Source organism: Salvelinus alpinus, chromosome 15 (assembly GCF_045679555.1).
Source record: "Salvelinus alpinus chromosome 15, SLU_Salpinus.1, whole genome shotgun sequence".
NCBI classification, from domain to species: domain Eukaryota; kingdom Metazoa; phylum Chordata; class Actinopteri; order Salmoniformes; family Salmonidae; genus Salvelinus; species Salvelinus alpinus.
The window spans coordinates 18,478,541-18,547,308 of NC_092100.1; the positions used below are offsets into that span (position 1 = coordinate 18,478,541).

General features: G+C 45.0%; 1 protein-coding gene and 1 pseudogene across 5 annotated transcripts; one reads left to right on the plus strand and one right to left on the minus strand.

The window, feature by feature from the left end:
- The first annotated feature begins 18,372 nt into the window (after positions 1–18,372).
- On the plus strand, positions 18,373–59,011 carry LOC139539618 (dipeptidyl peptidase 9). 5 transcript variants are annotated; one of them, XM_071342717.1, is made up of 21 exons: positions 18,373–18,538; positions 29,942–30,032; positions 30,231–30,469; positions 30,844–30,956; positions 31,411–31,584; positions 33,344–33,515; positions 41,409–41,519; positions 42,328–42,456; positions 43,938–43,999; positions 44,179–44,279; positions 45,023–45,200; positions 45,527–45,686; positions 45,998–46,077; positions 46,274–46,426; positions 46,557–46,692; positions 55,975–56,075; positions 56,230–56,376; positions 56,718–56,870; positions 57,212–57,354; positions 57,709–57,820; positions 58,152–59,011. In XM_071342717.1, exons 2-21 carry the CDS (start codon positions 29,977–29,979, stop codon positions 58,242–58,244), a joined length of 2,613 nt encoding a protein of 870 aa, XP_071198818.1. In that variant the 5' UTR covers positions 18,373–18,538; positions 29,942–29,976; the 3' UTR covers positions 58,245–59,011. The 5 variants fall into 5 exon arrangements, with proteins under 5 accessions (XP_071198818.1, XP_071198816.1, XP_071198817.1 ...); XM_071342715.1 differs by having other exon boundaries at positions 18,374–18,538; positions 55,930–56,075; XM_071342716.1 differs by having other exon boundaries at positions 18,374–18,538; positions 33,347–33,515; positions 55,930–56,075.
- Positions 59,012–62,967: 3,956 nt separating this feature from the next.
- LOC139539293 (angiopoietin-related protein 4-like) overlaps positions 62,968–68,768 on the minus strand; it is a 6,654-nt pseudogene continuing 853 nt past the window's right edge.

Consider the following 68,768-nt stretch of genomic DNA (forward strand, 5'->3'; position numbering starts at 1 on the left):
GCAGTTGCCGTACCAGGCGGTGATACAGCCCGACAGGATGCTCTCGATTGTGCATCTGTAGAAGTTTGTGAGTGCTTTTGGTGACAAGCCGAATTTCTTCAGCCTCCTGAGGTTGAAGAGGCGCTGCTGCGCCTTCTTCACAACGCTGTCTGTGTGGGTGGACCAATTCAGTTTGTCCGTGATGTGTACACCGAGGAACTTAAAACTTTCCACCTTCTCCACTACTGTCCCGTCGATGTGGATAGGGGGGTGCTCCCTCTGCTGTTTCCTGAAGTCCACAATCATCTCCTTTGTTTTGTTGACGTTGAGTGTGAGGTTATTTTCCTGACACCACACTCCGAGGGCCCTCACCTCCTCCCTGTAGGCCGTCTCGTCGTTGTTGGTAATCAAGCCTACCACTGTAGTGTCATCCGCAAACTTGATGATTGAGTTGGAGGCGTGCATGGCCACGCAGTCGTGGGTGAACAGGGAGTACAGGAGAGGGCTCAGAACGCACCCTTGTGGGGCACCGGTGTTGAGGATCAGCGGGGTGGAGATGTTGTTACCTACCCTCACCACCTGGGGGCGGCCCGTCAGGAAGTCCAGGACCCAGTTGCACAGGGCGGGGTCGAGACCCAGGGTCTCGAGCTTGATGACGAGTTTGGAGGGTACTATGGTGTTAAATGCTGAGCTGTAGTCGATGAACAGCATTCTCACATAGGTATTCCTCTTGTCCAGATGGGTTAGGGCAGTGTGCAGTGTGGTTGCGATTGCGTCGTCTGTGGACCTATTGGGTCGGTAAGCAAATTGGAGTGGGTCTAGGGTGTCAGGTAGGGTGGAGGTGATATGGTCCTTGACTAGTCTCTCAAAGCACTTCATGATGACGGAAGTGAGTGCTACGGGGCGGTAGTCGTTTAGCTCAGTTACCTTAGCTTTCTTGGGAACAGGAACAATGGTGGCCCTCTTGAAGCATGTGGGAACAGCAGACTGGGATAAGGATTGATTGAATATGTCCTTAAACACACCAGCCAGCTGGTCTGCGCATGCTCTGAGGACGCGGCTGGGAATGCCGTCTGGGCCTGCAGCCTTGCGAGGGTTAACACGTTTAAATGTTTTACTCACCTCGGCTGCAGTGAAGGAGAGCCCGCAGGTTTTGGTAGCGGGCCGTGTCAGTGGCACTGTATTGTCCTCAAAGCGAGCAAAAAAGTTATTTAGCCTGTCTGGGAGCAAGACATCCTGGTCCGCAACGGGGCTGGTTTTCTTTTTGTAATCCGTGATTGACTGTAGACCCTGCCACATACCTCTTGTGTCTGAGCTGTTGAATTGCGACTCTACTTTGTCTCTATACTGGGACTTAGCTAGTTTGATTGCCTTGCGGAGAGAATAGCTACACTGTTTGTATTCGGTCATGTTTCCGGTCACCTTGCCCTGGTTAAAAGCAGTGGTTTGCGCTTTCAGTTTCACGCGAATGCTGCCATCAATCCACGATTTCTGGTTTGGGAATGTTTTAATCGTTGCTGTGGGTACGACATCTTCAATGCACTTTCTAATGAACTCGCTCACCGAATCAGCGTATACATTCCGAAATGTTATTCGTCAAATGCGCCGTGAAATGCTTACTTACAAGCCCTTAACCAACAATGCAGTTTTTAGAAAAATAAGAATTAAGAAAAATATTTACTAAACTAAAGTAAAAAATAAAAGAGCAACAATAAAATAACAATAACAAGGCTATATACAGGGGGTACCGGTACCAAGTCAAGGTGCGAGGGCACAGGTTAGTCGAGGTAATTGAGGTAATATTTACAGTACATATAGGTAGGGGTAAGGTGACTATGCATAGATAATAGATCATAAACAGTGAGTAGCAGCATCGTAAAAAAAAAAAGGGGGGGTGTGTCAATGCAAATAGTCCGCGTAGCCATTTGATTAGCTGTTCAGCAGTCTTATGGCTGGGGGTAGAAGCTGTTAAGAAGCCTTTTGGACCTAGACTTGGCGCTCCGGTACCGCTTGCCGTATGGTAGCAGAGAGAACAGTCTATTACTAGGGTGGCTGAAGTCTTTGGCAATTTTTAGGGCCTTCCTCTGATACCGCCTGGTATAGAGGTCCTGGATGGCAGGAAGCTTGGCCCCAGTTATGTACTGGGCCGTACGGACTACCCTCTGTAGTACCTTGCGGTCGGAGGCCGAGCAGTTGCCATACCATTCAGGATGCTCTCGATGGTGCAGCTGTATAATTTTTTTAGGATCTGAGGACCCATGCAAAATCTTTTCATTCTCCTCAGGGGGTATAGGCATTGTCGTGCCCTCTTCACGACTGTCTTGGTGTGTTTGGACCATGATCGTTTATTGGTGATGTGGACACCAAGGAACTTGAAGCTCTCAACCTGCTCCACTACAGCCCTGTTGATGAGAATGGGGGTGTGCTCGGTCCTCCTTTTCCTGTAGTCCACAATCATCTCCTTTGTCTTGCTCACGTTGCGGGAGAGGTTGTTGTCCTGGCACCACACTTCCAGGTCTCTGACCTCATCCCTATAGGCTGTATCATCGTTGTCGGTACTTCCTGCTTTAGTTTTTGCTTGTAAGCAGGAATCAGGAGGATAGAATTATGGTCAGATTTGCCAAATGGAGGGAAAGGGAGAGCTTTTTATGCATCTCTGTGCATCGAATAAAGGTGGTCTAGAGTGTTTTTCCCCTCTTTTTGCACATGTAACATGCTGGTAGAAATGAGGTCAAACGGATTTAAGTTTCCCTGTATTAAGGTCCCCGGCCACTAGGAGTGCCGCCTGGCTTTATTCAGCTTCTTGGGTGTGGTCTTAGTACCAGCATCGGTTTGTGGTGGTAAATACACAGCTTCGAAAACTCTCTTGGTAAATAGTGTGGTCTACAGCTTATCATGAGATACTCTTCCTCAGGTGAGCAAAACCTCAAGACCGCCACCCATTGTCTTACCGGAGGCAGCTGTTCTGTCTTGCCGATGCACGGAAAAAACAGCCAAATGTATATTATCCATGTTGTCGTTCAGCCACGACTCGGTGAAACATAAGATATTTCCATTTTTAATGTCCCGTTGGTAGGATAGTCTTGAACGGAACTCATCCAGTTTATTCTCCAATGATTGCACGTTGGCCAATAGGACAGATGGTAGAGGCGGGTTACCCACTCGCAAATTAATTCTCACAAGGCACCCGGACCTGTGTGCCCTGTATCGGCGGATTCTCTTCATGCGAATAACGGGGATTTGGGCCTTGTCAGGACCATGGGTCGTCGCCAGAGGCACCGGACCATGGATCGCCGCCGGAGGCTCCGGACCGCGGATCGTCGCAGGAGTCTCTGGACTGAGAACCCCTGCTGAAGGCTCCGGACCGCCGACCGTCGCTGCTTGCTCCGGACCGCCGACCGTCGCTGGATGCTCCTTACCGCCGACCATCACTGGATGCTCCGGACCGCCAAACGTCGCTGGAGGCTCCGGACCGCCGACCGTCGCTGGAGGCTCTGAACCGTGGACCGTCTCAGGAGGTTCCGGACTGTGGACCGTCGTTGGAGGTTCCGGACCGTGGCCAGTTGTTGGAGGTTCCGGACTGTGGCCCGTAGTTGGAGGTTCCGGACTGTGAAACGTCGCCGGAAGCTCTGGACTGGGAACTGTCGCCGGGAGCTCTGGACTGGGAACTGTCGCCGGAAGGTCTGGACTGGGAACTGTCGCCGGAAGCTCTGGACTGGGAACTGTCGCCGGAAGCTCTGGACTGGGAACTGTCGCCGGAAGCTCTGGACTGTGGAGGTGCGCTGGAGGCCTGATGCGTGGGACTGGTACAGGTGGCACAGTGCTGATGACACGCACCTCAGTGCGATTGCGGAGAGGAGGCACAGGACGTACTGGACTGTGGAGGCGCACTGGAGACCTGATGCGTGGGACCGGTATAGGTGGCCCCGGGCTGATGACACGCACCTCAGGGCGAGTGTGGAGAGGAGGCACAGGACGTACTGGACTGTGGAGGCGCACTGGAGACCTGATGCGTGGGACCGGTATAGGTGGCACCGGGCTGATGACACGCACCTCAGGGCGAGTGCGGGGAGGAGGCACAGGACGTACTGGACTGTGGAGGCGCACTGGAGACCTGATGTGTGGGACCGGTATAGGTGGCAACCGGGCTGTTGACACGCACCTCAGGACGAGTGCGGGGAGGAGGCACAGGACCTACTAGACTGTGGAGGCGCACTGGAGACCTGATGCGTGGGACCGGCGACCGGTACGTCGCCGTTCCGCTTTCGCTGCCTCTATCTCTTCCTTAGGACGGCGATACTCCCCGGCCTGCGTCCAGGGTCCTTTTCCATCCTGGATCTCTTCCCAAGTCCACTCCTCCTGTACACGCTGCTTGGTCCTTTTTTGGTGGGATCTTCTGTCACGATCGTCGTATGAGTGAGACCAAGGCGCAGCATGGTATGCGTACATTCTCTTTTAATGAATAAACACTACACAAAAAACAACAAAATTAACGATTGAAACGTGAAGCTATACAAATAGAGCAGACAGGCAACTAGACATAGACAAGATCCCACAAACACAAAAGGGAAATGGCTACCTAAATATGATCCCCAATCAGAGACAACGATAAACAGATGTCTCTGATTGGGAACCATATCAGGCCAACATAGACATACAAAAAACCCTAGATGACCCACCCTAGACACTATCACGCCCCAACCAACACAGAGAAAAACAGCTAACTATGGTCAGGGCGTGACAATTTGAGAGACAACAAGTGCTCCTTGTGCAAATGTATTTGTTTTCAACGAACATTGGAGACAAAATATAATTTATATGTTGTCAGCAATCCTAGCCAACCCTGTCTGTTTTGCCACATAACTGACGTGTGCGCAACTTTCTTTCAAGTATTCGTTTCGGTATTTCACTTATGGGATATGCCCCCAGCGTATTCATTAGAAGCCTATATTACACTTCGCCTGCCTTGATTGGCTGGACGTCGAGACATGTGCGTCGGGGAAGGGTGTCCCTCCTAACCTATAAAGGGTCCAATGCAGCATCTCTTTGTCATTCAAACACCTCTTCTCGCTTTTCATCATAAAACTTACCTCGACACGACTGCATTTTCCAGAACTAGCTAAACTGTCCACAGACGTGAGCTTACAACTCGCTCACCGGGCGCTATTCATCGGGACTGTGTGGTGGTCACAATTTTCCTTTTCCTTCACCATAGTTAGAGGAAATTATTTGAGGAACGGGTACAGCTGTGACACGGCTAACTTGTTCACAACCAAGTTAGCTGTATCCAAACAGCGACTAGTCGTTAGCAAGCAAGCCACCACGCTAGCTTTTGTGGTTTTACTTCGACAAGAAACATTTTTGATAGCTACACCAAGCTATCTTTTCTAACCTGTTGTTTTGAAAACGGTATCCGGCCATCACACCGAGTGCCACCGTCGCACATAACCCACTAATCGCTAGCTATTGGACTAGCCTACAACTCTAGTGTTTTTCTGACAGCTAAAATAAAAACATAGCATCCAAGCTATGACAACAAAAGCATCTCCCACCCCAAACAAGGAGAAGCTCCTGGCACAAATCTGCTCTTGTGGAAACAAGATATCGCCCAAAGACACCCACTCGGTGTGCTCCGCTTGCCTTGTGCTGCAACATGCCCAGGAAGCCTTAGCCTCCCCTGGCTACTGTCCACGCTGTGCCTTCTTCAATGTGAAGAGCCTCCATCGCAGGCTAGCACGCCAAGCTAGCCTGAGTCAACAGGGCCCTAACATGGGGGCCGGCGTCCCCGATGGCTCACCAGAGGCGATGGATATCCCCACGTGGAATCGTGGATCGACGGCTAATGCTAGCTGGGGCGACCAGCTCAACACCATTGCCCCGCTGTTGGAGAACTCCCTGCCAGGCTTCCTGATTGGAGATGATAACGACTCCACAGGGTTTTGCGACAGCCTTCTTTCAGAATCATCAGATGGAGACAAAGACTCATTCATCCCCGTCAGGCCATCAAGCCTCCTGCCGGGGAATCTGAAACCGGTCACGCAGGCGGGGCGCCATCCCTACCAGTTCCTGGTGTGAACCTGCAGGACGTGTGCAAGCGCGCTGCGAATAAACTAGTGATTCCCTGGCAAATGTATTAGCAGAGACCACCACGTCCCGCTACCCAAAAATAAAATGGGAAAACAGGCAATTACTACCAGTCTTCCCAGAATCCCTGGAAGAGGTTACCCGTACCTGGAGTACACCTTTCTCCTCCAAGTACCCTGTCCAAGGTGGGTCGGTGTTGGACTGTGTTGACATGGTGGGGATTGGGCTTGCCTACATGCCCCCCATCGAACCCCTTTGTGGCTTCCCATCTACACCCTAGCCAGAAGTCCTCAATGACCTTGACTGGCCCCACCTTACCAACCAAGTACGAGTGCTTCCAGTCCTTTGCGACAGGGAAGGTCTACAGATCGGTCGCCACAGCGGTGAGGGCTCTCAGCACCGCCTCCATGCTCTTGGCATACCAAGCTGAGCTACAGGAGGAGCTAGCGGTCACACCGGAGCCAGGTCTGTGGGATGCCTCCTTTAACGTAACGTAGTCAACACTGCTACCTAGCCAGCTTCGCTACCTTCCGCTTCGCTCCTCAGGTAGTATCACATTTTCACATTCTCATTTCATTTCATTACAGTACAACGGTTTGATTTGTTTAATCTTAGCTAGCTACTTAGCCGTCTTTGTATCAAAGATAATTGCGTAGCTAGCCAGCTATTCTTCGTTCTTTTAACGTAACTTTTAACGTAACGTAGTCAACACTGCTACCTAGCCAGCTAGCCACCGAACAGCAACACTGTAGTAACTATTACATTCAACGGAACGACTCGATTAGTGTAGTGTTAGCTAGCTACATAGTTGTCTTTGCTGTCTTTGTTTCTAAGATAACTGCGTAGTTTAGACTAATTCGGTTAGCTAGCCAGCTATTTTTCGTCCTTTTAACGTAACGTAACGTAGTCAACACTGCTCGCTAGCCAGCTAGCCACCGAATAGCAACACTGTAGAAACTATTACATTCAACGGATCAACGGAACGATTGACTAGTGTAGTGTTAGCTAGCTACATAGTTGTCTTTGCTGTCCTTGTATCTAAGACAATTGTGTAGTTTATACTAATTAACGAGCCAGTTACCGAGGTTACATAGCTAGCTACCGAGGTTACCTAGCCAGCGACACTCTCAAACAAAGTCAACAACGCAGCCACTGCTAGCTAGCCCACTTCCGCAGTACTGTATCATTTTAATAATTTTGGTCAATAAGATTTCTGCAACGCAAGCTTAACTTTCTGAACATTCGAGACGTGTAGTTCACGTGTCATTCCAATCTCCTTTGCATTAGCGTAGCCTCTTCTGTAGCCTGTCAACTATGTGTCTGTCTATCCCTGTTCTCTCCTCTCTGCACAGACCATACAAACGCTTCACACCGCGTGGCCGCGGCCACCCTAACCTGGTGGTCCCAGCGCGCACCACCCACGTGGAGTCCCAGGTCTCCGGCAGCCTCTGGAACTGCCGATCTGCGGCCAACAAGGCAGAGTTCATCTCAGCCTATGCTTCCCTCCAGTCCCTCGACTTCTTGGCACTGACGGAAACATGGATCACCACAGATAACACTGCTACTCCTACTGCTCTCTCCTCGTCTGCCCACGTGTTCTCGCACACCCCGAGAGCTTCTGGTCAGCGGGGTGGCGGCACCGGGATCCTCATCTCTCCCAAGTGGTCTTTCTCCCTTTCTCCCCTTACCCATCTGTCTATCGCCTCCTTTGAATTCCATGCTGTCACAGTTACCAGCCCTTTCAAGCTTAACATCCTTATCATTTATCGCCCTCCAGGTTCCCTTGGAGAGTTCATCAATGAGCTTGATGCCCTGATAAGCTCCTTTCCTGAGGACGGCTCACCTCTCACAGTTCTGGGTGACTTTAACCTCCCCACGTCTACCTTTGACTCATTCCTCTCTGCCTCCTTCTTTCCACTCCTCTCCTCTTTTGACCTCACCCTCTCACCTTCCCCCCCTACTCACAAGGCAGGCAATACGCTCGACCTCATCTTTACTAGATGCTGTTCTTCCACTAACCTCATTGCAACTCCCCTCCAAGTCTCCGACCACTACCTTGTATCCTTTTCCCTCTCGCTCTCATCCATCACTTCCCACACTGCCCCTACTCGGATGGTATCGCGCCGTCCCAACCTTCGCTCTCTCTCCCCCGCTACTCTCTCCTCTTCCATCCTATCATCTCTTCCCTCTGCTCAAACCTTCTCCAACCTATCTCCTGATTCTGCCTCCTCAACCCTCCTCTCCTCCCTTTCTGCATCCTTTGACTCTCTATGTCCCCTATCCTCCAGGCCGGCTCGGTCCTCCCCTCCTGCTCCGTGGCTCGACGACTCATTGCGAGCTCACAGAACAGGGCTCCGGGCAGCCGAGCGGAAATGGAGGAAAACTCGCCTCCCTGCGGACCTGGCATCCTTTCACTCCCTCCTCTCTACATTTTCCTCTTCTGTCTCTGCTGCTAAAGCCACTTTCTACCACTCTAAATTCCAAGCATCTGCCTCTAACCCTAGGAAGCTCTTTGCCACCTTCTCCTCCCTCCTGAATCCTCCTCCCCCTCCTCCCCCCTCCTCCCTCTCTGCAGATGACTTCGTCAACCATTTTGAAAAGAAGGTCGACGACATCCGATCCTCGTTTGCTAAGTCAAACGACACCGCTGGTTCTGCTCACACTGCCCTACCCTGTGCTCTGACCTCTTTCTCCCCTCTCTCTCCAGATGAAATCTCGCGTCTTGTGACGGCCGGCCGCCCAACAACCTGCCCGCTTGACCCTATCCCCTCCTCTCTTCTCCAGACCATTTCCGGAGACCTTCTCCCTTACCTCACCTCGCTCATCAACTCATCCTTGACCGCTGGCTACGTCCCTTCCGTCTTCAAGAGAGCGAGAGTTGCACCCCTGCTGAAAAAACCTACACTCGATCCCTCCGATGTCAACAACTACAGACCAGTATCCCTTCTCTCTTTTCTCTCCAAAACTCTCGAACGTGCCGTCCTTGGCCAGCTCTCCCGCTATCTCTCTCAGAATGACCTTCTTGATCCAAATCAGTCAGGTTTCAAGACTAGTCATTCAACTGAGACTGCTCTTCTCTGTATCACGGAGGCGCTCCGCACTGCTAAAGCTAACTCTCTCTCCTCTGCTCTCATCCTCCTAGACCTATCGGCTGCCTTCGATACTGTGAACCATCAGATCCTCCTCTCCACCCTCTCCGAGTTGGGCATCTCCGGCGCGGCCCACGCTTGGATTGCGTCCTACCTGACAGGTCGCTCCTACCAGGTGGCGTGGCGAGAATCTGTCTCCTCACCACGTGCACTCACCACTGGTGTCCCCCAGGGCTCTGTTCTAGGCCCTCTCCTATTCTCGCTATACACCAAGTCACTTGGCTCTGTCATAACCTCACATGGTCTCTCCTATCATTGCTATGCAGACGACACACAATTAATCTTCTCCTTTCCCCCTTCTGATGACCAGGTGGCGAATCGCATCTCTGCATGTCTGGCAGACATATCAGTGTGGATGACGGACCACCACCTCAAGCTGAACCTCGGCAAGACGGAGCTGCTCTTCCTCCCGGGGAAGGACTGCCCGTTCCATGATCTCGCCATCACGGTTGACAACTCCATTGTGTCCTCCTCCCAGAGCGCTAAGAACCTTGGCGTGATCCTGGACAACACCCTGTCGTTCTCAACTAACATCAAGGCGGTGGCCCGTTCCTGTAGGTTCATGCTCTACAACATCCGCAGAGTACGACCCTGCCTCACACAGGAAGCGGCGCAGGTCCTAATCCAGGCACTTGTCATCTCCCGTCTGGATTACTGCAACTCGCTGTTGGCTGGGCTCCCTGCCTGTGCCATTAAACCCCTACAACTCATCCAGAACGCCGCAGCCCGTCTGGTGTTCAACCTTCCCAAGTTCTCTCACGTCACCCCGCTCCTCCGCTCTCTCCACTGGCTTCCAGTTGAAGCTCGCATCCGCTACAAGACCATGGTGCTTGCCTACGGAGCTGTGAGGGGAACGGCACCTCAGTACCTTCAGGCTCTGATCAGGCCCTACACCCAAACAAGGGCACTGCGTTCATCCACCTCTGGCCTGCTCGCCTCCCTACCACTGAGGAAGTACAGTTCCCGCTCAGCCCAGTCAAAACTGTTCGCTGCTCTGGCACCCCAATGGTGGAACAAACTCCCTCACGACGCCAGGACAGCGGAGTCAATCACCACCTTCCGGAGACACCTGAAACCCCACCTCTTCAAGGAATACCTAGGATAGGATAAAGTAATCCTTCTGACCCCCCCCCCCCCCTTAAAAGATTTAGATGCACTATTGTAAAGTGGTTGTTCCACTGGATGTCATAAGGTGAATGCACCAATTTGTAAGTCGCTCTGGATAAGAGCGTCTGCTAAATGACTTAAATGTAAAATGTAAATGGATGAGATCTATATTGCCACAGACCTCAACCTGCGTCTGCTGAAAGCCGCTGGTTGATGCATCAGTAGTCATCCCATTAGGACGGTTGCATATGGGAGGGTTTCAAGGCTGGGTCTCTTCTCTAGGTCTGACCCCAATATGTCACAAACATCACCGTGTACAGATCTTATAGACTGCATGGTAGCACTGTCCTCCTGGAGACACCGTACGTTTCTGTCACAGGGTGCCCAGATGGCCACTGTTTTATCCAGAGACGTAGTCACAATGGACTCATCTCTCGGGTTGGGGTGCGACCCATGAGGGCAGAACAGTCAACGGGGTGTGGGGACCCCATCTCCGATCTACTCACATAAACTGCCTGGAACTCCGTGCAGTGTCCCTAGTATTAAAGTAATTCCTCCCATTTCTGGAGGGTCGTCATGTTCTAGTCAGAACAGACAATACCACTGTTGTGGCTTACATAAACAGACAAGGGGGACTGCGATCCCCTCACTTACACACACTGGCACACAGACTGATTATGTGGAGCAGTGTGCATCTCCAGTCACTGAGAGCTACTCATGTACCGGGAGTACTGAATCTGGGGGCAGATTTACTTTCCAGGGGGAACCCTCTATACGGAGAGTGGAAGCTCCCCCCAGAGGTAACTAATCAGGCTTGGATGCACTTTGGCATGCCAGCAGATCTTTATGCATCAATGGAGAATACTCAGTGTTCACTGTTCTTTTCCCTGAGGGATCGGGATGCACCGATGGGTGTGGACGCATTGGTGCACGGGTGGTCACGCATCCTCCTGTATGCATTCCCCCCACTAGCCCTGATTTCCCCCACCCTAGCCAGGATGCGGGAGAAGGGTCTATCTCTCATACTAATAGCCCCACATTGGCCAGAGAAACACTGGTTAGTGGAGATCACTCACCTACTATGCGTTCATTCGTGGCCCCTCCCCCTGCGTCGTGACCTACTGTGCCAGGCGCGAGGGTAGATTTTCCATCCTCAACCAGAACGGTTGGCACTCTGGGCCTGGCCCGTGAATGGTTCAACTTGAACAATGCTGGGCTTCCCCAAAATGTAATTTGACAATTCAGAGTGCTAGAGCCTCATCCACCAGGTCCCTTTATAATTGTAAATGGCTTGTATTTGAGGAATGGTGCATTAAAACACAGACAGTGTCATTCCAGTGCTCTGTCCCGGTAATCCTGTCGTTTGTACAGGAATTATTAGAAAAAGGACATGCTTTTTCTACTATTAAGGTATATCTAGCATCTATTTTGGCTTGAAAGTGTGGGTTTTGGGAGCACGACAGTGGGACAACACCCCCTTGTCGCCCGTTTCATGAAGGGTGCCTGTCGTTTGTATCCAGTGTCCAAACAGCTTGCCCATCATGGGATTTATCAATTGTTTTGGATGCTCTATGCCAACATCTTTTTGAGCCCCTGGATCAGGTGGAACTGAAGATGCTTTAATTTAAGACCTTGCTATTACTAACATTGGCCTCCGCCAAGCATGTAAGTGACATTCACGCACTCTCAGTGCACTCGCCATGTGCACAATTTGCACCCAGTAACAATAGGGTATCATTGCGGCTGGTAGCTTTTTATCCCCCACCGTTTTCCTCTCCGGAACATCAACAATTGCATATGTTGTGCCCAGTACACACTCTGCCAATCTACATGGACAGGACTAAGGGATTCAGAAAATGTGAACAGGTAAAGCGTTCACTAAACAACACCTCTCCTACTGGATAGTGGGGGCTATCGCTTTGGCCTACACAACTATGGGTCTTCAGTCTCCTGCTGGCCTACAGGCTCATTCCACTAGAGAAGGTATTCCCAAACTGGGGTACCCGCAATGCCGTCGGGGGTGCGGCATTGCGCGTATATATATATTTTTTATTTCTTCACATTTTCAAACAGTCCATGTATATTTTCCAACGGGGTTATACATTTGGGTGAGTTTTTTCTCTCGCCTGAGTAGCCTCATTTCACTGCCAAAAATTAAATTAAACCATCTAGTTTTCAGCGAAATAACAACACAATGTCAGATACAGGTAGCCTAGTCAAATAATTAACATCCAATCACATTAACCGTTACTCTCTCGTGGGAATTCCACTAACGGTCTGTATGTAGCCAAACGTAGCTGCTGCTGCTCATGTTGGTAAATGTACTGATGGCGCAAAAGCCATGACAGGGAGACATGGTGGAGTGGTAACGCGCATGCAAGCAGTTGCTGCTGACGCCACCTGGGTACACTGCAGGATCCACCGAGTGGCTCTTGCTGCCAAGGGAATACCTGACAGCTTGAAATACTTTTGGACACAACAGTGAAAATGGTTAACTTTGTTAAAGAAAGGCCCCTGAACTCTCGTGTATTTTCTGCACTATGCAATGATATGGGCAGCGACCATGTAACACTTTTACAACATACAGAAGTGCGCTAGCTATCAAGGGGCAAAGTATTTACATTTTTTTGTTGTTGAGAAAGACAAGCTTAAAGTTTTCTTTACTGATCATAATTTTCACTTGTCTGAACACTTGCATGATGACAAGTTTCTCACACGATTGGCCTATCTGGGTGATGTTTTTTCTCACCTGAATGATCTGAATCTAGGATTACAGGGACTCTCTCTACGCCAGCAGCATACCACCCTGCATACCACTGCTGGCTTGCTTCTGAAGCTAAGCAGGGTTGGTCCTGGTCAGTCCCTGGATGGGAGACCAGATGCTGCTGGAAGTGGTGTTGGAGGGCCAGTAGGAGGCACTCTTTCCTCTGGTCTGAACAAAGATCCCAATGCCCCAGGGCAGTGATTGGGGACACTGCTCTGTGTAGGGTGCTGTCTTTCGGATGGGATGTTAAACGGGTGTCCTGACTCTCTGAGGTCATTAAAGATCCCATGGCACTTGTCGTAAGAGTAGGGGTGTTAACCCCGGTGTCCTGGCTAAATTCCCAATCTGGCCCTCAACCATCACGGTCACCTAATAATCCCCAGTTTACAATTGGCTCATTCATCCCCCTCCTCTCCCCTGTAACTGTCCCCAGGTCGTTGCTGCAAATGAGAACGTGTTCTCAGTCAACTTACCTGGTAAAATAACGGAAAAATAAATAAATAAATATTCAATGTGCGGGACAAAATTGAGGCTATGATTAATAAGTTGGAGCACTTCTTTGTCTGCATTAACAAGGACAACACACAGGTCTTTCCATCATTGTATGATTTTTTGTGTGCAAATGAACTCAAGCTTACGCACAATGTCAAATGAGCGAAACACCTGAGTGAGTTGGGTGCGCAATTACGCAGGTACTTTCCCGAAACTGATGACACAAACAACTGGATTTGTTATCCCTTTCATGCCCTGCCTTCAGTCCACTTACAGATATCTCAACAAGAGAGCCTCATCGAAATTGCAACATGCAGTTCTGGGAAAATTTAATTTAATCAGAAGCCACAGCCAGATTTCTGGATTGGGCTGCGCTCAGAGTATCCTGCTTTGGCAAATCGTGCTGTTAAGACACTGATGCCCTTTGCAACCTACAGTGGCTTGCGAAAGTATTCACCCCCCATGGCATTTTTTCTATTTTGTTGCCTTACAACCTGGAATTAAAATAGATTTTTGTGGGGTTTGTATCATTTGATTTACACAACATGTCTACCACTTTGAAGATGCAAAATATTTTTTTGGGGTGAAACAAACAAGAAGACTTGAGCGTGCATAACTATTCACCCCCCAAAGTCAATACTTTGTAGAGACACCTTTTGCAGCAATTACAGCTGCAAGTCTCTTGGGGTATATCTCGATAAGCTTGGCACATCTAACCACTGGGATTTTTGCCCAATCTTCAAGGCAAAACTGCTCCAGCTTCTTCAAGTTGGATGGGTTCCGCTGGTGTACAGCAATCTTTAAGTCATACCACAGATTCTCAATTGGATTGAGGTCTGGGCTTTGACTAGGCCATTCCAAGACATTAAATGTTTCCGCTTAAACCACTCGAGTGTTGCTTTAGTAGTATGCTTAGGGTCATTGTCCTGCTGAAAGGTGAACCTCCGTCCCAGTCTCAAATCTCTTGAACACTGAAACAGGTTTCCCTCAAGAATTTCCCTGTATTTAGCACCATCCATCATTCCTTCAATTCTGACCAGTTTCCCAGTCCCTCCCGATGGAAAAACACCCCCACAGCATGAATCTGCCACCACCATGCTTCACTGTGGGCATGGTGTTCTCGGGGTGATGAGAGGTGTTGGGTTTGTGCCAGACATAGCGCTTTCCTTGATGGGCAAAAAGCTCCATTTTATGTCTCATCTAACCAGAGTATCTTCTTCCATATGTTTGGGGAGTATCCCACATGCCTATTGGCAAACACCAAACGTGTTTGCTTATGTTTTCTTAAGTAATGGATTTTTTCTGGCCACTTTTGCGTAAAGCCCAACTCTGTGGAATGTACAGCTTAAAGTGGTCCTGTGGACAGATACTCCAATCTCCGCTGTGGAGCTTTGCAGCTCCTTTAGGGTTATCTTTGGTCTCTTTGTTGCCTCTCTGATTAATGCCTTCCTTGCCTGGTTCGTGAGTTTTGGTGGGCGGCCCTCTCTTGGCAGGTTTGTTGTGGTGCCATATTCTTTCAATTTTTTAATAATGGATTTAATGGTGCTTCCTGGGATGTTCAACGTTTTGGATATTTTTTTATAACCCAACTCTGATCTGTACTTCTCCACAACTTTGTCCCTGACCTGTTTGGAGAGCTCCTTGGTCTTCATGGTGCCACTTGCTTAGTGGTGTTGCAGACTCTGGGGCCTTTCAGAACAGGTGTATATCTACTGAGATCATGTGACAGATCATGTGACACTTAGATTGCACACAGGTGGACTTTATTTAACTAATTATGTGACTTCTGAAGGTAATTGGTTGCACCAGATATTGTTTAGAGGCTTCATAGCAAAGGGGGTGAATACATATGCATGCACCACTTTTCTGTTGTTTCTTTTTTTAAACAAGTAATTTCTTTCATTTCACTTCACCAAATGTGACTATTTTGTGTATGTCCATCACATGAAATCCATTTAAATTACAGGTTGTAATGCAACAAAATAGGAAAAATGCCAAGGGGGGTGAATACTTTTGCAAGGCACTGTATGTGAGAGTGGATTCTCGGCCCTCTCCAGCATGAAAACGAAATACAGGCACAGACTGTGTGTGGAAAATGATTTAAGACTGAGAATCTCTCCAATACAACCCAACATTGCAGAGTTATGTGCATCCCTTCAAGAACACCCTTCTCATTAACCTGTAATTTTCGATTAACAAATAAGGTTTCATACGTAAGATGGTTCAATAAAGAGCAAAATTATTTATTATATTATTTGTGTCCTGGTCCTATAAGAGCTCTATGTCACTTCCCACAAGTTGGGTTGTGACAAAAACTCACTCATTCTTATGTTTAATAAATGTGTCGTATAGTGTGTGTGTGGCAGGCTTATTACAATGATGGCAAAAAACAACATTTTAGAGTGCGCTGACCCTGGTGCTGGAGGGGGTACGCAGCTGGAGGTTAAATGTTCGAAGGGGTACGGGACTATACAGTCGTGGCCAAAAGTTTTGAGAATGACACAAATATACATTTTCACAAAGTCTGCTGCCTCAGTTTGTATGATGACAATTTGCATATACTCCAGAATGTTATGAAGAGTGATCACATGAATTGCAATTAATTGCAAAGTCCCTCTTTGCCATGCAAATGAACTGAATCGCCCAAAAACATTTCCATTGCATTTCAGCCCTGCCACAAAAGGACCAGCTGACATCATGTTAGTGATTCTCTCGTTAACACAGGTGTGAGTGTTGACGAGGACAAGGCTGGAGATCACTCTGTCATGCTGATTGAGTTCGAATAACAAACTAGAAGCTTCAAAAGGAGGGTGGTGCTTGAAATCATTGTTCTTCCTCTGTCAACCATGGTTACCTGCAAGGAAACATGTGCCGTCATCATTGCTTTGCACAAAAAGGGCTTCACAGGCAAGGATATTGCTGCCAGTAAGATTGCACCTAAGTAAGATTGCAACCATTTATCGGATCATCAAGAACTTCAAGGAGAGCGGTTCAATTGTTGTGAAGAAGGCTTCAGGGCACCCAAGAAAGTCCAGCAAGTGCCAGGACTGTCTCCTAAAGTTGATTCAGCTGCGGAATCGGGGCACCACCAGTACAGAGCTTGCTCAGGAATGGCAGCAGGCAGGTGTGAGTGCATCTGCACGCACAGTGAGGCGACGACTTTTGGAGGATGGCCTGGTGTCAAGAAGGGAAGCAAAGAAGCCACTTCTCTCCAGGACAACATCAGGGACAGACTGATATTCTGCAAAAGGTACAGGGATTGGACTGCTGAGGACTGGGGTAAAGTCATTTTCTCTGATGAATCCCCTTTCTGATTGTTTGGGGCATCAGGAAAAAAGCTTGTCCGGAGAAGACAAGGTGAGCGCTACCATCAGTCCTGTGTCATGCCAACAGTAAAGCATCCTGAGACCATTCATGTGTGGGGTTGCTTCTCAGCCAAGGGAGTGGGCTCACTCATAATTTTGCCTAAGAACACAGCCATGAATAAAGAATGGTACCAACACATCCTCCGAGAGCAACTTCTCCCAACCATCCAGGAACAGTTTGGTGACGAACAATGCCTTTTCCAGCATGATGGAGCACCTTGCCATAAGGCAAAAGTGATAACTAAGTGGCTCGGGGAACAAAACATCGATATTTTGGGTCCATGGCCAGGAAACTCCCCAGACCTTAATCCCATTGAGAACTTGTGGTCAATCCTCAAGAGGCGAGTGGACAAACAAAAACCCACAAATTCTGACAAATTTCAAGCATTGATTATGCAAGAATGGGCTGCCATCAGTCAGGATGTGGCCCAGAAGTTAATTGACAGCATGCCAGGGGCAAATTTCAGAGGTCTTGAAAAAGAAGGGTCAACACTGCAAATATTGACTCTTTGCATCAACTTCATGTAATTGTCAATAAAAGCCTTTGACCCTTATGAAATGCTTGTAATTATACTTCAGTATTCCATAGTAACATCTGACAAAAATATCTAAAGACACTGAAGCAGCAAACTTTGTTGAAATTAATATTTGTGTAATTCTCAAAACTTTTGGCCACGACTGTAAAGAGTTTGGGAACCACTGCACTAGAGGAATGGCTACGTTCTGCGATTTATTTAAGGCCATATCTATCCAAGATATTTGCTCAGCAGCGAGTTGGACTTCACCTCATACATTTGCGAAGTTTTATAGGCTCGATGTCACTGCACCGACCCTGGCACATACTGTTTTACGTGTTGGATCTTCTGGTGGCAAAGCCCATTTGTGTGAAATATCGCACAGGGCAGTCGGTCGTCCAGGGCTTGTCTGGCAATACAGGAGTCAGTATATCCCATAAGTGAAATACCGAAACAAATACTTGAAAAAGAACTCTAGGTCACTGGATCACCCTCTTTGCATGTGCGAGGACTAGGTGTTGCTTATTTTTGAAAGACTCAGAGACGCTGCCTTGGACCTTTTTAGGGTAGGATAGACACTTTTCCCCGACACACACGTCTCGACGTCCAGCCAATCATGCTGGCTTAAAGGCTTCTTCTTAAAGGCTTCTGACGAATACATACCTCACTCATACTATCAGAGAACGGTGTTACGGTCGTAACCTAAAGTTTTGTTGCTAAACAACCAACCCATCAACGCAATCAGCTGGGTCTGGTCTACTTAGTCAATTGACTTTGATTGAACCAGAAGAAGAAAATGCAGCCTGTTTTTTGTTGTTTTGTTTTTTTGTTGAAAAAAAAGAAAACGCAGCCTGTGGGGTGTCTCGCTTCCTCTTCCGTCTCTGATATTATCATTGGTTGATGCTGAAATATGTATGATTTCCGGTTGAAGGGTCGCTTTCGTTAAGACTTCCTAAATTCGTTTCCGTGATTGTTTTTTCTCATGAACTACAGGCCATGGACGCAGTTATAACTGGTTAACATTTAATCGCACCATTAAAGCAGAAGTTAGAAACGTGTGAGAGAAAATCTAAGGCTGAACCTGTAAGTACCAACACTGATGTTATTTCAGTAAACGGACAGTTCTAGATCAGTTTCTAACCGTTAGCTTACTAGCCGCTGAGGCTAACTCGCTAGCCAGAACAGCCCCCTGCTGTAGCTAGTAAAGCTCCGACAATTGCTTAAATTTATCCTGAAATGAATTACTGAAAACTGGTCCTTGTTAAAACATTTTATTTGCGTTAAGTTTAGAGTTTGTTGGATTGCTAATGGCGTGACATATAACGTTAACGATAAAACGTACTAGTTCACGTTAGCTAGTTAGTCATAGAACCAACTAACGTTACCTAGCTCCATTCGTCATGGTCAGTAGCCGAGGATGAATCTATGTAACTTTTACTAGCTAGTTAATAAAATAGCTTTTTATGGACCTGGACAGATTACAATCCACACTTGGGCATGTTTAATGTAAGTGAATGTATGGGCTGTGTTGACACTGCCAATGCCACCAACCCCTAACATTAGGAGTTTTAAATAATAAAAATAACAATGGAGCGTTGCTAACTATGGACTCCCGGCGTTATCAGAGTTGCAGCGGACAGTATTTTTCAGTGACAACACGTTTCTGGCGGCCTTCTTCCGTTAAACACCGGTGTACCGGTACCCTCTGTAAAAAGCCTCGCTATTGTTATTTTACTGCTGCTCTTTATTATTATTATTATATTTTTAATTGTTTCTTAATTTTTTTCTTAAAAGTGCATTGTTGGTTAAGGGCTTGTAAGTAAGCATTTCACTGTAAGGTTTACACTTGTTGTATTCGGCGCATGTGACATACATTTTGATTTGTTCGGAGCATGCTAATTAGCACCTCTGTCTTCAGTAAACACGCACTGTAACATGGATATATGGCCGTGTGGGAACACTAACCCTATAAAGGTGTGTATCAATTGAACCTTTTTGTTTTTTGATAAGGTTCTTATGCTACCAAAAACCGTACTGCAAGCGATGCTTGTTAATGTTTAGACCGAGCGTCGCAGCTCTTAACAAAACTCCCCGGTACAGTAGATGCCTCCGTCCAATGACTCTTATGTGTAATGTAATGGAACTGAGTCATGATCAACGGCCATGTACCACGGTAGGTGCTTTTAGCAACGCAGGGGTATTTACATAAACTAGCGTTGCTTTCTAATGTATTGGGTTGCATAAAAACACTCCGTGGTAAGCCAGATGTTAAATGCAATTCTATTTCAACTTTCTAGGTTGGTCATTATGATTGGGGGAATTTGAGACAAAATATCTAAAGGCTTTTGTTATTAAACAGACTTCCAAACATGAGTCTGTTGTAGAACCACTTCCTCTCTACTTACCTCATGTCAAAAACAAGTTATTCCTTTTTTGTCCACATATGGCAGACATGCAGGACTTTATTTTGACATGAGGTAAGCAGAGAGGAAGTGGGTCCCACATTTGGGAAGTCTGTTTAAGGGCCCTCACCTCCTGCCTGTAGGCTGTCTCGTCGATGTTGTATCGTCTGCAATTTTGATGGTTGAGTTGAGACGTGTGAACATATAGTTCAGGAGAGGGCTGAGCATGCACCCTTGTGGGGCTCATGTGTTGAGGATCAGCGGAGGTTGCCTACCTTCACCACCTGGAGTCGGCTCGTCAGTAAGTCCAGAACCCAGTTGCACAGAGTGTGGTTCAGACCGGGCTTGGAGGTCACTATGGTGTTGAAAGCTGAGTTGTAGTTGAACAGCATTCTTACATAGGTATTCCTCTTGTCCAGATGGGATAGGGCAGTGTGCAGTTCAATGGCGATTGTGTCATCCATGGATTTGTTGGGGCGGTATGCAAATTGTAGTGGGTCTATGGTGGTGGGTAAGGTGGAGGTGATATGATCCTTAACTAGCCTCTGAAAGCACTTCATGATGACAGAAGTGATAGTCATTTAGTTCAGTTAGGGTACCTTTGCTTTCTTGGCTACATGAACAATGGTGTACATTTTGGAGGAAGTGGGGACAACCGACCTGGATGGGGAGCGATTGAATATATCCGTAAACAATTCAGCCAGCTGGTCTGCACATGCTCTGAGGACGCGGCTAGGGATGCCGTCTGGGCCGGCAGCCTTGCAAGGGTTAACACGCTTAACTGTCTTACTCAAGTCGGCCATGGATAACGAGAGCTCACAGACTTCGTGAGGGGCGGTGGCCCCCCATCAGTATGACTGTTTTCCTCAAAGCCGGTGAAGGTGTTTAGCTGGTACTGGAGCAAGGTGTCGGTGTCCTTGACGTGGCTGGTTTTTCCTTTATAATCCGTGATTGTCCGAACTCCTTGCCAAATACATGTCGTGTCTGAGCAGTTGAATTGCGACTCGACTTTGTCTCTGTACTGACGTTTTGCCTGTTTGGTTGCCTTAGACGGCAAAGTTGGACTGTTTGTACTCGTCCATGTTCCCAGTCACCTTACTGTGGTTAAATGCGGTGGTTCATGCTTACAGTTTTGTGCAAATGCTTCCATCTATCCATGGTGTTTGGATAAGTTCTAATCATCACAGTGGGTGGGGGCACAACTCAGTGAACGAGTCAGTATACATCAATGTTATTCTGAGGTAACCCAGAACATATTCCTGTCGTCATGATCAAAACAATCTTGAAGTATAGATTCTGATTGGTCAGACGAATGTTGAACAGTCCTTTCCACGGGTACTTCCTGTTTAAGTTTCTGCCAATAGGACGGAGGAGAAGAATGATGAGCGAGTAGCGCAGGCGATGTATTGATAAGAATTCAGTTGAAATGTATTTAAATTCTGGCTTCCCATGGACTGTTTTTGTGCAACCCAATACAATTGAAAGAAACGCTAGTGTAAATACACCCGCTTTGCTAAAAGCCCATAGTACCACCACAAACCCATCATTGTTTACTTACAGTCATTGAAGCTCTTCTGGGTTTTTGTGAGTTGGGGTTCTTCCTTCTGGCTGTTTCAGTCTCTCTATGGAGATATTCAAATTTTCATGAGAATAGTTTAGTTCACGCCACGGTCACCATCAAAAACACCACCATGAGGGGTTTAGACAGAGCTGCATACTAAGCTGTTAACCCACTAACCTGTTCCCTTTTCAGTGTTGGATATGCTTACATGTTCAGCTTTCAAAGGGGATTGTGTAGCTCATTGAGGATAAAAGCACACATATTCTTCCTTTTAGGGTTGCACATTTTGGGGAATATTCAGAGGTGGAAACTTTCCACGGGAATTAATGGCAATATATGCAAATTAATATTAATACTGTTTAAATGTTTGTTTTTTGCATTGGATATATTTACCATATCATATTGAGACAGAAACATAAACCTTTTACCTTATCATAAGTAGACATAATTGCAAATGATTAAATCCTTCTAATAGAAATAAAAAAACTATTTAGTTACGAATTGAACTTTAAGTTAGTTGACTCTTCACATGGGAGGATTTCACTGAACAACAAAAGAAAGGGAATATTGAATGATCCCCAATGATCCATCACATCTCCCAAAAACGGTTTCAACATACATCTGTAAAATGATAGTCTAGAAACTAAAGCTTTGGTTGTCTTCCTCTCAGGCTTCCATGTCTTCTCCCTGGACCTCCTCAATGTCCACCTCTTGAACATCAGACTCTGAGGCCTCATCTTCACTGTCACTTTCCATCCTTGTTGACGATGGCTCGTCAGGCTCAAAAAGCCTCAAATTTGCCCGGATGGCCATACATTTTTCAACCCTTGTATTGGTCAGCCTGTTGCATGCTTTGGTGTGTGTGTTCCCAAACAAGGACCAGTTGCGCTCTGATGGTGGCTGATGTTGCTGGGTTTTGTAGGATGTTGGAGACAACAGGGGAAAGAGCCTCATATCCACAAAGTCCCTTCCACTAGGTGGCTGATGAGATATGTTGGTACGACTGCCATATTGCATCTCCATCCCAAAGCGTTTGCTTGGAAGTGTACTTTGCCAGACTGCCAAGAACCTTCCCCTCATCCAGGCCTAGTTGGCGAGACGCGGTAGTGATGACACCATAGGCCTTGTTGATCTCTGCACTAGACAGGATGCTCTGGCCAGCATACTTGGGGTCCAACATGTTCGCTGTGGCGTGTATGGGCTTCAGGCAGAAGTTTTCACGCTTTTTGATGTATTTCAGAACTGCAGTTTCCTCTGTTTGGAGCAACAGTGAAGTGGGCAGGTCAGACTGTGATATGGTAATTTCTTGGAGAGACTCCTTCCCCTTCAGGAGACTGTCAAACATGATGACAACACCATCCCAACGGGTGTTGGTGGGCAGCTTCAATGTGGTGCCCTTATTCAAATCAAATTTTATTAGTCACATGCGCCGGTACAGAGTCAATGCGCGGGGGCACTGGCCAGCTGAGGTAGTATGTACATGTAGGTAGAGCCAATTAAAGCGACCATGCATAGATGACAACAGAGTGGCGGTGGGGCAGCCACCTGACTAGATGTCCAGGAGTCTTATGGCTTGGTCGGTAGAAGCTGTCCAGAAGCCTCCTGGACCCAGACTGGCTTGCCGTGCGGCAGCAGAGAGAACAGTCCACGACCAGGGTGGCCGGAGTCCTCGACAACCCCCTCTTCTCACTTTTCTTGGTGAGGTAGATTGCTGCTATAACTTGATGACCCTTCACATGCCTAACTATTTCCTTGGCTCTCTTGTAGAGTGTATCCATTGTTTTTAGTGCCATGATGTCCTTGAGGTGCAGGTTCAATGCATGAGCAGCACAGCCAATGGGTGTGATGCGAGGGTAGGACTCCTCCACTTTAGACCAAGCAGCCTTCATGTTCGCAGCATTGTCAGTCACCAGTGCAAATACCTTCTGTGGTCCATGGTCATTGATGACCGCCTCCAGCTCATGCAATGTAGAGACCGGTGTGTCTGTTTTCCCTTGTGTCTGTGCTCTTGTAGAATACTGGTGAGGGGTGGAGATGATGTAGTTAATTATTCCTTGCCCACGAACATTCGACCACCCATCAGAGTTGATTGCAATACAGTCTGCTTTCTCTATGATTTGCTTGACCTTCACTTGAACTCTGAACTCTGCATACAGCAAATGAGTAGATAAAGCATGTCTGGTTGGAGGGGTGTATGCTGGGCAAAGAACATTCAGAAATCTCTTCCAATACACATTGCCTGTGAGCATCAGAGGTGAACCAGTTGCATACACAGCTCGAGCAAGACATTCATCAGCATTTCTCTGTCTACATTCCTCCATTGAGTCAAAAACACTTCTGATTCCAGGAGGACCATGAGCTGTTGCTATTGATAAGGTATCTGATTCATCATTTTCACCTCAAATTCGACCGTTCACCTAGAGGAGAGGACAGTGCTCAGACTGTGCCTAGATCTGTACAATGTAGGCTATCATGGAATCCAAGATGGCGTAGCAGTCGGACGTGTCTTTGTCATGTCCTGTCCCGTGTAAATAGTCTTCGTATTTTTCATGTACATTTCGTATATATTTTAATTTCACTTTCCATCTAGGAACTGAATATACATTCCTACATTCCGCCTCACCCAATGTGGTACGGACCTGCTATTTTTTTATACTTTAGAACCGTAACCCCAATCAGAAGCTAGCCAGATAACTAGCTACTAGCTAGTAGTCAGTTAGCCACTGCTGCGGTCTTCACCCTCAACTCGGACACAGCCAGCTTCAATACCGGGCCAATACCTGCCAGTCTGCAAGCGCGATATCAACCCAGAGCATATAGGACTGCTTTTTCTCTACCAGCTACAAGCTAATTTAGCCATTTTTTTTTTTTTTTTTGCCGCTGCTAGTAGCTTTTACCTTCTGCACAGACACCAGCCCTGTTATTAGCCTGGATATTACTCACCAATTTACCAGCATCGGACTGTCTCTCGACAACAACGCCGGATTCCTGCCGTAATCCCTGAGCCACTACTTCTGATCCTCACAGCTAGCTTGCAGCTAGCGCTGCTAGCGCCACTGCCACGAAGCTAGCACCAGTTAGCAAACACAATTCTACAATTCACAACCTCTCTTTCGCCATCGCCATCTGGCTTGGATTCTCTGTCGACACGACCACGTCTGAGCAGACCCCCTCCGTCTGAGCAGACCACCCCCCGGGCTACTAACTTTAAACGCCGCGTGCTAGCTTAGTGGAGGCCTCCCTGCTCCATCTACGGCTGCCCCCTGGACACTATGATCACTTGGCTACATAGCTGATGCATGCTTGACTGTCCATTAATTCACGGTACTCCATTCTGTTTATTTGTGTTTTATCTGTCGGCTCTGTGCTTTAACTCAGGATCTGTGTTTAGTTAATCCGACCCTCTCTGCCTAGTCGTCGCCATTTTTACCTGTTGTTGCTGTGTTAGACTAGCACCCTGTTATTGCTGCTGTTATCTTACCTGTTGTTTTAGCTAGCTCTCCCAATCAAGACCTGCAATCACTTTATGCCTTATTGTATGTCTCTCTCAAATATCAATATGCCTTGCATACTGTTGTTCAGGCTAGTTATCATTATCATTGTTTTGGTTTGCAATGGACCCTGTAGTTCCACTCTCCGTACCTCTGATACCTCCTTGGTCCCACCCCCCACACATGCGGTGACCTCACCCATTGAGACCAGCATGTCCAGAGATACAACCTCTCTTATCATCACCCAGTGCCTGGGCTTGCCTCCGCTGTACCCACGCCCCACCATACCCCTGTCTGCACATTATGCCCAGAATCTATTCTACCACGCCCATAAATCTGCTCCTTTTATTCTTTGTCCCCAACGCTCTAGGCGACCAGTTTTGATAGCCTTTAGCCGCACCCTCATCCTACTACTCCTCTGTTCCTCGGGTGATGTGGAGGTAAACCCAGGCCCTGCATGTCCCCAGTCACCCTCATTTGTTGACTTCTGTGATCGAAAAAGCCTTGGCCTCATGCATGTCAACATCAGAAGCCTCCTCCCTAAGTTTGCCTTACTCACCGCTTTAGCACACTCTGCCAACCCTGATGTCCTTGCCGTGTCCGAATCCTGGCTTAGGAAGGCCACCAAAAATTCTGAGATTTCCATACCCAACTATAACACTTTCCGTCAAGATAGAACTGCCAAAGGGGGAGGAGTTGCAATCTACTGCAGAGATAGCCTGCAAAGTTCTGTCATACTTTCCAGGTCTATGCCCAAACAGTTCGAACTTCTAATTTTAAAAATTAATCTCTCCAGAAATAAGTCTCTCACTGTTGCCGCCTGCTACCGACCCCCCTCAGCTCCCAGCTGTGCCCTGGACACCATCTGTGAATTGATCGCTCCCCATCTAGCTTCAGAGTTTGTTCTGTTAGGTGACCTAAACTGGGATATGCTTAACACCCCGGCAGTCCTACAATCCAAGCTTGATGCCCTCAATCTCACACAAATCATCAAGGAACCCACCAGGTACAACCCTAAATCCGTAAACATGGGCACCCTAATAGACATTATCCTGACCAACCTGCCCTCCAAATACACCTCTGCTGTCTTCAATCAAGATCTCAGCGATCACTGCCTCATTGCCTGTATCCGCCACGGGTCCGCGGTCAAACGACCACCCCTCATCACTGTCAAACGCTCCCTAAAACACTTCTGCGAGCAGGCCTTTCTAATCGACCTGGCCCGGGTACCCTGGAAGGATTTTGACCTCATCCCGTCAGTTGAGGATGCCTGGTCATTCTTTAAATGTTACTTCCTCACCATATTAGACAAGCATGCTCCGTTCAAAAAATGCAGAACCAAGAACAGATATAGCCCTTGGTTCACTCCAGACCTGACTGCCCTCGACCAGCACAAAAACATCCTGTGGCGAACTGCAATAGCATCGAAGAGCCCCCGCGATATGCAACTGTTCAGGGAAGTCAGGAACCAATACACGCAGTCAGTCAGGAAAGCAAAGGCCAGCTTTTTCAAGCAGAAATTTGCATCCTGTAGCTCTAACTCCAAAAAGTTCTGGGATACTGTAAAGTCCATGGAGAACAAGAGCACCTCCTCCCAGCTGCCCACTGCACTGAGGCTAGGTAACACGGTCACCACCGATAAATCCGTGATAATCGAAGACTTCAACAAGCATTTCTCAATGGCTGGCCATGCCTTCCTCCTGGCGACTCCAACCTTGGCCAACAGCCCCGCCCCCTCCGCTGCTACTCGCCCAAGCCTCCCCAGCTTCTCCTTTACCCAAATCCAGATAGCAGATGTTCTGAAAGAGCTGGAAAACCTGGACCCATACAAATCAGCTGGGCTTGACAATCTGGACCCCCTATTTCTGAAACTGTCCGCCGCCATTGTCGCACCCCCTATCACCAGCCTGTTCAACCTCTCCTTCGTATCATCTGAGATCCCCAAGGATTGGAAAGCTGCCGCGGTCATCCCCCTCTTCAAAGGGGGAGACACCCTGGACCCAAACTGTTACAGACCTATATCCATCCTGCCCTGCCTATCTAAGGTCTTCGAAAGCCAAGTCAACAAACAGATCACTGACCATCTCGAATCCCACCGTACCTTCTCCGCTGTGCAATCCGGTTTCCGAGCCGGTCATGGGTGCACCTCAGCCACGCTCAAGGTACTAAACGATATCATAACCGCCATCGATAAAAGACATTACTGTGCAGCCGTCTTCATCGACCTGGCCAAGGCTTTCGACTCTGTCAATCACCATATTCTTATCGGCAGACTCAGTAGCCTCGGTTTTTCTAATGACTGCCTTGCCTGGTTCACCAACTACTTTGCAGACAGAGTTCAGTGTGTCAAATCGGAGGGCATGTTGTCCGGTCCTCTGGCAGTCTCTATGGGGGTACCACAGGGTTCAATTCTCGGGCCGACTCTTTTCTCTGTATACATCAATGATGTTGCTCTTGCTGCGGGCGATTCCCTGATCCACCTCTACGCAGACGACACCATTCTATATACTTCCGGCCCTTCCTTGGACACTGTGCTATCTAACCTCCAAACGAGCTTCAATGCCATACAACACTCCTTCCGTGGCCTCCAACTGCTCTTAAACGCTAGTAAAACCAAATGCATGCTTTTCAACCGTTCGCTGCCTGCACCCGCACGCCCGACTAGCATCACCACCCTGGACGGTTCCGACCTAGAATATGTGGACATCTATAAGTACCTAGGTGTCTGGCTAGACTGCAAACTCTCCTTCCAGACTCATATCAAACATCTCCAATCCAAAATCAAAGCAAGAATCGGCTTTCTATTCCGCAACAAAGCCTCCTTCACTCACGCCGCCAAACTTACCCTAGTAAAACTGACTATCCTACCGATCCTCGACTTCGGCGATGTCATCTACAAAATAGCTTCCAATACTCTACTCAGCAAACTGGATGCAGTTTATCACAGTGCCATTCGTTTTGTTACTAAAGCACCTTATACGACCCACCACTGCGACCTGTATGCCCTAGTCGGCTGGCCCTCGCTACATGTTCGTCGTCAGACCCACTGGCTCCAGGTCATCTACAAGGCTATGCTAGGTAAAGTGCCGCCTTATCTCAGTTCACTGGTCACGGTGGCTACACCCACCCGCAACACGCGCTCCAGCAGGTGTATCTCACTGATCATCCCTAAAGCCAAAACCTCATTTGGACGCCTTTCCTTCCAGTTCTCTGCTGCCTGCGACTGGAACGAATTGCAAAAATCTCTGAAGTTGGAGACTTTTATCTCCCTCAACAACTTTAAAAATCTGCTATCCGAGCAGCTAACCGATCGCTGCAGCTGTACATAGTCCATCTGTAAACTACCCACCCAATTTACCTACCTCACCCCCCATACTGCTTTTATTTATTTTATTTTCTGCTCTTTTGCACACCAGTATCTCTTCTTGCACATGATCATCTGATGATTTATCACTCCAGTGTTAATCTGCTAAATTGTAATTATTCGATTTATTGCCTACCTCATGCCTTTTGCACACATTGTATATAGATTCTCTTTTTTTTCCTACCATGTTATTGACTTGTTTATTGTTTACTCCATGTGTAACTCTGTGTTGTCTGTTCACACTGCTATGCTTTATCTTGGCCAGGTCGCAGTTGCAAATGAGAACTTGTTCTCAACTAGCCTACCTGGTTAAATAAAGGTGAAAAAAATAAAATAGAAGCAGACAGATTTTTGTCAGAGGTTGCTTCTTGTGAGCGCTGAGGGTACTGTATGCACTTGGCCAGATGATTCTGTATCTTTGTTGCATTCGGCACATATGATTTGGCACGGTATTTGCAAATGTACACAGCTTTTCCTTCTACATTAGCTGCAGTGAAATGTCTCCACACATCAGATAGTGCCCGTGGCAATTTCCTGTAAAGATTGTAATAAAAAATAAATAAAAATACAATTCCATGTACAGATAAATAGTTAAGCAGTTAGATTAAACAACTCCTTTGTAAGATCCATTTTTTAAATAAATGAATTAACACTCAGTTAGCAGGCTCAAGCAAGCTAAAACCCACATGGTAGCTATTTACTAGTTAACAAAAAATCATGTATGTCATATAAAATATATTCACCCCACCCAGTATTGTAATCAAAACTTAACAGAACGCATTTAGTCCTTGGCTCAGACAGTGTAGTAGTGTGGGCTCAATAGCATCTCATTAGTGTGCAGGGTCTTGAGAATCAGCTGCACATGTGATGGAAGAATGCACTGTGCATGCAGAGGGTTGCAATTCCATTGAATTGGGGATAGTTCAACCAAAATATGCCACAATACCTAGAATTGCCTTTTGTATCCCACAAAAAAAGGTTCACTGTTATAAGCTAACTTAAAAAAAAAATGAATTTAAGCAAGATTCCCAGGCTTAACTTCCCATGGAAATTTTCCGGGAAAATTTCTGACTCTTTGCAACCCTACTTCCTTTCAATATTAAGTGGATGGTTATGTTAATGTACTGTAGGCTATGTGAATGACCTCATTTAGGCCTAAACAATGAGGGCAGATCAACAAGCCTGACTAGCCTCTGAATTGTAGAGTAATAGCCAAACATTCCTCACTCTGGTGATATATTCGTGTTGAGACATTAGAGGCATGTAGCATTCTCTAGCATTGTCCTGAGTCACACATAGTTAGACCATCGCAGGAGAAAGGTTTTTCCCAAGTGAGTCGCTGAGCTGTGCCTCAATGAAGCAGGTCAAAGAACAATGGTGTGGAGATTTCTTCGGTATAGCAGTTTTTAGGGAATTGTTTTGTGAAGTCTTGTTCATCCGGGATGTTTATGGCAGATTCTGTGCTGTTTCTCTGGCTTGTCCTTGTACGATAATCCTCTTTCATGCAGGGAATTTTCAGTCTGGTGTCAGTCTCCTACGTATTCTATTTTGTGCCTTAATGTGATTATTATTATTATTTAATTTTTTGCTTTTGTTTCACACTGTAATGTGCCTTAAGATGATGGGCATGTATTATAGTATCCAAGAAATCCAATGTCTCTGTTTTAGGTTTCCAAATCTGGTTCAGGCTTGTTGGCCGGTTAATGCATAGAGTTAAGAGGGTGAAACTTGAAGACGAAACAGAAGGTAGTTGGAAAAGGTGCGTAACTAATCTTGCATTCTACAGTGCTCATTTGGTAAAATGTGGCTTAATGTTACATGTTTGACCTTTTTAACCTATACAACTAGCTGGTCCGTCTGTTCTCATCATTTACTTGTATTCAATACTCAGTTACATGTATGTACTTATATTCAGCTTTGTATCATTTTGTTGGTGACTTCTATTGTTATGGGTCAGTTATTCAGCTTTCAGAATGACCGCTGTAGATGAGCTCTCGGACAGCACGGAGGTAGTGGAGATGGAGGACGTGCCCTCCCAGTTCTTTGTGGAGAAGCACTCGTGGGACGGCCTGCGGAACATCATCCATAGTAGCCGCAAGTACACGGGCATGGTCATCAACAAGGCCCCACACGACTTCCAGTTTGTCCAGAGGCAGGACGAGTCAGGCCCGTACTCCCATCGACTCTACTACCTCGGTGAGGTCACCTCCACACCCTCACTGGAAATCCCATTATGGATTTTGAGGAGTCGTCATAATTTCTGTCAACAAACATCACCGCAATGGTGACAGTACGGTGTATCATAATTAACTAATCTGAATAGGGGTGGGAAATGGAGGAATCTCATGTATATTTGATTTCTTCACTTGTGTTTGATTCCCTCTGCACCATTAATGTTAGAAGGTAGGCTATAGGGAACATTACAATGGAAAGGAACAACCTCAGAACAACCAATATCATTGACAATATCCTTGGGAACTTTGTGGTTACACAGACAAAAGATAAACAGACTTAGCGATGCAAATATATTCTTTAACTCAACCCGTTTCTTCCGCTCCATGTTAATTTAGGAATGCCCTATGGAAGTAGGGAAAACTCGTTACTTTACTCAGAGATTCCCAAGAAGATTCGGAAAGAGGCCCTTCTGGTGTTGTCGTGGAAACAGATGCTAGATCACTTTCAGGTAATGAACCCTCAGCCCCTTCCGCTGGGCTCCCTTTTGTCACTTGTCGGATTTCTGGGAAATCTAAACATAAATGTTGTTCACCTCAAGAAATTCGTCACACATTCACAAGGCATTTCTGCATGCATGTCCTCATCCACAGCACTGATGTGTACTATGTAGAGGAGGACATACACGGGTCAGCTCAGTTGGCACCTAATGGAATACTACTGTACTTCCGACCTTTGGGAGTGCCTATGTTTGTCTATGCTCTGTAGATGACACAGCCATCAATACTATGCCCCCCAAAAAAACATATTATAATTAATTTCCCCTGTAAACACGAGTGGCAAAATGAAGGTACCGCTATTGTTTTTGGCTTTAGCCAAAACTGCACTTTGGCTAAAGCCAGAACACGCTGGTGTTCACTGCATCGCTGTCTCACTGTCTGCTACGTATCTTCCCTGACCGTCAGGCCACCCCTCATCATGGGGTGTACTCCCGGGAGGAGGAGCTGCTGAGGGAGAGAAAGCGTCTGGGGGTCTTTGGGATCACATCGTATGATTATCACGCCGAGAGCGGCCTTTTCCTGTTCCAGGCCAGCAACAGCCTGTTCTACTGTCGGGACGGAGGCCATAATGGCTTCATTGTGAGTATTATTTACAGGACACAGCTCATACCTTCGTATTAAAGTTAGGATCATACTGTTGTTATCCCAATACAGTTATCTTGGTTATTTAGGTGGTCATGAAAGCAAAGTCCTTCAAATATATATACGATAGTCGAAACTTGTACATTGTGAAAATGAAGAAGTGTCAAAGTGCTCTGTGCATTTTTAAAGGAAAGAATTGTTCAAAGTGCTCTGTACAGTTTTGGTCAAAGGTTTTGAGAATGACACAAATATTCATTTTCACAAAGTCTGCTGCCTCAATTTATATGATGGCAAATAGCATATACTCTAGAATGTTATGAAGAGTGATCAGATGAATTGCAATGAATTGCAAAATCCCTCTTTGCCATGCAAATGAACTGAATCCCCAAAAAACATTTCCACTGCATTTCAATCCTGACACAAAAGGACCAGCTGACATCATGTCAGTGATTCTCTCGTTAACACAGGTGTGAGTGTTGACGAGGACATGGCTGGAGATCACTGTCACGCTGATTGAGTTTGAATAACAGACTGGAAGCTTCAAAAGGAGGGTGGTGCTTGGAATCATTGTTCTTCCTCTGTCAAACATGGTTACCTGCAAAGAAACATGTGCCCTCATCATTGCTTTGCACAAAAAGGGCTTCACAGGCAAGGATATTGCTGCCAGTAAGATTGCACCTAAATCAACCATTTATCGGATCATCAAGAACTTCAAGGAGAGCGGTTCAATTGTTGTGAAGAAGGCTTCAGGGAGCCCAAGAAAATCTAGCAAGCGCCAGGACCGTCTCCTGAAGTTGATTCAGCTGCGGGATCGGGGCACCACCAGTACAGAGCTTGCTCAGAAATGGCAGCAGGCAGGTGTGAGTGCATCTGCACGCACAGTGAGGTGAAGACTTTTGGAGGATGGCCTGGTGTCAAGAAGGGAAGCAAAGAAGCCACTTCTCTCCAGGACAACATCAGGGACAGACTGATATTCTGCAAAAGGTACAGGGATTGGACTGCTGAGGACTGGGGTAAAGTCATTTTCTCTGATGAATCCCCTTTCCGATTGATTGGGGCATCTGGATAAAAGCTTGTCCAGAGAAGACGAGGTGAGCGCTACCATCAGTCCTGTGTCATGCCAACAGTAAAGCATCCTGAGACCATTCATGTGTGGGGTTGCTTCTCAGCCAAGGGAGTCCATGGCCAGGAAACTCCCCAGACCGTAATCCCATTGAGAACTTGTGGTCAATCCTCAAGAGGCGGGTGGACAAACAAAAACCCACACATTCTGACAAACTCCAAGCATTGATTATGCAAGAATGGGCTGTCATCAGTCAGGATGTGGCCCAGAAGTTAATTGACAGCATGCCAGGGCAGATTGCAGAGGTCTTGAAAAAGAAGGGTCAACACTGCAAATATTGACTCTTTGCATCAACTTCATGTAATTGTCAATAAAAGCCTTTGACACTTATGAAATGCTTGTAGTTATACTTCAGTATTCCATAGTAACATCTGACAAAAATATCCAAAGACACTGAAGCAGCAAACTTTGTGGAAATTAATATTTGTGTCATTCTCAAAACTTTTGGCCACGACTGTACATTTCTAAAGTGAAGTATACGAAGTGCCTTATACACTTCTAAAATAAAGAAGTGTACCAAGTGGTCACCTACAAGTGTTTGTGACAGTAAAGGCTTTGACATGTAGGCACTCTGGTAACCAACCTGTCTGTTGCATGGTAACTTCTATGCCTGAAAGTCTGTGTGATGTTTAGCAGGCGTCCCCCATGAAGCCTGTAGAGATTAAGACCCAATGCTCAGGCACTCGAATGGACCCCAAGATCTCTCCAGGCGACCCCACCTTCATGGCCTTCATCAACAGCAACGACCTGTGGGTGGCCAGCATCGAGACTGGGGAGGAGAGGAGACTCACCTACTGCCATAAAGGTTGGCACAAATAATGTATAGCAGTGGTCACCAACCTTTACTGATTCAAGATCACTTTCTGAGTCACAATTCAAGCCGAGTTCTACCTCTCAGATTAAAAAACAAAAAAAACTTTACTTAAGCTTTTGCAACATTAACCATATACAAATAGTTCTATAGCAATGAGGTTTGTGCGGTAGGCTATAGGCCCAATACAATATTTTTCAACATTTTAGATATATGATCACACGTAATGGATCAATTGTTGTATTACTTGTGAGGCACAGCTGAGTGAGCATAATTATCATTTTTTTTTTTTTTCTGGACTGAAGGCCTGCATCTGATAGTCAGTGTGAGGGGAGGGAGGGTAGTGATGGCCATTCCGAGTCTTTTCGGAGAGCCGGCTCATTTGGCTCCATTCACGTAAAAGAGACTGCTAAATTTGGCTCCCAAACGGCTCTTTGTTCAAAATGCTTAAACGACCTAGAACCATGAACAAATGTACTATCTGCAATGTAAAGCCCAAAAGGTAGGAGACCATTATGTCAGATTGTGAAATGCGTGTTCAAGTACATTTTTACCTGGACAAATCGTTAGATGGCCTGCCAAAAAAATAGGTCGTTTTTTTAAACTAAAAAAAAAGGGCTAATATTCACTGTTTGCAAAAAAGACCGTTCAATGCATGGCTGAGCACGTATAGCGTAGAGTAGGCCTAGGCTATATCAGATAGCCTACCTACCTTTCTTTGCACAGAATTTCTTTTTTGGCTTTTTATAAACACATTTCCTGTAATTCTACTACATTTTATATGACTAGAGGCATTGGCAGAATCTTTTTTAGTACGACAAATTACCAATAGCCTACTTTACTGACACTGACAAACATATCAATATAAATTATGTCCATATAAATAGGCCTACAAGAAGGGGAGACACAAACAGAATATAATGTCCATCTCAACTGGAGGAGGAAATTGTCCAAAAACAAACTTTGCACTGACCCAACAATGATAGTGTGAATATGCGTAGTGCACACTCACCGGGGATATGGCCGATGCTCTCCACTGGTGCCAATAAGATGGGTTATACTGTTGTTCCCTCAATTAAGTTGAGAATTTGGATAACTAAAAGACAGATTTAGTCTTTTCATTGCCTTCTCATTACATCAATAACCATTTCCTTTCCAAACTATGTTTTCCAATGATTGTATTTTTAAATATTGCGATATGCCTGGCTGGGCCTCTACTTTTCACTGACAGTCACAACTCAACAATCATCTGCCCATATTGTGCGTGCTGCCTTTCCTTCTGACTGTAGGCAATGCGACGTAAAACAATCCACAACTTATTTTTTTAAGAGTCTAATGATTCTCTGTGGCCAAATCATGCTTTAGTAGCCTTTTTTGAATTATTTTATTTCTGTATAGACAGGAGTAGGCTAATCATGAGCTATATCATTTTGGCAAATTTAATTCAATTTATTTAGAGAGCTTAGCTTCACCTAGCTTGATGAACGTGCCGCTCATGCACGGGATTATATACGTGTGTGTCTTCTCGAAATAAACTAAATAAATTGGGCCTAGGCTACAATACAGCACAGTAAAGCAGAACATTTTATATGTTTGTGTTTCATAATTATCACAGTTAAAATCAGAGTGCAACATTAAAGTCCACAAAGCATATTATTACAGTTGCATAACCTAGGCTACACAGCATGGTCACAATATTAATTCAGGAGGACCATGGACAGATACCATCCAGACAGCCTTCGCAAAGAGAACAAGAGCCGGCTTCCGCCATTTCAGCACTACCAGCTGCCTGGACAGCCTCTCCAGCGGACTGTTACAAAAAGTGTCATCATGGCTTATCTTAATGGTTTTGTTCCTTATTTTCCAAGCAGCGAAATCTGCAACTATGTCCTTGAAATCAAGTGCCCAGAGTAGATCATTCCCAAGAGCCATAAGATTAAAATGTTTGTCTTTTCCTGTCCCATCGTTGATTTGTCTGTTTTTGACGAGCAAGCTTTGAAAAGCACCACTGGCTTGATGCATAGGTAACGGGTAAAGTCAAGAATATTCGCAAGGCAATGTCAACATTGTGAAAGACTGCTTGTAGATTGCTCTGTTAGAACATGTGAATTAATTTTCCCCCCTACCTTTAATACATTCTTTAAACTGGACAATTTCATCTGGAAAATCATGTTGCAAGTCAGATTGATATTTACTTTGAAGGTTGAGTGCAGATCAATGTAGGTCTTATGTGGAAAGTGAAGGTATATTGTTAAAGAATCCAAAGCAGTTGTTTTAGCTCTTTGTATGAGTCATACCTCCCATCCAACTCATCAATAAGTGTGTCAATCACAACGGTGAACACAGACAGCAAATTTCTGCTAACCTGTCATTGATTAACGACAGTCAGGCTCTGCCTCTTACGACTTATCAGTGTGTTCTTGTCATCTTCTCAGTCGTGTTAGGTCTGTAAAGCGATAGAACGCTTGGTGACATGTCCTTTCCTTTTGCCTCAAAGCTATCAAACTGATCCCGGAGCACAGCCACAATCTCTAAAGGAGGCCACCAAACAAACACACTTAGACAGGTCCGGTTGGGCTACCTTAATTAAGTGTAGTGCTTGTATTCTGAAAACGTTGGAGTATTATGTTTCACAAGTTACAGAGAAAGTTATTTCAAGTTTATCCATTTGGGTGTAGAGTGGTAGAGCCTTGTTAGATTTTCATCCTCAGATACTTCTAGAAGAGACTGACTAACATTGGCATAATTGAGGCATAATGCTTTTGTTGATTGTGCATGGGCAGGCCACCTTGTACCGGAAAGAGATTTGAGGGTTTCAATTAGACTATTTTCATTTGGTTCTAAACCTGATATCGCAGTCTGCCACGCCAAGTGGATTTGGAGCAAAAGTTAAATATTGACTGCACAGGGCCTCCCAAGTGGTGCAGCGGTCTAAGGCACTGTATAGCAGTGCTTGAGGCGTCACTACAGCCCAGGGTTCGATCCCAGGCTGTGTCACAGCTGGCCGTGACTGGGAGACCCATGAGGCGGCGCACAATTGGCCCAGCCATCGTCTGGCTTAGGGGAGGGTTTGTCCGGCTGGGATTTCCTTGTCCCATCGCGCTCTAGCGACTCCTTGTGGCGTGCTGGGCGCCTGCAAGCTGACTTCGGTCACCAGCAAGACAGTGTTTCCTCCGACACATTTTACATTTACATTTAAGTCATTTAGCGGACGCTCTTATCCAGAGCGACTTACAAGTTGGTGCATTCACCTTATGATGTCCAGTGGAACAACCACTTTACAATAGTGCATCTAACTCTAAGGGGGGGGGGGGGGGGGGTTAGAAGGATTACTTTATCCTATCCTAGGTATTCCTTAAAGAGGTGGGGTTTCAGGTGTCTCCGGAAGGTGGTGATTGATTCCGCTGTCCTGGCGTCGTGGGGGAGTTTGTTCCACCATTGGGGTGCCAGAGCAGCGAACAGTTTTGACTGGGCTGAGCGGGAGCTGTACTTCCTCAGAGGTAGGGAGGCGAGCAGGCCAGAGGTGGATGAACGCAGTGCCCTTGTTTGGGTGTAGGGCCTGATCAGAGCCTGAAGGTACGGAGGTGCCGTTCCCCTCACAGCTCCGTAGGCAAGCACCATGGTCTTGTAGCGGATGCGAGCTTCAACTGGAAGCCAGTGGAGAGAGCGGAGGAGCGGGGTGACGTGAGAGAACTTGGGAAGGTTGAACACCAGACGGGCTGCGGCGTTCTGGATGAGTTGTAGGGGTTTAATCGCACAGGCAGGGAGCCCAGCCAACAGCGAGTTGCAGTAATCCAGACGGGAGATGACAAGTGCCTGGATTAGGACCTGCGCCGCTTCCTGTGTGAGGCAGGGTCGTACTCTGCGAATGTTGTAGAGCATGAACCTACAGGAACGGGTCACCGCCTTGATGTTGGTTGAGAACGACAGGGTGTTGTCCAGGATCACGCCAAGGTTCTTAGCGCTCTGGGAGGAGGACACAATGGAGTTGTCAACCGTGATGGCAAGATCATGGAACGGGCAGTCCTTCCCCGGGAGGAAGAGCAGCTCCGTCTTGCCGAGGTTCAGCTTGAGGTGGTGATCCGTCATCCACACTGATATGTCTGCCAGACATGCAGAGATGCGATTCGCCACCTGGTTATCAGAAGGGGGAAAGGAGAAGATTAATTGTGTGTCGTCTGCATAGCAATGATAGGAGAGACCATGTGAGGATATGACAGAGCCAAGTGACTTGGTGTATAGCGAGAATAGGAGAGGGCCTAGAACAGAGCCCTGGGGGACACCAGTGGTGAGAGCATGTGGTGCGGAGACAGATTCTCGCCACGCCACCTGGTAGGAGCGACCTGTCAGGTAGGACGCAATCCAAGCGTGGGCCGCGCCGGAGATGCCCAACTCGGAGAGGGTGGAGAGGAGGATCTGATGGTTCACAGTATCAAAGGCAGCCGATAGGTCTAGAAGGATGAGAGCAGAGGAGAGAGAGTTAGCTTTAGCAGTGCGGAGCGCCTCCGTGACACAGAGAAGAGCAGTCTCAGTTGAATGACTAGTCTTGAAACCTGACTGATTTGGATCAAGAAGGTCATTCTGAGAGAGATAGCAGGAGAGCTGGCCAAGGACGGCACGTTCAAGAGTTTTGGAGAGAAAAGAAAGAAGGGATACTGGTCTGTAGTTGTTGACATCAGAGGGATCGAGTGTAGGTTTTTTCAGAAGGGGTGCAACTCTCGCTCTCTTGAAGGCGGAAGGGACGTAGCCAGCGGTCAAGGATGAGTTGATGACCGAGGTGAGGTAGGGGAGAAGGTCTCCGGAAATGGTCTGGAGAAGAGAGGAGGGGATAGGGTCAAGCGGGCAGGTTGTTGGGCGGCCGGCCGTCACAAGACGCGAGATTTCATCTGGAGAGAGAGGGGAGAAAGAGGTCAAAGCACAGGGTAGGGCAGTGTGAGCAGAACCAGCGGTGTCGTTTGACTTAGCAAACGATGATCGGATGTCGTCGACCTTCTTTTCAAAATGGTTGACGAAGTCATCCGCAGAGAGGGAGGAGGGGGGGGAGGGGGAGGAGGATTCAGGAGGGAGGAGGATTCAGGAGGGAGGGGAAGGTGGCAAAGAGCTTCCTAGGGTTAGAGGCAGATGCTTGGAATTTAGAGTGGTAGAAAGTGGCTTTAGCAGCAGAGACAGAAGAGGAGAATGTAGAGAGGAGGGAGTGAAAGGATGCCAGGTCCGCAGGGAGGCGAGTTTTCCTCCATTTCCGCTCGGCTGCCCGGAGCCCTGTTCTGTGAGCTCGCAATGAGTCGTCGAGCCACGGAGCAGGAGGGGAGGACCGAGCCGGCCTGGAGGATAGGGGACATAGAGAGTCAAAGGATGCAGAAAGGGAGGAGAGGAGGGTTGAGGAGGCAGAATCAGGAGATAGGTTGGAGAAGGTTTGAGCAGAGGGAAGAGATGATAGGATGGAAGAGGAGAGAGTAGCGGGGGAGAGAGAGAGAAGGTTGGGACGGCGCGATACCATCCGAGTAGGGGCAGTGTGGGAAGTGTTAGATGAGAGCGAGAGGGAAAAGGATACAAGGTAGTGGTCAGAGACTTGGAGGGGAGTTGCAATGAGATTAGTGGAAGAACAGCATCTAGTAAAGATGAGGTCAAGCGTATTGCCTGCCTTGTGAGTAGGGGGGGAAGGTGAGAGGGTGAGGTCAAAAGAGGAGAGGAGTGGAAAGAAGGAGGCAGAGAGGAATGAGTCAAAGGTAGACGTGGGGAGGTTAAAGTCACCCAGAACTGTGAGAGGTGAGCCATCCTCAGGAAAGGAGCTTATCAAGGCGTCAAGCTCATTGATGAACTCTCCAAGGGAACCTGGGGGGCGATAAATGATAAGGATGTTAAGCTTGAAAGGGCTGGTAACTGTGACAGCATGGAATTCAAAGGAGGCGATAGACAGATGGGTCAGGGGAGAAAGAGAGAATGTCCACTTGGGGGAGATGAGGATCCCAGTGCCACCACCCCGCTGACCAGAAGCTCTCGGGGTGTGCGAGAACACGTGGGCAGACGAGGAGAGAGCGGTAGGAGTAGCAGTGTTATCTGTGGTAATCCATGTTTCCGTCAGTGCCAATAAGTCGAGGGACTGGAGGGAAGCATAGGCTGAGATGAACTCTGCCTTGTTGGCCGCAGATCGGCAGTTCCAGAGGCTGCCGGAGACCTGGAACTCCACGTGGGTCGTGCGCGCTGGGACCACCAGGCAGCGGCCACGCGGTGTGAAGCGTTTGTGTGGTCTGTGCAGAGAGGAGAGAAGAGGGATAGACAGACACATAGTTGACAGGCTACAGAAGAGGCTACGCTAATGCAAAGGAGATTGGAATGACAAGTGGACTACACGTCTCGAATGTTCAGAAAGTTAAACTTACGTTGCAAGAAATCTTATTGACTAAAATGATACAGTGCTGCTGAAGTAGGCTAGCTAGCAGTGGCTGCGTTGTTGACTTAGTTTGAAAGTGTAGCTGGCTAGGTAGCCTCGGTAACTGGCTAGGTAACCTAGACAATTACTCAAAACTACACAATTATCTTGACAGCAAAGACAACTATGTAGCTAGCTAACACTACACTAACCAAGTTGTTCCGTTGTAATGTAAATGTGATAGTGTGTAAATGTGTGTGTAAATGTGACACATTGGTGTGGCTTGTTTCCGGGTTAAGCGAGCAGTGTTTCAAGAAGCAGTTCGGCTTGGCAGCGTCGTGTTTGAAAGGACGCATGGCTCTCGACCTTCACCTCACCCGAGTCCGTAGGGTAGTTGCAGCGATGGTCATTAAAGTCATTAAAACTCGTTTTTCAACCACTCCACAAATTTATTGTTAACAAACTATAGTTTTAGCTAGTCGGTTAGGACATCTATTTTGTGCATGACACAAATAATTTTTGCAACAATTGTTTACAGACAGTTTATTTCACTTATAATTCACTGTATCACAATTCCAGTGGGTCAGAAGTTTACATACACTAAGTTGACTGTGCCTTTTAAACAGCTTGGAAAATTCCAGAAAATGTCATGGCTGTAGAAGCTTCTGATAAGCTAATTGACTTAATTTGAGTCAATTGGAGGTGTACCTGTGGATGTATTTCAAGGCCTACCTTCAAACTCAGTGCCTCCTTGCTTGACATCATGTGAAAATCAAAAGAAATCAGCCAAGACCTCAGGAAAAAAAATTGTAGACCTGCACAAGTCTGGTTCATCCGAGCAATTTCCAAACGCCTAAAGGTACCATGTTCATCTGTACAAACAATAGTACGCAGGTATATACACCATGGGACCATGCAGCCGTCATACCGCTCAGGAAGGAGACGCGTTCTGTCTCTTAGAGATGAACGTACTTTGGTGCGAAAATTGCAAATCAATCCTAGAACAACAGCAAAGGACCTTGTGAAGATGCTGGAGGAAACCGGTACAAAAGTTTCTATATCCACAGTAAAACGAATCCTATATCGACACAACGTGAAATCGCGCTCAGCAAGGAGGAAGCCACTGCTCCAAAACCGCCATGAAAAGCCAGACTATGGTTTGCAACTGCACATGGGGACAAAGATTGTACTTTTTGGAGAAATGTCCTCTGGTCTGATGAAACAAAAATAGAACTGTTTGGTCATAATGACCATCGTTATGTTTGGAGGAAAAAGGGGGAGGCTTGCAAGCTGAAGAACACCATCCCAACCGTGAAGCACAGGGTATATATGATGTGCGAATATACTAGCAAAAGTTTTCTTTAAAAAAGTATTCTGTAGTGTTGATAACCAATTTTTTTTTTTAATGATTTGAATCTTTTAAATTAAGTTTGTTCATGAAAGGGCATCATCTTTTAATGTAAAATGGCAAGCAGAGAGCGGTCTCCTGACAGTGCATCCTTCTCTACCTTTCTTAGGGCTGAATAATGTGAAGGAGGACCCCAAGTCTGCAGGCATTGCCACCTTTGTAATCCAGGAGGAGTTTGACCGCTTCACGGGCTACTGGTGGTCGCCAGCTGCTCCTGAAGGTTAGTCTTTTCTGGATGGTTTTTGTGATGCTTGTCCTTATGTTTCCTTTCCCTCTACCAGAGATGTAGCTTTTGACTGAACAGGGACTCCAGATTTCTCTGTATCTTATCAATAAAATGCATTTTGTTTTTCATTACTACTTTAAGTTGAATAATATTAATTTAACAAAGGTTAGTTAAATCTTACTGGATTGTTGAAGACAAATTCAACTAGGTTAGGCCATTCAAACACAAAGCACATAGTGGTGGGTACCCAGTTGTCATACTTGGGTCGAAGTAAAGATGCCTTAATGGAAATTACTCAAGTAAAAGTTAGTCACCCAGTAAAATACTACTTGAGTAAAAGTCTAAAAGTATTTGGTTTTAAATATAGTTAAGTATCAAAAGTAAATGTAATTGGTAAAATATACTTAAGTATCAAAAGTACAAAACATTTCAAATGTCTTATATTAAGCAAATAGCTAGGGGCACATTAGCTAGGGGCACATTCCAAAACTCAGACATAATTTACAAACGAAGCATGTGTTTAGTGAGTCCGCCAGATCAGAAGCAGTATTGATGACCAGGGATGTTCTCTTGATAAGTGTGTGAATTAGACCATTTTCCTGTTTTGCTAAGCATTCAAAATGTTATGAGTACTTTTGGGTGTCAGGGAAAATGTATGGAGTAAAAAGTACATCATTTTCTTTAGGAATGTAGTGAAGTAAAAGTTGCAAAAATATAAATAGTGAAATACAGATACCCCAAAAAACTTTATCACATACTTGCTTTTGAATAAAATGGCCAACTCAATAAGTTTCTCTTTCAGACCCAGATGGAGGGAAGACCCTCCAGTTACTGTATGAGGAGGTGGATGAGTCAGAGGTGGAGTTAATTCACGTTCCCTCCCCAGCCCTGGAGGAGCGCAAGGCTGATGTTTACAGATACCCCCGCACAGGTCCGCTCTCACCCTCATCCCCACCCCAAATTGCCTTTTTTAAGTATTAGTAGTACTGATTCATAACTTTTTATTGAACGTATTGGCTACTATCTACATTTTCATGTGACTATTGTGGCTAGGCAGAGTTGGATTTTATACTTAAATATACAGTACCAGTCAAAAGTTTGCAGACACCTACTCTTTCAAGGGTTTTTCTTGATTTGTATTATTTCCTACATTGTACAATAATAGCAAAAACATCAAAACTATGAAATAACATATGGAGTCATGTAGTAAGCTTAAAAAGTGTTAAACAAATCAAAATATATTTTAGATTCTTTAAAGTAGCCACCCTTTGCCTTGATGACAGCCTTGCACACTCTTGGCATTCTCTTAACCAGCTTCACCTGGAATGCTTTTCCAACCGTCTTGAAGGAGTTCCCATATATGCTGAGCTAGGGCTGGGCGATATGGCCAAAATATTATATCATGGTATTTTTTTCACCTACTCTGTCTCACAAAGACAAGGCGGTTGGAACCAAAATTCTCAAATTTGGACTCATTAGAGCACAGATTTCCACCGGTCTAATGTCCATTACTCGTGTTTCTTGGCCCAAGCAAGTCTCTTCTTCTTATTGGTGTCCTTTAGTAGTTGTTTCTCTGCAGCAATTTGATCATGAAGGCCTGATTCATGCAGTCTCCTCTGAACAGTTGATGTTGAGATGTGTCTGTTACTTGAACTCTGTGAAACATTTATTTGGGCTGCAATTTCTGTGGCTGGTAACTCTAATGAACTTATCCTCTGCAGCAGAGGTAACTCTGGGGTCTTCCATTCCTGTGTCGGTCCTCATGAGAGCCAGTTTCATCATAGCGCTTGGCGGTTTTTGCGACTGCACTTGAAGACACTTTCAAAGTTATTGGAATCTTATGTATTGACTGACCTTCATGTCTTAAAGTAATGATGGACTGTCATTTCTCTTTGCTTATTTGAGCTGTTCTTGCCGTAATATGAACTTGGTCTTTTACAAAATAGGGATATCTTCTGTATACCACCCCTACCATGTCACAACACAACTGATTGGCTCAAACGCATTAAGAAGGAAAGAAATTCCACAAATTAACTTTTAACTAGGCACACCTTTTAATTGAAATGCATTCCAGATGACTACCTCATGAAGCTGGTTGAGAGAATGCCTTGACAGCTTTGCACACGCTTGGCAAAGGGTGGCTACTTTGAAGAATCTCAAATATAAAATATATTTGATTTGTTTAATACTTTTTTGGTTACTACATGATTCCATATGTGTTATTTCATAGTTGATGTCTTCACTATTCTTCTACAATGTAGAAAAGAGTAAAAATAAATCAAAACCCTTGAATGAGTAGGTGTCTGGTACTGTACATTTGAGTATCTTGAGCTATTAGACAGGAGTACCAGACAAGATGTGATATCTAAGACGTGTAACTTGTATTGCCCTCCTCTCCATTTTTCTTTTCAGGGAGTAAGAATCCTCAAATTACTTTCAAACTGGTAGAAATCAGAACCGACCACCTTGGCAGAGTAAGAACAGCTTAATAAGTTCTCATGGTTTTGAACTGTATTGATCTGGTTTCGTATTCTGCATGTCTACTTGTATGTTGCCTTCTGTTCCCTTTTTGTGGTCTTTTATGTGTTCCGTATGTTTCTGTATGGCATTCAATGCCTATCTGCCTATTCTTATGAGTCCTTGTTATCATTAGATTGTAAGCACCCAGGACAAGGAGTTGGTCCTGCCTTTTACCACCCTGTTCCCTGGGGTCGAGTACATCGCCCGCGCCGGCTGGACAAAAGACGGCAAATAGTGAGTTCAAAACTGGAACAGACACAACTAAGCAAAGCTATCTATGCCGTGGAGCGGATTATATCTGCGATGTAAAGGTGTAATTGTTCCTAACATTGAGTAAAGTCCTTGTAAATATGAAAACTGCACCAAGCCTTGTGGTTTCATCTCAGATATTTTTTAATTTAGCCTTTATTTAACCAGGCGAGTCAGTTAAGACCAAATGTATATTTACAATGACAGCCCGATCGTGTTACGTAGGTCAACACCACCTAAAGTTCTATTCCATCCCACACTCACCAGCAATCTGGACTAGTTCTCACACCATTGTGCTACCGGCTGGGCTGAAATGGCAAGTTAACCACTCCTGGTAGGCGACAGTTGTCTTGAAGTCTCCGCTAAGGCAAACGTCACCGCATCCAGAAACCAATAGCCAATCAATCTTAATGCGGGCTGGTTATGTGGGCTGATTATCTGTTGAACAGCACCCATCTCTTCTCTCCAGAGGGGTATATCACAGAGCATGACCAAAAAGTTAGCCAGAGCATGACCAAAAAGTTAGCCAGCTACATTAGCTTTGATTTGAACTTCAGATATACTGTAACAAATTATTTTTCATTTAATTAAAATAGTATATATACCCTTTCAATTTCAAGGCCGTCTTTGTCTACATCAACTAGGAAATATGGAATTCATGAGGCAACATTTAGCAACATTAGCCAGCTAATTATTTGACCCTGACAACCCACTACTCCTCTGTGCAGTGCATGGGCGGTACTGCTGGACAGGAGTCAACAGAGGCTCCAGTTGGTCCTGCTGCCCCCGGCCCTATTCATCCCTGTAACCCAGGACCAGGCCCAACGGGAGGAGAGTGTGGAGGCTGTGCCAGAGGGGGTCCACCCCTTCATCATCTACGAGGAGATCACCGACATCTGGATCAACGTGAGTTAAAATAACTCTGGCTTCGGCTCTAAGGCCTAGATTTTGACTTGAGATCTAAGCATGGAACTCGAAATGTAATAGAAATCATCCTTACTGCTTGCAGTGCCCTTATTTGCACGAAGTTGTTGTTGCATGCCTTTGTTTGATATGGCTGTTACTTGTACTGTAGTTTTTATTGGTTAATTTGTAGTCACATGAATGTTTAGTTGAAATTCTCTTCCAATTATACATTTTAAAATGAAAAGATTTAGTCTTAACCTTTTGAAATCAGCAAATGCTCTTTCTTCTAGGGCTCATGTTATGTCAAGGCTTTTTCTTTGTTTCAGGTCCATGACATATTTTATCCTTTCATTCAAACAAACGATGATGAGATCACCTTCCTCTGGGCGAACGAGTCCAAAACTGGCTTTTGCCATTTGTACAAAGTCACCACGCTGTTACAACAGGGCTGCTACCAGTGGACCAGAGACTACATGCAGACAGAGGGTAGCAGAATACACTGTTTATACTCTGTTTGATTTATGGATTAATGGTAAAGATGTGAATAGAGGTGCACCTTCCCAAATCTATTTCTGATAATGTATTGGGAGGTCAACTCCATAGAAGGCTGCTGAGGGGAGGACGGCTGATAATAATGTCTGGAATGGAATGGGTATCAAATGCATGGAAACCACGTGTTTGGTTTGTTTGATTCCATTTATTCCGTTCCAGCCATTACTATGAGCACATCCTCTGCAGTTAAGGTGCCTCCAGCCACCTGTGGTCAACTCATTTAGTCTACTGGTTTTTCCTTTCAGAGGACTTTAAGTGCCCGATTAAGGAAGAGGTGACATTAACCAGTGGGGAGTGGGAGGTGTTGGCCAGACATGGCTCCAAGGTAAACCCTAGACACACACCTCTTATCTAAAATGAACACCTAAAGGGTTTTAACATTTTAAGGTGGGGAGCATGGAAATCACCCCATTTTCTTTTGTGCCACAGCCCTTTGTCACCGCTCATCAGCTATCACAGTAGAAAGGTGATGTGCATAAGGTAAACATCCCATTCATTGTCTCCCCTCCCTCCCAACTCAGATCTGGGTGAACGAGGCTACCCAGCTGGTGTACTTCCAAGGCACGCGGGACACACCCCTGGAGCATCACCTATACACTGTGAGCTACGACTCCCCGGGGGACATGGTCAGGCTGACCAAGCCAGGCTTCTCCCACAGCTGCTCCGTAAGCCAGGTAGGTACATTACCTTAGCGACAAGCTCTGGCATGTTCTTTTTTCCTTGAAATTAAGCTTGGAGGTTTTAGCTTTTTGAAGATTTAGTTGACCTCACCTGTTCTTATGTTTCTGCTCTCTCTTTCTGTAGAATTTTGACATGTTTGTCAGCCATTACAGTAATGTCAGCACACCTCCCTGCGTCCACATCTACAAGCTGATGGGCCCAGAGAGTGACCCACTGCACAAAGAGCCTGAGTTCTGGGCTAGCATGATGGAGGCCACAGGTGAGTAAGAAAGGGGGGTCAGTTAGGGTTGGGAATTGCCAGGGACCTCACGGTACGATATTATAACGATACTTGGGTGCCGATACGATATGTATTGCGATTCAATGCTGCAATTTTATTGCGATTTTAGTGCTGCAAACATATTGCTCACGATATGTCTGCTGCAGAGAGACGAGAGAGCATGAGAAAATTAGTTTGATCAGTTATGGAAATAAAAGTGCTGAAAATATGTTGGCTCACTATTTAAAAAGATGGAGTACAAGCTATAGGATGAAAAATACCGGCGTGTGTGTATGTATGTGTATACAAACACGCATACATACATACATACATACATACACCACACAGTCTACCAGTACAAAGTTTGGACACACCTACTCATTCCAGGCTTTTTCTTTATGTTTTACTATTTTCTACATTGTAGAATAATAGTGAAGACATCAACTATGAAATATCACATATGGAATCATGTAGAAACCAAAAAAGTGCTAAACAAATCTAAATATAATTTACATTTTGAGATTTTTCCAAGTAACCAACCTATGCCTTGATGACAGCTTTGCACACTCTTGGCTTTCTCTCAACCAGCTTTGAGGTAGTCACCTGGAATGCATTTCAATTAACAGGTGTGCCTTGTTAAGTTGATTTGTTTGAGCCAATCAGTAGTGTTGTGACAAGGTAGTGATGGTAAACAGAAGATAGCCATATTATGGCAAGAACAGCTCAAATAATCAAAGCGAAACGACAGTCCTTCATTACTCTAAGACGTGTAGGTCAGTCAATCTGGAAAATTTCAAGCACTTTGAACGTTTCTTCAAGTGCAGTCACAAAAACCAACAAGCGCTATGTTGAAACTGGCTATCATGAGGACTGACACAGGAAAGGGAGACCCAGAGTTACCTCTGCTGCAGAGGATACATTCATTAGAGTTACCAGCCTCAGTAATTGCAGCCCAAATAAATGCTTCACAGAGTTCAAGTAGCAGACGCATCTGATTCATCAACTGTTCAGAGGAGACTGCGTGAATCAGGCTTTCATGGTTGAATTGCTGCAAAGAAACCACTACTAAAGGACACCAATAATACGAAGTGACTTGCTTGGGCCAAGAAACACGAGCAATGGACATTAGACTGGTGGAAATATGTCCTTTGGTCTGAATAGTCCAAATTTGAGTTTTTTGATTCCAACCACTGTGTCTTTGTGAGACGCAGAATAGGTGAACGGATGATTTCTGCATGTGTGGTTCCCACCGTGAAGCATGGAGGAGGTGGTGTGGGGGTGCTTTGCTGGTGACATTGTTGGTGATTTATTTAAAATTCAAGGCACACTTAACCAGCATGGCTACCACAGTAGTCTGCAGCAATACGCCATCCCATCTGGTTTGCGCTTAGTGGGACTATCATTTGTTTTTCAACATGATAATAACCCAACACACCTCCAGGCTGTGTAAGGGCTATTTGCCCAATAAGGAGAGTGATGAAGTGCTGCATCAGTGAACTTGGCATCTAGTCACCCGACCTGAACCCAATTGAGATGGTTTGGGAGGAGTTTGACCCCACAGAGTGAAGGAAAAGCAGCCAACAAGTGCTCTGCGTATGTGGGAACTCCTTCAAGACTATTGGAAAAGCATTCCAGGTGAAGCTGGTTGAGAATGCCAGGAGTTGGCTACTTTGAAGAATCTCAAATATAGAATATATTTTGATTTGTTAACACTTTTTTGCTTACTACATGATTCCATATGTGTTATTTCATAGTTTTGATGTCCTCACTATTATTTTAAAATAGTAAAAAGAAAAACCCTTAAATGAGTAGGTGTCCTAACACACCTTTCTATATAAGGTCCCACCTTTTATTTCAGAGTGAAAACCAGGCAATGAGGTCAAAGGAATTGACCATATAGCTTCGAGACAGGATTGTGTCGATGCACAGATCTGGTGAAGGGTACCAAATCAAATCAAATCAAGTTTATTTTATATAGCCCTTCGTACATCAGCTAATATCTCGAAGTGCTGTACAGAAACCCAGCCTAAAACCCCAAACAGCAAGCAATGCAGGTGTAGAAGCACGGTGGCTAGGAAAAACTCCCTAGAAAGGACAAAACCTAGGAAGAAACCTAGAGAGGAACCAGGCTATGAGGGGTGGCCAGTCCTCTTCTGGCTGTGCCGGGTGGAGATTATAACAGAACTATGCCAAGATGTTCAAAATATTCATAAGTGACAAGCATGGTCAAATAATAATCATGAATAATTTTCAGTTGGCTTTTCATAGCCGATCATTAAGAGTTGAAAACAGCAGGTCTGGGACAGGTAGGGGTTCCATAACCGCAGGCAGAACAGCTGAAACTGGAATAGCAGCAAGGCCAGGCGGACTGGGGACAGCAAGGAGTCTTCATGCCCGGTTTGCCGTGACGTATGGTCCTAGGGCTCAGGTCCTCCGAGAGAGAGAAAGAAAGAGAGAAGGAGAGAATTAGAGAGAGCCAAGATTTTCAAAATGTTCATAAATGACAAGCATGGTCAAATAATAATCAGGAATAAATATCAGTTGGCTTTTCATAGCCGATCATTAAGAGTTGAAAACAGCTGGTCTGGGACAGGTAGGGGTTCCATAACCGCAGGCAGAACAGCTGAAACTGGAATAGCAGCAAGGCCAGGCGGACTGGGGACAGCAAGGAGTCATCATGCCCGGTTTGCCGTGACGTATGGTCCTAGGGCTCAGGTTCTTCGAGAGAGAGAAAGAAAGAGAGAACGAGAGAATTAGAGAGAGCATACTTAAATTCACACAGGACACTGGATAAGATAGAAGTACTCCAGGTATAACCAACTGACCCTAGCCCCCCGACACATAAACTACTGCAGCATAAATACTGGAGGCTGAGACAGGAGGGGTCAGGAGACACTGTGGCCCCATCAGAAGAAACCCCCGGACAGGGCCAAACAGGAAGGATATAACCCCACCCACTTTGCCAAAGCACAGCCCCCACACCACTAGAGGGATATCTTCAACCACCAACTTACAATCCTGAGACAAGGCCGAGTATAGCCCACAAAGATCTCCACCACAGCACAAACCAAGGGGGGGCGCCAACCCAGACAGGAAGATCACGTCAGTAACTCAACCCACTCAAGTGACGCACCCCTCCCAGGGACGGCATGAAAGAGCGCCAGTGACTCAGCCCCTGTAATAGGGTTAGAGGCAGAGAATCCCAGTGGAGAGAGGGGAACCGGCCAGGCAGAGACAGCAAGGGCGGTTCGTTGCTCCAGAGCCTTTCCGTTCACCTTCACACTCCTGGGCCAGACTACACTCAATCATATGACCTACTGAAGAGATAAGTCTTCAGTAAAGACTTAAAGGTTGAGACCGAGTCTGCGTCTCTCACATGGGTAGGCAGACCGTTCCATAAAAATGGAGATCTATAGGAGAAAGCCCTGCCTCCCGCTGTTTGCTTAGAAATTCTAGGGACAATTAGGAGGCCTGCGTCTTGTGACCGTAGCGTACGTATAGGTATGTACGGCAGGACCAACTCGGAAAGATAGGTAGGAGCAAGCCCATGTAACGCTTTATAGGTTAACAGTAAAACCTTGAAATCAGCCCTTGCCTTAACAGGAAGCCAGTGTAGGGAAGCTAGCACTGGAGTAATATGATCAAATTTCTTGGTTCTAGTCAGGATTCTAGCAGCCGTATTTAGCACTAACTGAAGTTTATTTAGTGCTTTATCCGGGTAGCCGGAAAGTAGAGCATTGCAGTAGTCTAACCTAGAAGTAACAAATGCATGGATTAATTTTTCTGCATCATTTTTGGACAGAAAATTTCAGATTTTTGCAATGTTACGTAGATGGAAAAAAGCTGTCCTTGAAACAGTCTTGATATGTTCGTCAAAAGAGAGATCAGGGTCAAGAGTAACGCCGAGGTCCTTCACAGTTTTATTTGAGACGACTTTACAACCATCAAGATTAATTGTCAGATTTAACAGAAGATCTCTTTGTTTCTTGGGACCTAGAACAAGCATCTCTGTTTTGTCCGAGTTTAAAAGTAGAAAGTTTGCAGCCATCCACTTCCTTATGTCTGAAACACAGGCTTCTAGCGAGGGCAATTTTGGGGCTTCACCATGTTTCATTGAAATGTACAGCTGTGTGTCATCCGCATAGCAGTGAAAGTTAACATTATGTTTTCGAATAACATCCCCAAGAGGTAAAATATATAGTGAAAACAATAGTGGTCCTAAAACGGAACCTTGTGGAACACTGAAATGTACAGTTGATTTGTCAGAGGACAAACCATTCACAGAGACAAACTGATATCTTTCCGACAGGTAAGATCTAAACAAGGCCAGAACTTGTCCGTGTAGACCAATTTGGGTTTCCAGTCTCTCCAAAAGAATGTGGTGATCGATGGTGTCAAAGGCAGCACTAAGGTCTAGTAGCACGAGGACAGATGCAGAGCCTCGGTCTGACGCCATTAAAAGGTCATTTACCACCTTCACAAGTGCAGTCTCAGTGCTATGATGGGGTCTAAAACCAGACTGAAGCATTTCGTATACATTGTTTGTCTTCAGGAAGGCAGTGAGTTGCTGCGCAACAGCTTTTTCAAAAAATTTTGAGAGGAATGGAAGATTCGATATAGGCCGATAGTTTTTTATATTTTCCGGGTCAAGGTTTGGCTTTTTCAAGAGAGGCTTTATTACTGCCACTTTTAGTGAGTTTGGTACACATCCGGTGGATAGAGAGCCGTTTATTATGTTCAACATAGGAGGGCCAAGCACAGGAAGCAGCTCTTTCAGTAGTTTAGTAGGAATAGAATCCAGTATGCAGCTTGAAGGTTTAGAGGCCATGATTATTTTCATCATTGTGTCGAGATATAGTACTAAAACACTTAAGTGTCTCTCCCGATCCCAGGCCCTGGCAGAGCTGTGCAGATCCAGGACAGCTAAGCCCTGGAGGAATATGCAGATTTAAAGAGGAGTCCGTAATTTGCTTTCTAATGATCATGATTTTTTCCTCAAAGAAGTTCATGAATTTATTACTGCCGAAGTGAAAGCCATCCTCTCTTGGGGAATGCTGCTTTTTAGTTAGCTTTGCAACAGTATCAAAAATAAATTTTGGATTGTTCTTATTTTCCTCAATTAAGTTGGAAAAGTAGGATGATCGAGCAGCAGTGAGGGCTCTTCGGTACTGCACGGTACTGTCTTTCCAAGCTAGTCGGAAGACTTCCAGTTTGGTGTGGCGCCATTTCCGTTCCAATTTTCTGGAAGCTTGCTTCAAAGCTCGGGTATTTTCTGTATACCAGGGAGCTAGTTTCTTATGACAAATGTTTTTTGTTTTTAGGGGTGCAACTGCATCTAGGGTATTGCGCAAGGTTAAATTGAGTTCCTCAGTTAGGTGGTTAACTGATTTTTGTCCTCTGACGTCCTTGGGTAGGCAGAAGGAGTCTGGAAGGGCGTCAAGGAATTTTTGTGTTGTCTGAGAATTTATAGCACGACTTTTGATGCTCCTTGGTTGGGGTCTGAGCAGATTATTTGTTGCGATTGCAAACGTAATAAAATGGTGGTCCGACAGTCCAGGATTATGAGGAAAAACATTAAGATCTACAACATTTATTCCATGGGACAAAACTAGGTTCAGAGTATGACTGTGGCAGTGAGTAGGTCCAGAGACATGTTGGACAAAACCCACTGAGTCGATGATGGCTCCGAAAGACTTTTGGAGTGGGTCTGTGGACTTCTCCATATGAATATTAAAATCACCAAAAATTAAAATATGATCTGCTATGACTACAAGGTCTGATAGGAATTCAGGGAACTCAGAGAGGAACGCTGTATATGGCCCAGGAGGCCTATAAACAGTAGCTATAAAAAGTGATTGAGTAGGCTGCATAGATTTCATGACTAGAAGCTCAAAAGACGAAAACGTCATTTTTTTTTTTGTAAATTGAAATTTGCTATCGTAAATGTTAGCAATACCTCCGCCTTTGCGGGATGCACGGGGGATATGGTCACTAGTGTAACCAGGAGGTGAGGCCTCATTTAACACAGTAAATTCATCAGGCTTAAGCCATGTTTCAGTCAGGCCAATCACATCAAGATTATGATCAGTGATTAGTTCATTGACTATAACTGCCTTTGAAGTGAGGGATCTAACATTAAGTAACCCTATTTTGAGATGTGAGGTATCACGATCTCGTTCAATAATGGCAGGAATGGAGGAGGTCTTTATCCTAGTGAGATTGCTAAGGCGAACACCGCCATGTTTAGTTTTGCCCAACCTAGGTCGAGGCACAGACACAGTCTCAATGGGGATGGCTGAGCTGACTACACTGACTGTGCTATTGGCAGACTCCACTAAGCTGGCAGGTTGGCTAACAGCCTGCTGCCTGGCCTGCACCCTATTTCATTGTGGAGCTAGAGGAGTTAGAGCCCTATCTATGTTAGTAGATAAGATGAGAGCACCCCTCCAGCTAGGATGGAGTCCGTACCAAAACATTTCTGCAGCATTGAAGGTCCCCAAGAACACAGTGGCCTCCATTCTTAAGTGGAAGAAGTTTGCAACCACAAAGACTCTTCCTAGTGCTGAACGCCCCGCCCAAACTGAGCAATTGGGGGAGAAGAGTCTTGGTCAGGGAGGTGACCAAGAGCCCGATGGTCATGCTGACAGAGCTCCAGAGTTCCTCTGTGGAGATGGTTGTCCTTCTGGAAGATTATCCCATCTCTGCAGCACCCTACCAATCAGGCCTTTATGGTAGAGTGGCCAGACTGAAGCCAGTCCTCAGTAAAAGGCACATGACAGCCCGCTTGGAGTTTGCCAAAGGCACCTCAAGACCCTCAGACCATGAGAAACAAGATTCTCTGGTCTGATGAAACCAAGATTGAACTCTTTGGCCTGAATGCCAAGCGTCACGTCTGGAGGAAACCTGGCATCATCCCTACGGTGAAGCATGGTGGTTGCTAGGTCTGTGGCGGTCACAAAATTTAGTCAGCCGGTGATTGTCAAGCAAATAAGCATGGTGGTGGCAGCATCATGCTGTGGGAATGCTCGTCAGCAGCAGGGACTGGGAGACTAGTCAGATTGAGGAAAAGATGAGCGGAGCAAATACAGAGATCCTTGATGAAAACCTGCTCCACAGTGCTCAGGACCTCAGACTGGGGCGAAGGTTTACCTTCCAACAGGACAATGACCCTAAGCACACAGCCAAGACAACACAGAAGTGGCTTCAGGGACAAGTCTCTGAATATTCATGAGTGGCCTAGCCAGAGCCTGGACTTGAACCCGATTTAACATCTCTGGAGAGACATTGCTGTGCAGCAATGCTCCCCATCCAACCAGACAGAGATGGAGAGGATCTGCAGAGAAGAATGGGAGAAACTCCCCAAATACAGGTGGGCCAAGCTTGTAGCGTCATACCCAAGAAGACTCGATGCTGTAATCGCTGCCAATGGTGCTTCAACAAAGTACTTAGTAAAGGGTCTGAATGCTTATGTAAATGTGATGTTTCAATTTATTTATTTGTATATATTCTTTGAATACATTTGCAAAAATGTCTATAAACCTGTTTTTGCTTTGCTTTGTCATTATAGGGTATTGTGTGTAGATTGATGAGGGGGGGAAGACATTTGAATCCATTTTAGAATAAGGCTAACCTTTTAGGGCTAGGCCTCCAGCTAGCGGGACAACTTCCAGTGAAACTGGTGGGAGCAATTCAAATAAATAATCATAAAAATTATGGATATTAAGCATTTAGGTACATAAGAGTCATATCGGTTGAAAGCTTAAATTCTTGTTAATCTAACTGCACTGTCTGATTTACAGTAGCTATTACAGCGAAACATGCCATGCGATTGTTTGAGGGCGGCGCCCCACATCAAAATATGGGCCACAGGTTTCATAAATTCACAAATAGCGATTTAAATATTCACTTACTTTTTGAAAATCTTCGTCTGATTTGTCATCCAAAGGGTCCCATCTATAACATGTAGTGTCGTTTTGTTAGATAAAATCCTTCTTTATGTCCCAAAAAGTCAGTTAAGTGGGCGCCATCGATTTGAGTAGTCCACCCATTCAACTTGCAGAGAAAGGAATCCGAAAATCTACCTCTAAACTTTGTTTCAACAAGTCAAAATAAGTTTCCATTTACTACTCATACCCTAAAATGTAATCAAACTTTAATATTTCTTATGGAAAGAAGTATGTTCAATAGGAAGCTAATTTTAGCAGGTGCATAATGTCTTCATGGCGTGCGCAAACATGAATTTCCAAGACTGTCCTTCTACTAAAACTGTTATTTCTTATTCGTTTTTGAAGTTACAAGCCTGAAACCTTGAAAATAGACTGCTGACACCCTGTGGAAGCTAATTTTCAGTGTGACCTTATACTTGCCATTGTAAGAGGATGGTCTCTCTCTCAAAAAATATTCTGGTTGGTTTTTCTTTGGATTTTCTCCTACCATATCTATTGTGTTATATTCTCCTACATTATTTTAACACTTTGAAGTTTGTAGAAATGTTTTCTTTCCAATGGTACCAATTATATGCATATCCTGGCTTCAGGGCCAGAGCAACAGGCAGTTTACTTTGGGCATGTCATTCAGGCGGAAATTGAGAGAAAAGGGGCCAAGAAGACTCGATGCTGTAATCGCTGCCAAAGGTGCTTCAACAAAGTACTTAGTAAAGGGTCTGAATTCTTATGTAAATGTGGTATTTCCGGGGTTTTAATATTTTTTTTATTTTTTTTATACATTTGCAAAAATGTATAAACCTGTTTTGTCATTATGTAGTATTGTGTGTAGATTGAGGGGGGGGAACTATTTAATCAATTTTAGAATACGGCTAAATTAACAATGTAGGAAAAGTCAAGGGGTCTGAATATTTTCTGTGTGTGTGTGTGAAAATATCGATTTTATAATATCGTCCAAAATAATATTGTAATATGTAAGTATCCCCCCATCACTGCATTGAAATCTTCTGTTGGCTTTTCACCTGACTACAAAACATGACTGTATCAATGAACTGTGTTACCATAAGCACTCTGTCGCCATCACACTTAACTCACATGTTGAGACTACAGAATGGCCCTGCAAATTCAATGTTGCTTATTTATAGTTGAATGAGTCACTTTCCCAAGGGCAGTCACATCAATAGAATCGGCCCTTGCAATAATAACCCAATGGAATGGACAGCTATAGTATCTACAGTTGACCTCGATAGTGATATGCATTTGACTTCATATTGGTGTTAATGTTATGTCTCAGGGCGCCCAGGAGATTACATCCCACCAGAGATCTTTACTTTCCCAGGGAATTCAGGGTTCCACCTCTACGGCATGTTGTACAAACCACACAACTTGGTTCCTGGCAGGAAGCACCCTACAATCCTCTTTGTGTATGGAGGCCCCCAGGTTTGTTCAATACATTTTTTTTAATTCTGTAATATAGTCTTGTTTGTGACCGTTTGGATTTCAAGGCTAGTTATATATAAAAAAAATATATAATGTTAAAGGTTTTATCTCGAATGTTTTTAATGTTGAGGGGGGTGGGGGTTGTGTGCTCCAGGTGCAGTTAGTAAATAACACATACAAAGGAGTGAAGTACCTGAGGCTGAATACGCTAGCGTCACTAGGCTACGCCGTCGTGGTCATTGACGGGAGAGGCTCCTGTCAGAGAGGCCTCAAGTTCGAGGGGGCTCTGAAAAACAAAATGGTAAACAGTAACTACTCTACTAAACATACACAAGTGTTGTAGGTGTCAGTCTTTCACCTAGGTTCTTTATCAGCAGCGTTAAATTTTTTTGCAGTGTGCGCTACTGCTAAATGAATTTAGGGGAAACACTGAGGTATTGAAAAAAATAGATTTTTGCATTGCCAGTTTGTGATCGATCTTTATTACCAGAGTTGTGTTCAGTAAGGCACAATGTAGCAAAAAGGGCATTCTTATTGGACCAGTCCAGATAGTACATCCCCATTTCACTATGTTTAAAAAAGTGTTCTCCTGTTTGCCTTCATGCCAGTCGTGACATTCCTTTCCCCGTCTGCTGTTCTCAGGGCCAGGTGGAGATCGAGGACCAGGTGGAGGGGCTGCAGTACGTGGCTGAAAAGTACACTTTTGTGGACCTGAGTCGCGTGGCCATCCACGGCTGGTCTTACGGCGGCTTCCTCTCCCTCATGGGCCTTGTCCACAGGCCCAATGTCTTCAAGGTGAGAGGAAAGTTCGAAGTCTCCGCCTAAGAATGTTAGGGGATTATTATTTTGGACTATGTCACAACTTCACCTCACATGCGTTCTGTGTAAGAAATGAATTGTGACGGCAGGCTGTGTAGTTCTATGGCTTTGAACCATGAAGGGGTAGTAATGTGGCCCAGCCCTGGTTTAAGTCAACAAGCTCAAAATATTGACTCTAAAACTGAATTTAACGCTCCAAAGTCTTGACTAGTTGTACTGTACATATGGTTACTGTTCACTCTGAATCAGTTAAAATGAAGTCATTTTAGCATTAATTTAAAAGCCTGGTTGATTTGAGCTGTCCTTGTATGGTTCAGGTGGCCATAGCGGGTGCACCTGTGACGGTGTGGATGGCCTATGACACCGGTTACACGGAGCGCTACATGGACCTACCTGAGAACAACCAGCAGGGATACGAAGCCGGCTCTGTTGCCTTGCACGTAGACAAGCTGCCCAGCGAGTGAGTCATCACCATTCATTACCGTTTACTGTCAACCTCAGGGTGCTTCACAGGCAATAAGTAAAGGCAGCAGTAAAGAGACTCCAAAGTGCAGCTGTCCTGCAATACTGTTCATCACTTGTTTTTGATATGGTCCTGATGGGACAGACTTGCTTGGAATGTATGTCTCAATTAGCCTGATCCCAGATCTGTTTGTACTGTATAGGCAACTCTTTTGACAATGACCATAGGAGTTGGCTATACATAACGAACAGATCTGGGACCAGGATAAGTTCTGATGCGAGGGGAAATTATTATTATTATTTTTTTTAACTTTTCTAGAGATAATCTTTTATATTTTGTTTTCCTACCCAGGCCTAACCGGTTACTTATATTACATGGATTCCTTGACGAGAATGTGCACTTTTTCCACACCAACTTCCTGGTGTCTCAACTGATCCGTGCGGGGAAGCCGTATCAGCTACAGGTAGGAGGGCAGTGGGTTTAGTTGTGTACATGTACCCCATCTTACACAGACCTACAATACAGTGTTCATTCAACTTCATTGTATAAAATGGCGAGCGATGATGAGAGAATTGAATATGTGCAGTGGAACCTTTTCCCAGGCTTTAGCTGATATGTTGCTGAAAACAAATGCATTCGCTACAAAGAAGAAAAGTGTGGGACTCATTTATTTTAAGGCCTCTTTTCAGAGCACATTAAAATAAACATTTTATAAATGAGGAAGACGGGTGCTTCCTTTCTGGGGAAAGAAAGCTCTCTTTCCTCCATTTGTTCCTTTGTCTCCATCTCTTCAGATCTACCCCAACGAGAGACACAGCATCCGCTGCCCAGAGTCTGGAGAGCACTATGAGATTATGCTGCTGCACTTCCTCCAGCAGTACCTCTGAGGGCTGCAGTTGAATGAACAGAGCCCCTGCCCCACTCCCCACTCTTTCTCCCCCCCCCCCATTGCCCAATGTTACCATGCCCCTTCACATATACCACAGGAGGCTGGTGAGTGGCAAACTGGTCATAATAGCTGGAATGGAGTGAATGGAATGGTATCAAACATGTCTGATGTATTTGAAACTGTTCCATCCATTACTATGAGCTGGTCCTCCCCAATTAAGGTGCCACCTGTGATAAACACACTGTGTGCCCCATCTGCCATTTGCATCCGATCCCTCACACCACTCTTAAAAAACGAGATTTTTTATAACAGCCTGGAGAAGCCCTCCCATGCTACCAACCCCTTCCCACGCTGAGAGCAGAGGGTTGTCACCTGTCAGTTTTTAACTGGACAATGACTGCAGAGAAGGAGAGAAGTAGAAAATATAGAACAAACATTGAGCATTTTGAGAAAAAGAGCTTGTTAGCATCTTGGAGTGATTTTCTGTTTTTATTTGGGATTTTTGTGCCACACCCTGTTAGCAAGGGGGACCAGTATGAAAATATATGGACTACTTTTAGTCGCTCTGGATAAGAGCGTCTGCAAATGACTAAAATGTAAATGTTTTGTTTGTTCATACTTTGGACTGTGCTGTTGTAAGTCATGGTGGATTACAGTGTTGTGTGGTGAGCCAAATGGCGTGGCCGCTGAGGACGGAATTTACACACTACCTGCAACTGGTATTTTAAGTGTGTATTAAAATAAAAAGGAATTCTTATTTTATAACGAGTGTCTAAATGTAGTAAGTCATTAAGACTACTATCTCCAATGCCATTTCACTGTAGTGATCAAGTCTTTGCTCAGCTTGTCGCCTCAGAAGACGCAGGCTTCTTTAGCTTTTGAAAACTTTCACTGACTTTCATCTCAATCGCAATGTTAAATGTATCAATTGGCTCACATGTACAGTGCATTCGGAAAGTATTCAGACCTTCACATTTTTAACATTACAGCCTTATTCTAAAATTGATTATTTATTTTTTCCCCCTCATCAGTCGACACACAATACCCCATAATGACAAAGGGAAAATTGGTTTTTAGACATTTTTGATAATTTATTCAAAATAAACAGTTACCTTATTTACATTAGTATTCAGACCCTTTGCTATGAGACTCGAAATTGAGCTCAGGTGCATCATGTTTCCATTGATCATCCTTGAGATGTTTCTACAACTTGATTGGAGTCCACCTGTGGTAAATTCAATTGATTGGACATGATTTGGAAAGGCACACACCTGTCTATATAAGGTCCCACAGTTGACAGTGCATGTCAGAGCAAAAGCCAAGCCATGATGTCGAAGGAATTGTCCGTAGAGCTCCAAGACAGGATTGTGTCAAGGCACAGATCTGTGGAATGGTACGAAAACATTTCTGCAGCATTGAAAGTCCCCAAGAACACAGTGGCCACCATCATTTTTAAATGGAAGAGGTTTGGAACCACCAAGACTCTTCCTAGAGCTGGCCACCTGGCCAAACTGAGCAATCGGAGGAGAAGGGCCTTGGTCAGGTAGCTTACCAAGACCCAATGGTCACTGACAGAGCTCCAGAGTGCCTCTGTGGAGATGGTAGAACCTTCCAGAAGGACAACCGTCTCTGCAGCACTCCAACAATTAGACCTTAATGGTAGAGTGACCAGACAGAAGCCAGTCCTCAGTAAAAGGCACATGACAGCCCGCTTGGAGTTTGCCAAAAGGCACCTAAAGAAGAAGATTCTCTGGTCTGATGAAACCAAGATTGAACTCTTTGCCCAGAATGCCAAGGGTCACATCTGGACGAAAACCTGGCACCATCCCTAAGGTGCAGCATGGTGGTGGCAGCATCATGCTGTGGGGATGTTTTTCAGCAGCAGGGACTGGGAGACTAGTCGGGATCGAGGGAAATATGAATGGAGAGATCCTTTATGAAAACCTGCTCCAGAGCGCTCAGGAAATCAGACTGGTGCGAATGTTCACCTTCCAACAGGAGAACGACCCTAGGCACACAGCCAAGACAGCGCAGGAGTGGCTTCGGGACAAGTCTCTGAGTGGCCCGGACTTAACCCGATCAAACATCTCTGGAGAGACCTGAAAATAGCTGTGAAGCGACACACCTAATCATTCGAGGGTTTTTCTTTATTTTTTACTATTTTCTGCATTGGAGAATATTAGTGAAGACATCAAAACTATGAAATAACACATGGAATCATGTAGTAACCTAAAGTGTTAAACAAATCAAAATATATTGATATTCTTCAAAGGAGCCACCCTTTGCCTTGATGACAGCTTTGGACACACTTGGTATTCGCTCAACCAGCTTCATGAGGTAGTCACCTGGAATGCTTTTCCAACAGTCTTGAAGGGGTTCCCACATATGCTGAGCACTTGTTGGCTGCTTTTCCTTCACTCTGCAGTCCAACTCATCCCAAACCATCTCAATTGGATTGAGGTCGGGTGATTGTGTAGGCCAGGTCATCTGATGCAGCACTCCATCCCTCTCCTTGGTCAAATAGCCCTTACACAGCCTGGAGGCGTATTAGGTCAGTGTCCTGTTGAAAAACAAATGATTGTCCCACTAAGCGCAAACCAGATAGGATAGCGTATCACAGCAGAATTCTGTGGTTGCCATGCTGGTTAAGTGTGCCTTGAATTCAAAATAAATCAGTGTCACCAGCAAAACACCATCACACCTCATCCTCCATGCTTCACGGTGGGACACATGCAGAGATAATCCGTTCACCTACTCTGTGTCTCTAAGACACGGCAGTTGGAATCAAATCTCAAATTTGGACTCATCAGATCAAACGACAGATTTCCACCGGTCTAATGTCCATTGCTCGTGTTTCTTGGCCCTATCAAGTCACTTCTTCTTATTGGTGTCCTTTAGTAGTGGCTTCTTTGCAGAAATTTGACAATGAAGCAGTCTCCTCTGAATAGTTGCTGTTGAGATGTGTCTGTTACTTGAACTCTGTGAAGCATTTATTTGGGCTGCAATATCTGAGGCTGGTAACTCTAATGAACTTATCCTATAGCAGAGGTAACTCTGGATCTTCCTTCCCTGTGGCAGTCCTCATGAGAGACCGTTTCATCATAGCGCTTGATGGTTTTTGCAACTGCACTTGAAGAAACTTTCAAAGTTCTTGAAATTTTCCCTATAGACTGACCATGTCTTAAAGTAATGGTCTGTCCTTTCTCTTTGCTTATTTCAGCTGTTCTTGCCATAATATGAATTTGGTCTTTTACCAAATAGGGCTATCTTCTGTATACCACCTCTACCTTGCCACAAAATAAATTGGCTCAAATGCATTAAGAAGGAAATAAATCCCACAAATTAACTTTTTACAAGGCACACCTGTTAATACAGGATCGGTGTGTGTGTGTCCCCCTGCGGGTCTGTTGAGCTAACATAGGCTTATGCGATTAGCAAGAGGTTGTAAGTAACAAGAGAATTTCCCAGGACATAGACATATCTGATATGGGCAGAAAGCTTTATTAAAATTCTTGTTAATCTAACTGCACTGTCCAATTTAGAGTAGCTATTTCAGTGAAAGAATACCATGCTATTGTTTGAGGAGAGTGCACAGTTATGAACTTGAAAATGTATCAATAAACCAGTTAGGCACATTTGGGCAGTCTTGATACATCATTTTGAACAGAAATACAATGGTTCATTGGATCACTCTACAAGTTTGCACATACACTGCTGCCATCTAGTGGCCAGAATCGTGCCTAACCTGGACTAATGCATAGCTTTTCTCTTGCATTTCAAAGATGACACACGCATGTTCTTTTCTTTGTATTATCTTTTACCAGATCTAATGTTATATTCTCTTACATCAATTTCACATTTCCACAAACTTCAGTGTTTCCTTTCAAATGGTATCAAGAATATGCATATCCTTGCTTCAGGTCCTGAGCTACAGTTAGATTTGGGTATGTTATTTTAGGCGAAAATTTTAAAAAGGGTCTGATCCTTAAGAGCATTGAAATGCATTCCAGGTGACTACCTCATGAAGCTGGTTGAGAGAATGCCAAGAGTGTGCAAAGCTGTCATCAAGGAAAAGGGTGGCTACTTTCAAGAATCTCAAATACAAAATATATTTTGATTTGTTTCATACTTTTTTTTTGTGGCTAACATCCAGGTTAAGCAAGCGGGTGGCAGTTCATGTTTTGGGAAACGCGTGACTCGACCTTCGCCTCTCCTGAGCCTGTTGAGGAGTTGCAGAGATGAGACAAGATGGCAATTGGATATCATGAAAAAGGGGTAAAAAATAAAGAATAAGGCTGTATCGTGACAAAATGTGGAAAAAGTCAAGGGGTCTGAATACTTTCCGAATGCTCTGTAACTCTGTTATCAGTCATATGGTACAAAAACAACCCCTGGAATTCTTATGCCTTTATTGTAAGGATGTCTGTAATTTATGTTCTATGCACTGTGTTCTGTTTCTATGGGGCATTGGCCATTTATGCAAATGAGACATGATAACCCTTAATTTATAACTTGGGGAACACTAAGCTTGGTTGTGGTTGTATCTGTCTGTAATTTTAAGGGAAGCGGTTGTATCGTCGTTTATTTCACTAGGGGAGCGGTATTTTTTATGATTCTTTGTGCCATCTTGAGTACAACCTATAAACCTGCAGGATCCAGACAAAATAAGTCATAGTAGATTTAAGGACTCATTTCACCCAAACAATCAAACATTGCAAATATAACTGTCACTTTTACATTTCTTTAAGATATTTTGTTTGAAGTAGTTACATTCAAATAATTTTTAAAATGGATATTAATGTACAATATATTACTATTGGAAGTATAGAAGTGACAATATGACGTTGAGTTTCTCACATTCGACAGACAAAGTATAACAACTAAAATAAACAGTTGGACCCTTCCAAAGGGTGTAAAGTGCTACAATGTATCAGGCGATGTGACTGAACTAGTGTCCACTGAGAGTGAAATATGACATTGATCCAATGTGAATGGGATGTTCTTGCAAGATTGCTACACAAAAGCAGATGTTATGAACAACAAAATTCATGGTAATTCTGCTAACATCTTGTTGACGGTGGGAAATAAGTTCTTAAACTCACAGGCTCAATATTGTACACTTTTTGTATACTATTTTTATACTGAAGGTCTAATAATAACCGTAATCCACTGTAGCTGGGGCAATCTTCAATACAGTGGTCTTCCAAAATATCAGTTCCTTCCTTTGCTGTTGTCTTTGAAGTATGTTGGGTTTTCTAGGGTACTTGCCATTCAGGTTGGATTGGCCGCAGTTGCTGAACCACCAGCCACCTATGAGGAAACAAGACACTTGTTAGAGGACATACTTTTAGATAAAAAGTTCAGTAAGGTAAAAAAAAAGAAGGCAATTTTTAGAGTAAAATGTTCAAGAAGCACTAAAATACCTGAGAGTTGCTTGGCACAGTTGACGTCTGTGTTAAGATCGTTGTCTCTGTCAATAGTGGAGAAGGACAGACCTGAGGGCCCGGTGGTTAAGGGTGTAGTTACTCTCTTCTCCATCCAATCGGAATGTATACTGCACAGACTGAGCCTCTCCCATCCAATCAGACAGCTCCACCAGCAGTGTGAGCTCTTCCTGTTTGGTCAGAGTGTGGATGTTGTCCAGTCCCAGCCAAAACTCGCCTAAAAGAGAATTAGAATCCGGATTATTCACATGAACATGTGCATTATTTAAACATAAATATTGGCTGTATTGAAAGGGTTTCCATATACATTTGCTCTAATGAAATAACACCATTCAGGCTGCCAAAGCCTTTTTTATAGGCCTCCCATAATTGATTGAAATTTTGGGATCCATCTTGCCGTCTTTGGATGACCGTCCATCCACCTTCTGTAAAAGAAAAGACGGGAAGAGAAGGAATTAGCCAAGTAATGTTCCAATTGTTCCACAGCCGATGGGGTTTTCTGTGCAAAGCAACTTTTCTTGGAGAAGCCTGTATCCGCAAGGACAAATTCCAGCCAATGGCGATATAGAAGTTTAGAGCAACCAAGAACAAGGCGATTTTGTTTCCCTTTCACTCACCAGCAGTCATTTCACAGAAGACGTCAAAGGGCTGAGAGTTGCGAGGCCGGATGGCGTACACTCCATTATTTCTCTCCCCTTTCAGGAACAACTCATGGCAGTCCGTGGCCAACTCTGAAACAGCAAAAATGATACACGTTGATCAGTAACCATTCATTAAACTTATTCGGTGGCAACTTGTATAATGGTCTAGGGCAGTGGTTCACAAACTTTTTATAGTCCCGTACCCCTCCAAACATTCAACCTCCAGCTGCGTACCCCCTCTAGCACCAGGGTCAGCGCACTCTGATTATTATTTTTTATTTTTTAATCATCATTGTAAGCCTGTGTAACCGATGTGAAATGGCTAGCTAGTTAGCGGTGGTGTGCGCTAATAGCGTTTCAGTCGGTGACGTCACTCGCTCTGAGACCTGAAGTAGTTGTTCCCCTTGCTCTGCAAGGGCCGTGGCTTTTGTGGAGCGCTGGGTAATGATGCTTCGTGGGTGACTGTTGTTGATGTGTGCAGAGGGTCCTTGGTTCGGGGCGAGGAGAGTGACGGAAGCAATACTGTTACACCTGCCACACACACACTATACGATACATTTATTAAACATAAGAATGAGTGTGAGTTTTTGTCACAACCCGGCTTGTGGGAAGTGACAATGACAAAGTTGGGACCAGGGCACAAACAATAATAATCAATAATTTTGCTCTGTATTTAACCATCTTACACACAAAACCTTATTTGTTCATCAAGAATTGTGAATAACTCACCACAGGTTAATGAGAAGGGTGTGCTTGAAAAGATGCACATAACTCTGCAATGTTGGGTTGTATTGGAGAGTCTCAGTCTTAAATCATTTTCCACACAGTCTGTGCCTGTATTTAGTGTAACGCATAAAATTCACTGGCTTGTATGCGAAGCAGTAATTGTTTCAAAACATCGCCTGCCATGATGCGTCGTGAAACAGTGTTGTTTGATGGAGTCATTGTCTGCATAGTTTTTTGGGCCTTTTACCCCAGCATTGTACCAGCCATATCTGCGGCACCAGGAAGAATAAAGTCCTCCACAATATTATGGTGCTTGCCTGTCCTAGCTACTCGGTAGCTCACCATTTATAAGACGCTTCTAGCCCCTTCTTATTAATGTTATCTGTTGCTTTTATCCATGTCTTACTACTCAAACGTAGTCTTAATTCTCGCTCAAACTCCTGTGGCTTATTTTTCAAATTGGCATGCTTTGTTTAAAAAAATCTGCACAAAAGTGAAGGTTTCATCGAGTTGTGCGATAGCCACAGTGTGTTATATGTGCAAAAGTACTGAGGAAAGACACTACTCCCAATATAAGTGAACCCCAAATCAATGTAGTTCTCCTCATATTTGAGCTTCTTTGATGGTTCAACTTCCCTGTCTGTTGCTCGGTGCTTTCCCGGGTAAGGGGACAGTAGCTCTTCGGCTGCATCAGATTCACAACTGTCAGTGTCCATGCTAGCTGGGCTAACAACAAATGTAGAATTACTGATGCTAGCATTGGATCTGCTCGTGGAAATAGAACAACTTATGTTGTCGGCAGGTGCAGGTGTAGTACTGCTGGTAGTAGCAGTACTACCAGTAGAGCTGGTATGTGGCTCTATGGACGCAGGCCCTTTTCTTAACCGTTAATCCATTTTCGAGCAAACGGAATGAGTAGCAGCTACGTTTGGCTACACACGAACCGTTAGTGGAATTCCCGCGAGAGAGTAACGGTTAATGTGATTGGATGTTATTTGACTAGGCTTTTTTACCTTTTTTTATTGTTGTTATTTCGCTGAATACTAGATGGTAAAAAAATAATTGGCAGTGAAACAAGGCTACTCTGCGAGGGGGGATAGAACCTCACCCAAATGTATAGCCCCGTTGGAAAATATAAATGGGCTGTTAGAAAATGTGAAAAAGAAGAAAAATATATTTTGCTTGCTACCCCAGACGGCATTGCACGTACCCCACTTTGCGTATTCCTGGTCTAGGGCAATGCACATGTTTATCAATGACTATATACAAAGGACTGAAAGATAGATGTCTACTGTCGTGGCCACGACAGTATTGAGAATGACACAAATATTAATTTTCACAGTTTCAGTTTGTATGATGGCAATTTGCATATGCTCCAGAATTGTTATGAAGAGTGATCAGAGGAATTGCAATTAATTGCAAAGTCCCTCTTTGCCATGCAAATGAACTGAATCCCCCAAAAACATTTCCACTGCATTTCAGCCCTGCCACAAAAGGACCAGCTGACATCATGTCAGTGATTCTCTCATTAACACAGGTGTGAGTGTTGACGAGGACAAGGCTGGAGATCACTCTGTCATGCTGATTGAATTCGAATAACAGACTGGAAGCTTCAAAAGGAGGGTGGTGCTTGAAATCATTGTTCTTCCTCCGTCAACCATGGTTACCTGCAAGGAAACACGTGCCGTCATCATTGCTTTGCAAAAAAAGGGCTTCACAGGCAAGGATATTGCTGCCAGTAAGATTGCACCTAAATCAACCATTTATCGGATCATCAAGAACTTCAAGGAGAGCGGTTCAATTGTTGTGAAGAAGGCTTCAGGGAGCCCAAGAAAGTCCAGCAAGCGCCAGCACCGTTTCCTGAAGTTGATTCAGCTGCGGGATCGGGGCACCACCAGTACAGAGCTTGCTCAGGAATGGCAGCAGGCAGGTGTGAGTGTATCTGCACACACAGTGAGGCGAAGACTTTTGGAGGATGGCCTGGTGTCAAGAAGGGCAGCAAAGAAGCCACTTCTCTCCAGGACAACATCAGGGACAGACTGATATTCTACAAACGGTACAGGGATTGGACTGCTGAGGACTGGGGTAAAGTCATTTTCTCTGATGAATCCCCTTTCCGATTGTTTGGGGCATCCGTAAAAAGCTTGTCCGGAGAAGACAAGGTGAGCGCTACCATCAGTCCTGTGTCATGCCAACAGTAAAGCATCCTGAGACCATTCATGTGTGGGGTTGCTTCTCAGCCAAGGGAGTGGGCTCACTCATAATTTTGCCTAAGAACACAGCCATGAATAAAGAATGGTACCAACACATCCTCCGAGAGCAACTTCTCCCAACCATCCAGGAACAGTTTGGTGACGAACAATGCCTTTTCCAGCATGATGGAGCACCTTGCCATAAGGCAAAAGTGATAACTAAGTGGCTCGGGGAACAAAACATCTATGTTGTGTCCATGGCCAGGAAACTCCCCAGACCTTAATCCCATTGAGAACTTGTGGTCAATCCTCAAGAGATGGGTAGACAAATAAAACCCCACAAATTCTGACAAATTCCAAGCATTGATTATGCAAGAATGGGCTACCATCAGTCAGGATGTGGCCCAGAAGTTAATTGACAGCATGCCAGGGCAGATTGCAGAGGTCTTGAAAAAGAAGGGTCAACACTGCAAATATTGACTCTTTGCACCAACTTCATGTAATTGTCAATAAAAGCCTTTGACACTTATGAAATGCTTGTAATTATACTTCAGTATTCCATAGTAACATCTGACAAAAATATCTAAAGACACTGAAGCAGCAAACTTTGTGGAAATTAATATTTGTCATTCTCAAAACTTTTGGCCACGACTGTAGTGTTTTTCAGCTTTTGTAGCGTTCTCCTCCCTTTCAACAGCTGTAACAGTTCAGGATGGTGTAGAAGAGGAACTCAGAGGGATATGGTCTGGCTTTTGACAAACTGGAGAAAAGGTTTTGTGTTGAATAGGTAGTGTGAATTGGAGTTTTGGAAATTCAACGAAATTGACTAGCGGTAATTCAATGTCCATATTCTATTAGGATGTATTAGGCTTACCAGTTAGAGAAGCGTCTCCTTTAGTGTAATCCTTCATTGCTATTTCCTGATGTTTCCGCCTTACAACAGACTTCACTCTCCTCTGTTTAACCTGAGGGAAAAGACAAACATGTACCATCAGATATTGTACACACACCTACACACAATAGGGGTTATTGTACAGTACATACCTCGCCCTGGAGTGCCTGTAGGTGCATGTTCTGTTTCTCCAGTTTGTCCTGCTGTTGCCTTATTCTGTCCACCAGGTAATCTATCCGTTTATTCTGTGCCTCCAGTAACCGTTGAGGAAAGAAGTGACACAAATGAGATCTGTTTTCTGTTTTTCGTTGTTCACAATCTCTTCTTCCGACTATATTCATAATGTGGGACACGGATGTACTTTCTGTAATTGCAGTATATTGAAGCTTGACTTGTATAACTTCACTGTCCATCACAAGATCAAACTGTCAATGTTAGTGAAACCTGGGTTCAAATACTATTTAGGGTACTTCAATGACTTCCAAAGACATTTGAAAGTATTTCAATCTTTAAAAAAACAACTAGGAATTAGAATGTAGTTGGAAATACACTTTGAAATTACTCAAATACACAGTATTTATAGAAATATAAAAATACTCTCATGCATATGAATGAAGTCTGTTTGGT

Coding starts and splice junctions, on each gene's coding strand:
- LOC139539618 (XM_071342715.1), top strand. CDS start 29,977: ATGCATAGAGTTAAGAGGGTGAAACTTGAAGACGAAACAGAAGGTAGT. Junction 44,280..45,022: donor TGGACAAAAGACGGCAAATA/GTGAGTTCAAAA, acceptor TCCTCTGTGCAG/TGCATGGGCGGTACTGCTGG. Junction 46,427..46,556: donor ACAGCTGCTCCGTAAGCCAG/GTAGGTACATTA, acceptor CTCTTTCTGTAG/AATTTTGACATGTTTGTCAG.